Genomic DNA, 72,089 nt, shown 5'->3' with positions numbered 1-72,089 from the left:
AAAATTACCCCTGTACCCCAAAACCCAAAACAACCCCTGAACTCTAAAAATACCCCTGTACCCCAAAACACAAACCTACCCCTGAACCCTAAAAATACCCCTGTACCCCAAAACGCAAACCTACCCCTGAACCCTAAAAATACACCTGTACCCCAAAACGCAAAACAACCCCTGAACCCTAAAAATACCCCTGTACCCCTTAACCCTTAAATACCCCTGCACCCCATAACCCAAACCCACCCTTAAAATACCCCTGAACCCAAAAAAAACCCATATACTTACCTTACAACTTACCTTAAAACATATACTTTTACCAATCATGCTTTTACAATGATTTTCGTCATAAAAGCATGCGAGATAAAAGCATATAATATATAAAGGCATGCGGTATGAAAAAATGCGGAGTAAAGGTACCTGCGTACCAATGGTATGAGGAGTGAACGTATGCGGAGTAAAAAATACGGAGTGATGGTATTTTACCTAACTAAAACTCTGTGAACTCCGCTCCGCAACTCTGTTCCATCTCATCCAAATTAATAAAACAGAAACCTCACATACCCTTGATAAAACAACAAGCAACTCTATCTTTACATTACAAAATACTTATAGTCATCTCACAAAAGTTAAAATGAAAATACAGCAAGCAGTGAGAGAGGTGATGATTTTTGGTTCCTTCCTAACCTAGGGAGAGAACCAAGCACATGCCTTGAACACATAGAGCACATCATGCTGAACGATTTGGTGACGGTCCCATCTTCCTAGGACCACCCCAAGCACAGTTATGGGCAAAAATACAATCCCAACCAAAGGCCCTGCAAAGCATTATGGGACGGGATTTTAGAGTGAAGTGAATATTATAGTATCCAATATCAAAACATTCCTCAAGCGGCAGCGGCTCTACCGGCTCAGCTGAGTGCTAATACTATTATATGCACTGCACTGCTTGGGGTGGTCCTAGGAGGATGGGACCACCACCGAATCGTTCAGCATGATATGTTCTTTGTGTTCAAGGCATCTGCTTGGCGCTCCCCCTAGGTTGGGGTGACCCCAAAATCATCACCTCTCTCATTGCCTAATATTTTTCAAGGTTCACTTTTGTGAATTGGTTATATGCTTTTTAGCATGCAAAGGTTAAGTTGTTTTATCAAAGGGTTGTGGGTGCAATAGCTTACTCCACTACATGGCTGAGTTGCAATTTTTGCATGAATTCCATTTTTTCAATGTAATGAGTAGTTATCAAATCTCTGCAATCTCAGCTAGGTGAGTGGAGTTTATTGTCCATGGTAAGTATGGAGACCTTATATGTTATTCACACTCCTCACAGATGGACTTCATGTATGTAGCCATGAAGTTGGTGAGCCTGTAAGATACAAACTCTTTGGGGAGTCCCACTCTAGTCCTAGCCACGGCAGATCTGTCTGCATAGGTTTCTAGTGGCATGGTCCACTAAAACCAGGATAAATCTGCTGCCGAAGGCAGTTTGGGGTACAATGGCCCAACAATGTCAATTTCCACTCTTTCAAAGGGGGTGACAATGACTGGCAAGGGAACCAGCGAAGCCTACAGATTTTTTCCAGACTTGTAAATGGCCTGGCAGGCGGGACATAATCTACACAGTGCATCTGTGATAGTCCTCATCCAGGGCCAATCGAAGTGAGTGACAAGCCTGACAAAGGTCTTATTCTGCTTAATATTTTCCCTTTTATTCCGGAGTCTGCGCGGAAAACAGTCATTGCTGCCTAATCCCTTCCAGGTTGCCTTACTGCAGTGCTCTATTTCTTACCATTAAGCAGAGCTCATTAGTTAAATTGCAAACCGTACAAAATGCCACTGCTCACCTCATCCTGGACATCCCTAAATTTAAATCTGTTTCTGAGGAGCTTAAAATATTCCACTGGCTATTCTTTAAGCAATGTATTGCTTTTAAAACTCTTTGTATTGTTCGCCGCTTTACATGGACAAGGACGTTACCTGTTTTGGCCAGACCGCTGTGTTCTGCTTTGAGGAATCAGCTGATCATTCTGAGGTTTTGCAAAACTAGATGGCGAGGCAGGTCATTCATTCTTCACTCAGTTCATCTTTGGAATTCACTTCCTCGATTCCTATCGGACATAGACAACCATTTGTTATTTAGAAAAACTTTAAAACCTGTATTTCCCCTCACTAATTTCTGATATCCCTTTTTCTTTAACTTTGTTTTGGTCTCCAGGACAGCTCGATTTGGGTCTCAATTGCCTTGACGCCTTAGGGTATTTGTATGCTATATAAATTTCATTTCAGATGTCCTTCCAATTAAACATCAATCAATCAATGAGAAGATTTGTACAGCGCTTCTTGTTTTCCAGTGAGGGTATCCAGTATGCTGGCAGCTTCAAGTTGACTGGTCAATCAGCCAGGTCTTCAGGTACATTTGGAACTCTGAGAGAGATAGAAAGGTCAGTAGAAGAAAGGTTAGCTCATTACATGTCTTAGCTACTAGGTAGGAGAAGGTGCAACCTCTGCATCTGCTACGTCAGATTCGGGGGGTGAGGGTTAGAGAAATGGATGTGGAGCAGAGGTGTCTGGTGGGATGTTGAAAGTTCAGGTGGTCATTTAAGTAGACTGGTGCGCAGTTCTGTAGGGCCTTGTATGCATGGGACAGGAGCATGAACTGGCATCCTTTCTGTACAGGGAGCCAGTGGAGTTCCCTTAGGTATGGGGTGATGTGGGTTCTGTATGGAATGGAATCATCAGACAAGGTGAGCTGTGATCCCGAAGTAGGAGCATTGCCATAGTCTAGTCGGCTTAAGATGAGGGCTGGTTGATGATGAGTCTTGAGCTTCAGAGTAGACATTTGAATATCTTGCGAAGCATGTGGAGGGTGAATAAGCAGGAGAAGGAGACAGAGTTGACCTGTGTCATCATGGTAGCTTGCTGGCCAGAATGAAGCCTAGGTTCCAAGTATGGTCAGTGGGGATAGGAGTAGGTCTAAGTTCTGAGGTCCACAAGAATATGTCTTGTGGGGAGCTTTTGCTTCTGAAAATCAATTTCTTTGTCTTTTCTGAGGTGTGCTTCATGAAGTTGTCCTTCATCCACTTGGTGATGTTTGTCATGCAGTTGTGGAAGTTGGTCTTGGCAATGGTGGTGTCTTCAGAGAGGTAAATAATGAGTTGTGTGTTGTTGGTTTAAGGGATGATGTTTAGTCAGTGGGTTTTGGTGATGCTGGCCAGGTGTGTCATAGAAGTGTTGAAGAGTGTGGTGCTGAGCAAGGATCTTTGGGTTACTACAAAGATGATTTCCTTGGGTTTGAAAGAGAAGGGGAGAGCAGACTTTTTGTATTCTCCTGGTGAGTGAAAAGGCGATCCATCTGAGAGTGGCTCCTTGAATGCTTATGTTGGGCATCCTTATGATGAGTGTATGGTGGTAGACCATATTTAAGGCTACAGAGAGGTGTAAGAGGATCAGAGCTGCAGTCTCTCCTCAGTTGAATAAGGCTTGCATGTCATCAGTAGCTGCGATGAAGGCTGTCTCAGTACTGTGTTTTCTGTGGAATCCAGATTGGTATGAGTCAAGTAGATGGTTGCATTCTAGATGTGAGGAGATTTGTTGGTTGATGGCTTTTTCTAATACATTGGCCGGGAGAAGAGATCGGCCGATAGTTGATGACCTCACTGATAGTTTCTTCAGTAGGGTGTGACTTTTGTGTCCTTTCATTGCTTTGGGAAGTTGGCCATGGCAATTGAGATGTCAAACAAAGTAATGAGTACATGGTTGATTCTGGCCTCACCCCGGTTGAAGATGTGGTGAGGACATGGGTTGGTTGGGGCACCTGAGGTGACCAAGTTTATGATGGGGCCTGTGGGGTGATCTGGCTCCATTCGGTTAGTCAGATGTCTGTGGTGGTAGCAGGGTTGTTGAATTCCTTGAAAAAGTCAGTGGCCTAGGGCTGGGGTTTGAAGTTTCTGTAGATGTTGGTGACCTTGTTGTGGAAGAAGTTTGAAAGGGTTGTAGTAGAGATCCTGTGAAGAGGTAATGTTGGTTGTTGCAGCTGAGGGGTTGGAGAATTCTTTTATGATGTTGAAGAGTTTTTTGCTGTTATTGGAGCTTGATTCAATGCATGAGGCTAAGGCCCTTTTCTTCAAGTCTCTCAACTGTCTATGGCAGAGGTTGAGGGCTGACTTGAAGCCGTTTTGTTGGTTGTGTTCAAGTGAAGATTGAGTAAATGCGGAGTGACATGGTGCAGAAAAGGTATGAGTCTGATCAGTCTTGCAGCCGGATTTTGCACCATCTGGAGGTGTTTCATCAAATATTTAGGAAGGCCAAGATATAGACCATTTGTGTAGTTATGTTATGTTATGTTATGTTAAAAATGATTTGTAAAGCGCACTGCAACCGATTGGTTAGATGTCACTGTGGCATGGACTACAGATTTGTGGCAGTCTTCTGACAGGTAATATAACAACTTCCGGAGGTTTCTCTGTTTGCAAAAGTAAGCAGCAGAGACCGGCTGAATTTGAGCCGAAAAGGAAAGATGAGCTTCCCAGTTCACAGCTAGATTTTTGATATTAGTGGCTGGAGTAGGAGGTGGGCCCCTTTATGTTGCCCACCATAAATCTGGTGCTGGCACTGGGCCACTATTTGACACTAAACAACAACAAAAACAATCAGTTGAACTGGTGTTATCAATTGTTTAAAGTTGTTAGTAAAAATAAGTGCCTAAAATATCAAAGCACCAACCATGACATCTAGTCGTGTGAGAAGGGGCAAAGGTGAAAGTTATGCCCAATCACAATGTAGCGATGTTTTGCTCCATGAAGAGGATTTGGCCTATCTCTGCTTACATTTGAACTTGGGTAAAATTTTGAAGCAAAATGTCTTAGAAGGTAATATAGCTCGCCAAGAAAGTCAGCGGTGTCTGAGGAGGAGGGTCATCATCAGGGAATCCCTAGATAAAGTGAAGAGTTATATGTTTGGAATTAGTCTCTTTTATGGAAGTCCAATATCTCTAGCCAGATGAAACTGCAGGCTGTCCCCAATGAGGGCTCCGAGAAGCTGGACACCACTTCTCTGAGGAGCAGCTGAAGAGGATTTGCTGCTGTGGAGAGGAACATAGAGGTAGCTGCTGCGGAGGCAGACGAGCCGCAGTGCACATTGTGTGGATAAGCAAAAAGGTAGGTTCCAGTCTACTCTTGTTTCTCAGTGCTCTTTTTGGCACCAAATGTTCTAAATTCTGTTTTGGATTTGAGATATAAAGGTACCTTTAGCACAACTTCAATGGTCCAGGACTCAAGGGGTAACACATAGAGGGTCAGGACTCACTCATACTGGGTCCAGTTGCGGGGTCAAGATTGTTGGAGCCTTTTCTGTCCCTAAGGCTCTGCTTAGGAGGCCAGCCAACTAGCCCTTGGAGCTAATCTGGAGGTCTTGGGTTCAAGCAGGAAAGTAGGTCTCAAGCATCAGGGTACAAGTAAGGCTTCAAGCAGTAGAGCAGTCCTCTTGGTACAGATGACTGTCCTCTGAAGTAAAAGCAGACAACAGGCAGCAGGGATGTCCGTTGAGAGTCCTTTTGCAGGTCCAGAAGTAAACTGAATAGTGTGTCTGAGGGTCCTAGTCATATACCTGGTACCAGCTTTGAAGAGGAAGAAACTTCTGATATTTTACCCACACAGAAGTGTCTGCAATTGCCTGCCCATCTATCCTGGTCCCAGTCAGTCTGCAATCACAATAGGCTTGTGTGAAGTTCTCTGTGTATGAGCTGAAGAAGGATCTTTGAAATGCAAGTGAGTTTGTGCATAGCGCGGCCCCCTCTTCTTGTATGGCTGGTCCATCCTGCTAATACCTAATCCCTCAATTTTATGACTCTCTGGGAGGAATACACAAAGGTTAACTGCCAACTACACCTAGTTATATGACCCCAGAAACAGGCAGCAGGCACCAAATGGCAAGGACAAGAAAAGGCCAGTTTTCTCTCAGTGGCATTTTCAGAATTGTAATTCAAAATCTGACTTTACCGATAAAGAGTATTTTTAAAATTGCAATCCTTAGACACCAAACATGATACTTCCACCCAATCCCAAATAAAAGTTGTCACTAATTAAATGTAATAAGTAACCTAATTTTATCCTATTAGAGAGGTAGGCCTGACAGTAGTGAAAAGCAAATTTGGGAGTTTTTTAACTAGCAGGACATTTTAAATGTACCTGTCAAACTTTTTAAATACAATGAAGGCCGTTGTTTAGGGCCTACTTTGAGGCTGACATACATGTAATAAAAAGGAAGTTTTAGCCCTGTAAAAGGGTTTATATTGCAATGTGCATGTTCAAAAGAGCTACTTCAGTGGGAACATGGTAGAAATTCCAGTTTAGTAGGCCTGAACTCAGTATGATAAAATACATCTTTTAGGGAAGTTGGTTTTAACATTCTTTGTTTGAAAATACCACTTTTAGAAAGTAGGTATTTTCTGACCTAACCATCCAGCCTGCCTTTGCTAGCGTGTGTACTGTCTGTCTGGCTTGTGAGTGACAGGAGCTGGGGAGACATACTTAGTCAGCGGGCTGAATAGGCACATCTACACCTAGATGGCTGGGAGGAGTAGCACCTAGGTATGAATAGTGCTGAGCTCACCTTCCACAATGCTGGCTCCACCTACTGTGGTGTGTCTGAGGAACCTGGCCCACACTGACAAAGAAAGAAGGTGCACCCTGGCCGAATGCACCCCGAACTGGTTCGAACTAGGTCCAGGGCCCTCTGCCTTCAGTGGACAAAGGATTTGATGGTATAAATATTGGGGCCCAGACCCCAGAGCTTTAGATTACTTCTGAATCAAGGAACCTGCCAAGAAGAAGAGCTGGAAGAGCTGCCAGGAGGAGTACTGCCCCTTTGCTGTGTTGTTGCTTTGTTGGGTTGGCCTGCAGTTGCTGCTTCTGCCTTGGGCAGTGAAAGGACTGGACTGAAATTTTTCTACTTCTGCTGAGTATCTCCAAGGGCTTCAGGTAGAGCTTGCCCCCTGTTCACGAAGTCTCAGGAATATCAAAGACTTCAAACCCGATGATGCTGCTGCTGACACCGTGAAGTCACCACAGAGAGCACCGGCGCAACGCCATATCGGAACCCTGGTCTCACCAACGACGCCTGCTGACGCTGCCACTGAGCTGCTGCTTGCACCACGACCTGTGGGCACTGCACTCCGCACCGCCTCGCTTCACAAAGATGCCTTGGTATCCCCAACGCCGCCGCTCCACACCAGACTCGATGCCGCTGCTTGCACCACGGTTCGGGGGCACCGCTCGTAAAGATATACGTAGCACCACCCTCATTCCGCACCGCAGCCTTGGCCTACCGATGCCGGTACCATCGACTCCAGTTGTCAGCCGACGCCAGGGCTTCAGCGACAGCGATGCTGCTGCTACACTGTGACCTGCCAGCACAGTGACGAGCACTGCCTTCATCTCACACTGCAACCCTGGTCTCACCGACGACGTCATCTGACCCCACCACCGAGCCGCTGCTCGCACCGTAACCTGAGGGCACCGCAAGCCGCACCACTGCACCTTGCACCGCAGTGCCCAAGTCTGCCAGCGCTCCTGATTCCTTCAGAGAGGAGATTGACCTGCAACGGGCGTGACAACGAGAGGTCATCGACGACCTGCATCTCTGAGAGGTACTGTTGGCGGATCTTTCCGACAACCGCAGCTGACCCGCGATGCCAGGGTGAGCCAGAACTGTTTGTACTTGCTTGTTCACAACACAGTGTTAGCCCGGACGGAGCTATCAACATCTAGGAACTGTGTTTTCAAGACATCTTGCAACGCACCTATTTTAAAAGTACCGTACTGTGGAATTTATCATAATTGGTCTTGTTTGAGTATATAAAAATATTGGATATTTTTCTAAACTCGTGTGGTGTCCGTTTGTAGTGCTTACACTGTATTTCTGTTTGTTGTGTGCAAATGCTTTACACACTGCCTCTAAGATAATCCTGACTGGACTGCTCGTGCCAAGACTACCAAGGGGGTGAGCAGGGGTTATTTTAGGAGTGTAACTCCTTTATCCTGACTAGAGTGGTGGTTCGGCCTGGCTTCGGTGCAAACCTTAGCCAACCCGAAATCCCATTTCTAACACTTTAGCATTAGTTAGCATTGGTAAAGTGAACAGAGTCATAAAAGTCAACAAAAAGGGTCTAGAATACAGAAGGGATATAGGCAAAAAATGTGGGGTGACCCTGCACAGAGTGCCAGGTCCAACAACTGTCATCACTTGCATCTTCGCATTTTGTCATTTCAAAAATACTTTTTTCACCCTTACACTGCTTACCTACCTTTGAGACTTGAGGTGGCAGTTTTTTAGACATTGGTGATGTTATGCCATTTGCAGTGAGAACTTCCCTTTCAATGTGCCGATTCTCATTGTTAAATTAGGAGTGCCAACATGGCTGCACTTGTTACTTTAATTAGTTCATTCTTTTGCACTGCCATCTCTGCAGTCTGTGTGGTCAGTCTTGTTTTGAACTTCACAGTATTCTGGATTTGGTCCTGTTTCTGGTGGTTTCAAGACAATCGGAGTTGAGGATGTTTTTCTGGCCCTTTGGTGCATATATAGCAGAAAGTCCTAACTTGAACCTTACTATGATTATATGGCCCTCTATCCCATTGTTAATGTTGCAGTTTGCCTTGCATGTCACTTCTTCTGTTGGTTGTAGCACCCTGTAACTTGTATTTATGTTCATTTTCGTTCTCTACCTGCCTACTGCCATGTTGTCATCTTGAGTAATGTTGGTTCAGTATTTGCCCTGCAACAATTATCCCTGCAAACATTACCTATTTGGTCCTCATTTGTTGTCTTGAAAAAGTCAAAAATGGTTGAGAGAGCGAGCTGTTGTTGAGCCTGTGCATGTGTGGTCAGGTCACACTTGTAGTTCCTGACTTGACTTAAATTGTTTTGCCAGGCCTTGCTTGGCCCAACTCCCTGCCACAATGAACACTGCTGGCTTGGATTTTCCTAATCTCAGTGGCTGAGTCGGGGCATGATTCAACTATTAATGTGGTAGAAATGGTGAAACGTTGAAACAAGATATCTGGGGCCCGATGTTGGTCGCCAATTACCGGTCGGTAACGGCCAATTTCGGCCGTTACCGACCGGTATTTGGGATTTGAAATGTAAGTAGGCTTAATTTACAGAATCAGTATATATATTGTTTCGGTGAACTTACCGATTCTGTAAAATACCGAATCGGTAAATTTACCGAATCGGTAAATACAGATGTAGGTGGCACTGAAAACAGTGCCACAGGCCATTACCGATTCGTTATTTAACATGTAATACTATTACATGGTCAATAACGAATTCCAGTGTACATGCACATATGTGCATGTACACCTGTGCCATGTGGCACACAGACATGCCCTAAGGACATGTATGTATGTCACATGGCACACAAGGCAACAGGGTGTCAAAGTGACACCCTGTCACCCTTGCAAAATCGGTAATTTTACTGAATCGGTATTTACCGATTCAGTAATTGACATTGATTCCTATGGGCCTGTAGGCCATAGGAATCAATGGCAATCACTGAATCGGTAAATACCGATTCGGTAATTACCGAATTTTAAAGATTCGGTAAAAATTACCGATTTTTTACCTACATCTGATTTACCGAATCTAGAATACCGAATTGGTAAAATTCGGTATTCTAGAGTCGGTAAATCAGATATACCTACATCTGTGCCTAAGTTACTAAAATATAGGAAATTAGATTGTTAAGGCAACAGGAGTTGGCTAGCTCGCTGGGAGGAAAATTGTACCGTAGTGTCTGGTCCAGCCTCCTCTACCATCAGTTGGCCCCTCCCCCACTGCCCCAAGCTTCACTGTGGGGTCCATCTGCCAAACTCATATTCCCCCAGCCATGGGTAAGTAAACTGTCTGAAGCCAAGCAGAGTGGCGCAGTCAGTCCAGTTGATCCAATCAGACCTGTCAGAAGGTTGGAGTCTTGATTGGGGGCCACATTCTAGGCGTAGTTCAAAAAGGGGAGACAGAGGAAATCTGCAGGCACAAACCACAGCAGCAACTGGGAAGGTTTACTCCATGCAACCACTCCCGTCATACCTATCCATTTCCACATGCACCCAGCATCCCGCCACATGGGTGTGGGGGTGTGCGACTGGACAAACAGGCTCCATCATCAATGGTCTACTCTCATGCAAATCGCTCTCCTTCTCTTAGTTCTACTCTGCTCTACATGTGTGGCCCCACACTGCTCAGCAGTTTGGCTCCACCCTGCTCCTTCCTGCTCCTGGCTCTTTCCTGCAGCTGCAACACCTCTTAGTGTCGCAGCCAACCTTGCAAATGCTCAGATGTGACTGTTCGTGTATTTTATTTTAAAATATATCAACATTATCATTGTAGATCACAATACACCAGTTAGTACTGTCCGTATGCATCCCACTAAGTAATAACAGATGTCATGAAGATGATGTTAATTTTTAATAAACTTGGCAAATCAATGTCTGTTAAATCATATGTTTCTAATAGAAACAACAGAAAGCTTAATTTTTCAAAAAGGCATTCTTTTATCCTTTCACCAGGTATATTGCCCAGCCTTTAACAGAGCCCCATGAGGAAGATGTTCAGGATAGATGTGAGGCACAATCTGGTGTCCGAATTAATTTAACAACATTAAGGAACATTACAGGTCTTATAAGAGTCCGTCAAAGAACAGTGCCTGAGGTAAGATGAACAGCAATACAGCAATAAGTCCACCTCAATGATGTACATCAGCTCCCTACCTCCAAAGTTCTGCAAGGCACAGATTAGTACTTCTGAGACCACAGTCAACTGTACAGTAGGATGTCCCAAGGGCAACACTCTGAAGAGTGGAATTTATGTTTATTGAGCAATCAATATTTGAGGTACAAAATAAACGACTGGATGCAATATAGGAGATTGGAACAAACATGGTTGAAGTATTGATAATTTGACTGTTGCCATTAAATCATTACATGGAGCAATTCGGTATAGACTCTAACAAAATACAAAATTAAATATATCAGCTTGTTGTTCTACACATGGAACCTTATGGGAAGAATGAAAAAAATGGCACTGCTCAAGGGGTCCTCAGCAGAAGAACATCATATATTCAGCCACAAATGAAGCATGGTAGCAGTGATGTAGCAAAGGGGTTTGTGTCATGCTGGATCATTACTGGAATTGCGTAAAACTATTCAGGGACGTACCAGTGGTCAGGCAACCCCTGATCAAGAAATTGAGATGGCTTCAAGCCGCAGTAGTTTTTATATATCTCAGGTCACACAATGTAGGCATACTAGGAATCAGCCTGCTGAAACAGAAGGTGATATGTATGTATGTATGTATGTATGTATGAAAATGAAGATTACGCCTTTCCTTTGTTACAACTTAAACAAAAAAAATGAACAATATTGAACACATGTCTTTTTTTGATGTTGGTTATGTTTTTTTTTCTTGTAAATAAACATGGAAAACATTATTGCTCAGCAAGATTGTTTTCATTCATTATTTTATATTTGCAAATATATACTCAAGTAGTAACCACAATTCTTGTCAGGGTGAAGTCACTAGCAACCCCAAATGAATTTCTGCTCAACCCTCTGGTAGCTTGGCAGAGCAGTCAGACTTAGCTTAAAGGTAATGTGTAAAGTCTTTATGCAGCACTTCAAACAGTAATCAAGTGAAAACACAACATGAGAAATATCCCATGCCTATTTATATACAATATATAAAACAAGAAAAATATGTAGAACCAAAGATATGCAGTTTTAGAGTTTCTGATTAAAATCTTGCCTAGAATTGCAAAGCACTACTTGCAGCTATCTGGGTGTGTGAGATCAAGAGAAAGTTCAGGCCCACCACGATGGAGTGCAGGTCAGATACAGGAACCAGGTAGGTCCTGATGAAAGAGTTACTTACTCATGCCAATGTGTTCTGTTTACAGGCGAAGGGGCTTGGATGAGCAGGGTAGCATTGCAGGCATTACCTATCGCAGTTGCATGAAGGGTTGGCCAGTGTCAAGGGCAGCCATTGCTGGAGTTACGCATTGACTGTCATCATGGTGGTTGATGCTGCAGCGCAAATAGGTAGTCCACCAGAATATCGCATTAGCAGTTGCCGTGGGTGGCGTAATCTTTGTGCAAACAGGCCCATTCACATTTGAGAAGATCCTTAAAACCTCAGTGGAGCTCAATTGAGCCACACCAAGGGTCCAGTGCTTGTGGGGCACCACTTGAGGGTCAGAAACTCACTCCAGCAGAGGCCAGCAGGGCTCAGGCAGGTCTAGGTTCAGGTCTGGAGAGCTGGGGGGATGGGCAGTTGGAGGGAGCCTCTGAAATTTGTTCTGTCCCTTTAGCTCAGAACGGGAGGCCTGTTGACTGACCCTTGGAGGCACTTCAGCCTGGGATGAAGGGTGCAGGTCTAATCTTTTTTGAACAATCAGGGCAGCAGGATGCAGAGCAGGAGAGTAGCAGGGCAGCAGGGTGGAAGTCCTTCTGACAGCAAAGCAGCACAGCAGTCCGTATTCTGTAGTGTCCATAAGTCCAGGAGTGTACTCAAGAGTGGGTGTCTGAGGTACAATGGGTCTACCTGGTTTCCTCTTTGAAGTGGGGGGATTCTTGAGGTTTCATTTTGAATTGAACATGTTTCCTGCCTCTCCTGCCCTGGCTCCAGACTAAATACAGAGCGTGTGGAATCCTCTGTGTGGAGTCAGACACAGTCTAACTCTGCCCTCCCATCCTGTCAGTGATGGGCCATGCAGGCACACTTCAGCACCCAAATTTGTGTGCCTGTCTAGGAGGATACACAAAGTCTTACTGCCAATTACATACAGTAATGTAACTCAGAGACAGGCTGCCGGCACTAAATGGGTAAGGTAGGAAAATGGTAACTTTCTGAAAGTGGAATTTTCAAAATTGTAACCAAAAATATGACTTTATCAAAAATCTGTTCTTTTTTACAATTCCAAGGACCCAAAACTTCAACTCTTTACCTCTTCCTATTTGGAAGTTACAGCTTATTAAATGTAATAAGGTAACTTCAATGCTATCCTATTGGAAAAGCAGTAGTGAAAACACAAGGAAGAGTTTTCCACTCTCAGGAACTGTAAACCTTAAGAATCCATGTCCTAATTTAAATACATTTTACCCTGCTATGGGCCTACACTAGGGGTGACCTATATGTATAAAAAAGGAAGTTCTGGGCTTCACAAAAGGTCTATTTTACTAGGTTGAAATGAAGATTTAAAATGGCTTACACAGGTTGCATGGGCAGGCCAGAGACATGTTCAAAGAGCTTCTTAAAAGGGTGACATAACATGCGCTGAAGCTCTAGTAGTAGCATTTAATTTACAGTTCCTGGGTAGATGTAGTACCACTTTACTAGGGACTTATAAGTAAATTAAATATGCCAATTGGGGATAAGGTAATCTGACCATGTTTTAGGGAGTGAGCACATGCACTTTAACACTGCTTAGCAGATGTAAATTGTACAGACTTATAATGCCAGCAATAACTGGATCTTCAAAAATGGAGGGGGAATGCCACCATCAGGCAGTCAGGCCTAACATCTGTGCCCCCAGCTGAAGGTGAAGAGAACTCCATAACCTCTCGAGAGTTCTCATCACGTGATAGACCATCAGTGCCAGTGCTGGTGTGGTCTGACCCAGGACAGTGTTCCACCGTAAAGTCCATTCACTGTAAGGAGATGGCCCACCTCAAAAGTTTGGGGTGTTCACCCTTGTTTACTTGAGCCATTGTGGAGCCAGTAGTCTGTCTGATCCTGGAAGTGAGTTTCAAACAGGTATGGACTCAGCTTCTTCAGTGGTCAAACCACAGCAAAGGCCTCCCTTCTAATCTCACCCCACCTCTTTTCTATGGGAAATAAGCTCTGCTAATTAAGGCTATCAGTAGATCTAGGCCCTCCTCATTCACTGTGCTAAAACAGCCCCTCTGCCATGCTCTTGAGAATTTGTCTGCACAATAAACTCATTTGAGATGTCAGGAGTCTTGAGTGCTAGTGCCATGCACTGGACTTGCTCAAGGGGGTCAAACGCTTGGATCACCTTTTGGGCTGGTTCTTAGAAATCAGCTCTGTTAAGGATGCAACAATGGTGCCATATCCTCAACAATCCTTCTATGGTATCTTAAGAGCCCTAAGAAGGACCTCATATCAGTCTGTTTTTATGGGTTTGCCAGGACAAGGTAGATTCAGTCCGTTCCTTGAATAACTGCATCTTCCCCCGGTCCACAATGTGGGCCAGATATACCAAGGAGCCCTGCCCTATCTGACAAGTATGGCCTTGACAGTCAGACTCAAGCACCTCCTCGAGGTAGTACGGATGTTCCTCCCAGCTGGAGCTGGAGACAGCTATGTTCTCCATGTAGACAGCACAGAAAGGCTCCTTCACAGCTAGGAACTTGTTAACCAACCTATGGTAGATGGGAGGGGCATTCTTTAAGCCAATGGGCATCACCATGAACTGGAAGTGGTCACCTGGGTTTGAAAATGTGGACCTCATTTTTGCCCCCTCAGTCAGAGAAATCTGCCAGTACTCTATTGTGATATCAAAGGTACTGAGAAACTTGGCAGCAACCAACCTGTCTATGAGCTGATCAGCTTGGTGGATGGGGAGTGTGTCAGTTTTAGTGTCGGAATTAAGTACTCGATAGTCCACACATAACCTGAGAGCTGGAGTAGTGCCCAGTGAGGCAGCTTTGGGTACCAGCACCACAGGCCTGTACCAGGGACTGTTGGAGGGCCCAATCAACTCTAACTCCAGCATCCGAGAGACCTCCTCCTGAGAAGTTGACACCTTTTACTAACTAGCCTTGCTCCTGGGCAGACAGGAGGCCAGGGAGAGATTCAATCTCCTCTTCCACTCCTTCATCTATCTTCAGGAGCATGTCAAATTCAGACCTCTCAAAGTGGGGTTTGAGGTAGTTTATGTGGAGATCCCGTAAGGGGTTCCTGGACCCAGCAGGCAGATGGCTCCCTCTTCTGTGCCTTTACCTCATATAGGCCATTTCAGCAGTCCTGGAGAGCTATGGGAATACCTTCTAGCCAGGTTGAAACTCTAGCAAAGTAGCCTTCTGGTCATCCCAGTGTTTCATGTCTTCTTGACTGGCCTTAAGATTGTCTTTTACCTTTTCCTTGCAGCTTGCTCCCACTCCTCTCTCTTCTGACAGATGCGGCAAAATCTACCAAGAGCTCAATATTTCTATGCTTCATAGATTATAGCGCCCCGTTCGACCATGTAGACCGGAGCAAACTTTGGCAGAAGCTGAAAAAAAGGGGGATTCCCTGGCCACTCCTACAGCAACTGATAATGCTACACACCAACACCTGGGTCAAGATCAAACTGGGCTCTGGAACGCACCTCTCAAGGCAAATCAATACCACCAAAGGCTTGAGGCAAGTCTGCATCCTAGCCCCCATGCCGTTCAACTTCTTTCTCGCAGATCTCCCCGGAGAACTGGAGTAAACCAAATTGCATGCTCCGCTGCTGGGCGACATCTCACCCTCAAACCTCTTATATGCTGATGACCTGGTCCTTATCAGTCGGTCCCCTATCGGACTCCAACATCTTCTGGACACCACCAATACATTTTCCGAAAACAATGCACTAAATATTAACTTAAATAAAACAAAGTCATGTTAATGAACTACAACAAAACAAAAAAACTCGCATGGTTTCTGAACGGACAGAGGTTAGACCAGGTAGCCACATATAAATACTTAGGCGTACTTTTAGCTTGTAGAGGCTTGTTTAAACATCAACTAGAGGCCATCTGTCGGAAGGGCACGACATTCTATCTATCAACAAAGTCCTTGAAGAAAGCTTTCCCTGACCGGTCCCTGAACCCCCTTCTGCAGGTGATTAGAGCACGCTTACAGCCCATGCTCCCATAAGGCAGGGAATCCATGCAAGGAAAAGACGCCATGACACTAGACAACCAAACACAATTGCACCTGACACCATCAATCACAAAATATCTTTTTATAACAGTAGTCCCTTTTATTGACTCTGTATGTATTCAAGGATTTCACTTTTCTTTTCTATTCATTTATCACATTTCCAATCGTCCTCTTTACTTTACACATAGTTCATTTACAATATTTACAATATTTATACTGTACATTCCTATACGTAAACTTTCATATTGTAGTGCTATATATTTACAAAACACAACTGATTACTATACACAGTGTCCTACTGGTTTTGAAGTGTCAAGGTATAACTTTTTCTTGATCTTAACCACACTAACTGGTGTTGGTCCTAGCTCATATGATCAAAGCAGTATATCTTTCACTTTGTCTTTTCATGTTTGTGGCACAAAATATAACTCTTTTGTAAACCATACAATAGTCACAATATCTGACTTTTATCAACACATTTGTTTAACTTTATAACCAATAGATATCGTCGACGCGTTTCGACCTTGTCGTGGTGGGACCTGCACGTTTGTTTTATCAAGGTCTTCCTCCGGGCTGTGATTACACTGTTTGTAGGACAATCTTCCAATCTATGGGATTAACAATAAATGTGCTTGTTTTAGTAATGGGCATTTGTGATTCAAGGAGTACCTAACAACATCTCTCTATGTTTGCCTTTAGGTTGTACATACCCGCCTGGATGTGACCGCTGGGTACTTTGTCTGTTCTCACCTGTGTGGCAAGAAGCATTTGTTTAGTCTATAGTATAATTGGTTTTTTGGGGTTTTTGGGTAAGGGTCAAATTTGTATACAACTTGAGTTCTTTAAGTTCATTACTACCTACCCTCGGTATCTTTTAACTATTTGCCACGAGGGAATCATGGAGTAGACTCTCAGTGGAGTGTGGCGTCGTTTTCTTTCTGGAGTTCTGTAAAGGAAACCATGCATGTGGTTTAGTAAAACTGTTTTCTAAGGTCTGTAAAAAACACAGAAACCCCTCGTTTTATTTAAGGGAATGCTGTTTTAATCTAAACGTAGTACGAGCATTATGCTTGGTCTGCTTTTAGAGGATCATTGCACACGTTGATGATCTGTTTCTCATGGTAAAGTCTGACCCGCGTATATATTTTATAAAATGTACTGTTTTATGTTTGCGGGGATACGAGCATTTAGTTCTAGCTTCATTACGTGGATCTTAGCTTCAATCAATGCTTCGCGCATTTTTCAATGCTCCCATTCGACCTCACTGATGTTGCATGCAGTCTTATGTTTAAAGTGTGTCTGCGTACCTTTTTAATTGCGCTTTCTCCGCTTGATCCTGGCACGATTGTTTTACTCCTCCAGCGTCTGTATCCAACGTCCGTGTTTGGGCGTCTTGAGAACACGATTTGCGTGTGGCGTTTCTTTTTGATTTCAGTTCCGTGTCACGTGATTTTCAGGATTTCTGGGATTTGTAGTTTAGGATTATGCTCGTACTACGTTTAGATTAAAACAGCATACCCTTAAATAAAACAAGGGTTTTATGTGTTTTTTACAGACCTTAGAAAACAGTTTCACTAAACCACACACATGGTTTCCTTTACAGAACTCTAGAAAAAAAACGACGCCACACTCCACTGAGAGTCTACTCCAAATAGTTAAAAGATACCGAGGGTAGGTAGTAATGAACTTAAAGAACTCAAGTTGTATACAAATTTGACCCTTACACAAAAACCCCCAAAAAACAATTATACTATAGACTAAACAAATGCTTCTTGCCACACAGGTGAGAACAGACAAAGTACCCAGCGGTCACATCCAGGTGGGTATATACAACCTAAAGGCAAACATAGAGAGATATTGTTAGGTACTCCTTGAATCACAAATGCCCATTACTAAAACAAGCACATTTATTGTTAATCCCATAGATTGGAAGATTGTCCTACAAACAGTGTAATCACAGCCCTGAGGAAGACCTTGATAAAACAAACGTGCAGGTCCCATGACGACAAGGTCGAAACGCGTCGGCGATATCTATTGGTTATAAAGTTAAACAAATGTGTTGATAAAAGTCAGATATTGTGACTATTTTATGGTATACAAAAGAGTTATATTTTATGCCACAAACATGAAAAGACAAAGTGAAAGATATACTGCTTTGATCATATGAGCTAGGACCAACACCAGTTAGTGTGGTTAAGATCAAGAAAAAGTTATACCTTGACACTTCAAAACAAGTAGGACACTGTGTATAGTAATCAGTTCTGTTTTGTAAATATATAGCACTACAATATGAAAGTTTACGTATAGGAATGTACAGTATAAATATTGTAAATGAACTATGTGTAAAGTAAAGAGGACGATTGGAAATGTGATAAATGAATAGAAAAGAAAAGTGAAATCCTTGAATACATACAGAGTCAATAAAAGGGACTACTGTTATAAAAAGATTTTTTGTGATTGATGGTGTCTGGGGCAATTGTGTTTGGTGATAAATATATTTTTGATTCAAGTCCCTGTTCCCCTAAAGGAATCATCCCCATCTATATAAACCACATGACACTAGACAACGTCATCAGTTGAGCATACAAGGCAATTTTCCATCTACCCACTTGCTCAAATCCACCTCGAATTTGGCCTAAAGAAACAAACGGTGGAGGGAAGAGACACATATATAACAAGCTGGTGAAAAATCAGAGACGCCGACCAAGGATCTCTAAATGCCCAACTCTAGACAGTAAGTAAGTAATAGTAAGTAAGTAATCTTTATTTTAGCATAGTTACTTAAAACCATTGCAGTGTAAAAAATGATTTAAGAACAGAAAGGATAAAACTACAGTTTTAAAAGACTCAAGATTTAAAAATTTAAAAAGTTCACATTTCCTTATGACCGATGTGCATGTAGTTGGACTTAATGTTTGTAAGTTGCTCAGTGTCCACATGAGCTCATAAGGTCAGTGAAACAGTCAGCGAAGTTATATCAAGTCGGTTGGATTGGGGCAGTTATGGATTAAGTTTTTTGGCATCTTTTTCCCAACTGCCTTCAGGAATTTTACAAAGCTGCAGTTCAAGCCAGGGTCGTTAGGATGAAAACATGCAAGGACCGCCGCCCTTCTAGTGCGGATCCCTTGCCGATTGAAGTGACGTTTTAGCCAGCGTTTCCGTTCGACTCGTAGTTTTTCACAAGAGCATATCAAATGCAGCATGTCCTCCTGTGCCAAGCCGCATAGCCGACAGAGGGGGTCAGCTTTGATTTTGAGCCAGCGTGGGAGGTTTTGAGTACAAGGTAGCAGGCCCAACCTGTGCCTTAGAAAGCACATCTTGACACTTTTGGAATAACCCTCGGCCAGATAGCGCTGTTGTGCTTTAGTTGTGTACGAATTCAGAGTCAACCAGCCGTGTGTTCTCTTCGAGAGGGTTTCCTTATCTTGCAACCATGATTGTAATTTGATTGATTTTTTTACCAGTTTTTTTAAATTTGTATGACTTGTTGGAGTATTCCAAAGCTGTTCTAGACCTGTATTCGTCAGGCTGCCCGTGAGGTACTTAGCTGCTGGTGAGGAAGGATGCTGTTCTAACTCCTTCCACAGATGTTCATTCAGGGTTCCTTGTTTTGATTTCCTCACTTTGTCCCAGGCTATCACGTAGGCTCCCTGCCTTGCCAGGAGTTGTTGGTTGATGCCAAATTCAAGCCTGATTTGAGCGGGTGAGGTCTGCTTGGGTAGACTGAAAATAGTTCTGTAAGCTGCTGTTATAGTATTATCCAGGATCTTGGCATCCCTTCCTCTAAGTGCCTCACTCCCGTAAGTAATTGTTGGAAGAAGTTTAGCATGAATTACTTGCGTCAGGGGTAGCAGGGATGGGCCGGAGAGTTTGTGATTTAGTGCCTTCAACGAAATTGCTAACGAAAGACCTTTCCCTCGTATGCTTGATCTCTGAGCCGAGAACTGCCCACCGTTATCGATCTTCACTCCTAGTTATTTGTATGTTGGAGTTTCTTCGATTCTTGTCGTGTTCCAATGCCATGATATTGGTTTCCTTTTTTTCCTGCTAATGGTCATTGTTTGGGTTTTCCCCAGATTTATTGTGAGATCGTTCTTGCTTGAGTACCTTTGTGTTGCGTCTAAAAGATGTTGAAGTCCTACCTTAGTGTGGCTTATTAAGACGATATCGTCTGCGTATAGTAGACAGGGTAGTTGGAGCCCTCCTAGTTTAGGGGCGTGGGAATTGCAGCCATTTAGTATTGGGACAAGGTCACCTAGGAATAGGTTAAAAAGCGTGGCGGCCAGGACACAGCCTTGCTTTAGGCCCTTGTTGGTCTGTATGGGCCTTGACAAGGCGGATCCATCCCCTATTTTTATCTGTACCCAGGTCTCTGTGTGCAGGTTGATGAGCAGATCCAGCAGGGGTCTCGAGATCCCCCAGTCGTTCAATTTAGACCACAAAAGCTTCCGATTCACGTTATCGAAAGCGGCCTTGTAGTCGATGAAGCAGAAATGGATGGGCATTTTGTTAGATTCTGCTTTGTCTATGAGCATACCCATGCTCAGGATGTTCGTCATCGTGCCTACTGACTTAGCGAAGCCTGTCTGGTTGGCAGGGATTAAGGATCTCTCTGTGGCCCAGGCTGTCAGCTCTTCAAGAAGGATACCTGCAAAGTATTTTGCCTCGTTGTCAATTAAAGCCACCAGTCGGTAGTTGTTTGGGGCAGCCTTATCTCCTGCCTTATAGATTGGGGAGATGATAGAGCCCCTCCAGGACCTTGGAATGATGTTGAATTGTCGTATTTCCAGAAAGAGGGGTTCCAGGGCTGCTGCCCAGCTTGGCACATCTTGTTTGTAGAGAATAGGAGGTATGCCATTTGGCCCTGGCGCTCCTTCCTTTCTTCCTTTTTTGATTTGGCGCTGGATGGTGCTTTGTAAATTTGACAAGTTCACAATATCATTTGAAGTAAAGCATTCTGTGGGCCTTGTGTCAATAATTGATGTGAAATTTTTATAGATGTCAGGCTCGTAATTTTGGTTGTTCCCTTCAGTCTGACTAAAATGGGTGCCAAGGAAGCTAACCCAGATTTCCTCCGAGATGTTTGAGGAAACCCCGTGATGCGCAGGTCTTATGAATGCATTTATTGATTTCCAGAATCTTGCTCCATCGTTCCGTTTGATATCGGAATGAAGTCTCGCCCATAAATTATCCTCAGCTGATTTGTTTGCTTCCCATTTTAATTTTTTTGGTGTTGATTTTAGTTCTCGTAAATGATTTTGCTTTACGTTATCCATGGGTTTCCGTTGGAGTTCTCTCATTGTGCGGTAGATTAGAGCCTTTATGTCTTTAATTTTCCCTTGGTCTTCTCTAGAGAATTTGCAGAAACTTGCGTCCTCCAGTTGTGACTGAAACTTGGGTCTTGTAGCATACATAGACATGGTACTTGTAAAATGTTCCCATTTTGTTATTTCACTGTCCCCAGAGCGACTCTCGAAGTGCTGTTTTGCCCTTTCCACAAGCGTTCCATCCATTGCTGATGAATATTTGATTTTTTTTAAATTAATGGTTTGGATTGACTCTTTAGGCGCTTTTGATCGCTCAAAGTTCGGCTTTATGATCTTGATGATAATTTCTTGGGGACAGTGATCGCTTTCCCCGTTACAGCCAATCCGGTATGATGTTAAGAACTGAAAAAGGGGTAAAGATATAAAAGTATAGTCTAGAATACTGCTCGTTTTTGTTGAGTGAAAGGTTGCGACTGGGGGATTATCTCCAGAGGTCCTACCGTTGAGGGCCCTAATGTTGAAGTTTTCCAGATCTTCTAGTGTCCTGATTCCTAGCTTGGTTTTTTTGGATAACTGAGAGGTTGCTTGAGTTGGGATGTCCCAAGTTGCGTTTTGTATTAGTTGTTCATCTTCCTGCGTCTCGCCCATGAGGTTAAGGTTAAAGTCCCCGGTAAGAACAACATTTGGTATGGATCTTTCCCTTATATGTGTCTCCATGAGGCTACAGAGGTCTTTAATTGCTTTCCCTTTCCTTCTTGGGTTGATGTAGGCGTTTATTAGAAGGAAATCGGTTTCAGTATTGCCTTGTTTGAGTGGCATGCGGATTTTTACAGCCAGTGCGGCTGTAGAGGATGGTCCCACTTCTGTTGCTGTCAATACACTTGTGACCAGTATATAGGTTACTAGGCCGCCTTTGGAATGCCCATATTTAGCCGTCCTACTTGCAGCTACGTGAAAACGTAAGTAGCCATGGAGGTTGGGGGGGTCTGCGAGCCATGTCTCTTGAAGTGCCACTATGTCAAATATCCTGATGTAATTCATAAAATCTGAGTCAGTTATTTTGGAAGCCAGGCCATTGATGTTCCATGAGCATATTTTTAATGAGCCGTATACGTCTTCCTTTGGCTTGTGGCCAATTTGTCATTCGTTGTTATTTAGAGTTCTGGCAATCCATCCTGAGTCGAACATTTGTGTGTGTTCATCTACAGTGGCTCCAGTGCTATTGATGTGTAGATCCATTTTGTTGCTACCTGGTCCTACCGCTCCTCTGAGGACCGAGTTTTTTAGAGTATTCGTGATAGCTGGAGCTGCCGCTTTTTCCGCCGGGACAAGTATGTCAGGGTACCTTGGTTTGACATAAGGCTCTATTGTGATCCCCCAGCTTCCAAAGATGTCAGCCTCGGCGATTATTTTTTGTGAAATTGCCAGGGTTCTCCAGGTTGCTTTTGTTTTTTCTTTACCTGTAGCCTTTTCGACTACAAATTCAATGGATTCCAGGTCAGAGCTTTTTAATTCTGTCAAGGATGGAATGTGCGATAGTAGCCTAAAGATATTACCTCTATTGAGAGTGTCGTGTCTTCCTTGCGATGTATAGTCCGGGTTAAAACAGACAATGCCAGTTGAGTTTTTCCGTTCTCCCTCTGTTGCACTCTTTGTTGTTGGTTGGCTAGGTCCCATGAATTCTACTCGTCGTGTTGAAGTTGTTTCCAGTTGGCTGGCGGTGGGTGCAGTGACTCTTAGCCGTCGGCCGAGTAAAAGTTCATTTGGTACGAGCGGTTCAGCATATGATCGCTCGTCAGACCGTCCCTTAACCTCTACTAGTCGTGCTGCAGTGGTTTTGACATCATTTGAATTACTTGTAGTTATTCTTAGTTCTTGGCCAGAGAAGTGATCGTTCCTTAATACTGACCCGTCTAGATGGGGAATTTCACAAGGTCTAGAGATCTTGCACGTAGGGCCCGATGTCCCCATAATGGCCGAGTCTGCTTCTCTTCTTGTAGTCAGTACACCTTCCATAGTCATAGCTGGAGAGCATTCTAGCAGCTGATTGCCTGTCTCAACAATAGCCGATCCTCGATTGATCCCAAACTGTGTTCCCTTAGTGGGTCCATCATTTTTTATTTGCTGGCCTGCCGGGCTAGGCTGCATACTGCTTGTTTGTGCTTGTATCGCACAGGAGGCAGGGATTATATTACTAGTTTCATTGTATTGGGGACATAAGTTTTGTGTTCCTCTTCCGGGTTCTTTTTGATTGCAGATGCTATGTAGTTCTGGATTTGTTTTTGTTTTGCTATTACCCCCCAGCCCTTTGGTGGTTGTTGCCTTGATCGGGAGCTCAGGTGTGCCGATGACTTCGTCAGATTCTGGTGGGTACGTGGCTTCCTCAGGGTGTGCTGCGCTTTGTTCCCTGTTTGGAATGTTCCCAAAAAGTTGTTGGAATCCGTTGCGTTGCAGATCTATTTTATGTTTCCTGCCTTTGCGTTTTTTTGCTTGTCTCTGTTTGGCACTCATTTTTAAATTTGTTGTTTCTTCTTCCGTGTTATCAGGGAATTGAGGTTCTGAGCTTCCTGTATCGCTGGCCGCTGGACTTGATGGTTTTGTGGGTGTGGGGGCCCTTGGAATAGGGTTGCTTTGTCCCTTGCACCCCAGCGCTTCTTTGGTCGTTGGATTGGTTTTCCCCGCCACGACAGGGCTGGTGCAGGAGTTTCTTTGCCTGCACTTGGGTATTCTTCTAAGTTCTGTACACAAATCGCTCATTATTGTTGGAAGACTCGACAACTTGTCGATTATTGGGCCGCATCCGCAGCCTTCCTTATAAGACCCAGATGCCTGGTCCGACAATGGCGGTTTATTCTGAAGAAGCGTATTAAGCGTGCCCAGCTTCCCGTCAATGGCCACCACAAATACAGCCAATGTATTAAGTAGCGATAGTTGGATGTCCATTTTGTCAGATTGATAGTTGAGGGCATCTACCAGGAGTTGTGTTGTTTTGAGCAGGCTTTTCCACGCGTCTCCCTGGTTTGTATGATTCGAGGTATTGACCAGATTTTCCTCAGACGAGGGGCTTTTTTGGGCCAGCGCTGGAGTCCCCATGTCCATTACTGGGTGATCCGGTGAGGCATCGTTTATGATGATCGGTAAAGACATATTCGTGTTTGTTTCAATGCTGCTTTTGTCTTGGGTGTATGCTGCAACGAGGTCTTCCCACTCTTCCTTACCCAGGTATGAGGATATTTCTATCACATCTAGGGGCGAGTTTGGTGACCTGTGTGTGTCTGCTGCATCCTTTCCTGGCCCCATCGTGCTGTTGTGGTCAGCTGTACATTCGGTATATGTTAAGGTTAGATCCCTAAGAGTTAGGACATTCTCTTCCCAACACTCCTTTGTGTCTTTTCCACTTGCCCCGTTGTGGAATGTTAGGTCTTTGTTTGGTGCTTGGATTTTTGACGTACAGTTCGTAATGCGATGGGGAGGTTTGCCGGCATCGCTACCCTTGCCAGATGCCGTCCTCTCACGTAGTTTATTGCTGGCAGTTTTGCCGGGGTCTGTAAGGCATTTGGGTGACATATGTGCAGGCCGGCTTATGTTATTGTCGACTACTCTGTGCACTTGAATAAGATTTGGTTCTAAAACGATTTTCTTACCGGATTTTAGCCCTTGAGTTGTAGCAGCCATTGTGAAAATACCTTTCTCTCCCTGAGGGGTTGATGTCACTTGTAGTGTTTCTCTGGCTGTAGAGATAGGGTTTCTCTGGCTTTTGTCATTGGTTGCTGAACCTGTATTGTGCACAGACACTAACTGGCAAGTCTGGGAAGGTTCAATAGGTTCCTGAAGGCCTGGAGATTCATTGGTGGTGGAGGGTGATGTGTCCCCCGTGTTTTTTAGGAAATGAAATTTTTTGAAAATTTTTGGTTGGAGCATTGCAAGGTTGGATTTTGTTTTTTTACTGCTCTTCTCTCTATTTGCCGGTTGTTCGCTGCTTGCACAGGTAAGATCAAGTTTGTCGGTTGCTATGTCAATTAATGAGCCTTCCCTCTGAGTTAATTGCCTGGATTTTCTTGTTTGATCATCCCTTGCCCCCTCGCCTGCCCTCGGAGATCTTTTTTGTTTGTTTGACCGATTATTTGTCCCTCCTTTACTAGTGGGACATCCACGAACTCGCCCTGATCTCATCTCGCCTTGCCTTGCCTTGCCCTGTGACCTGCACTAACCCCACGCTAGCTCCTCAGCGTGCTCCCAAGCCCGTCTACCCCTCACAGGAAGGGCGGCTGCCGTCAGGGAGGGTGCGGAGCGATAGCGAGGAGTAATATATTGTCCAAATCTTCGGTAGGTACAGGTAGGTACAGGTTCTGGCTAGGGCAGGGTCCGGGACCGCGCCGCAAACTCCACTTTAGGTAGTTCTATAGCTCTAGGCTGGCCTCCTATACTTCAGTGCTCTAGCCCTGGTCAGATCTGGCTCAGCCCCTTTCCTGCTGAGGTCTCAGGCCCCTATGGGAGGGCCTGAGACCGTAACGATGACTTGACCACCCCCTAGGCACCCTTGCTAGTTTCACTCACCATTGCGATGCTTGCTTTGCTGCTTACTGCCGCTTACTGCTTACTGCTTCACAGCTCACGTCTCTTTTGTGAGCCCGAGCTGCTCGTCCCAAGTGCAGCCGCCGCTTTTGTCTACCCTTTGCCTTTGCAGCTTTTTATGCTTTTGAGCGTGATGGTGTAGCTGCGGGTTGATGGAGGAGTGATGATAAAATGATGATGGAATGACAAAACTGTTCGTCCCGAAATGCTACTACTGCCTGATCAGATGCTGGCTCTCCAATGATTGCTCCACCCCCTGCAGGCAAGCAGGCAAGCCACTCGAGTGTCTCTGAAGGTCTGCAGAGTGTCTCTGTCTCTTTTGAACGAGGCCCTTGCCTCGCAGTGTTCCCCGCCGCCACCGGGCGGCTCCCGCTTGTCTCCCGGTGCAGCTGCGAGCGCCGAGAGCTCTGGCTCTGATTGCTGGCGGCCTCCCGCGGCCTCCCGCGCCCGTGCTCCCCCCGCGGGGGCAGGTTTCAGCAGAAAGCCGGTGTAGCCGGTGCGCTTTCCTCTCGCTCCTCGATGCACTGTGCTCCGCTCCGCGCTCGGATCAGCTGCTCACTCGCAGAATGCTGCTGCTGCTTGCAGGCTTTAGATGCTGACAGTGCTGCTGTTAGTATTGTTGCCGGTGCGTGACTCGCCCGGCACTGGCTCTCCTTGGTCCCAGCCTCTCTTCTCTGCTCCAAGCCGAGCTCCTGTATGTCTGGCACTTTAAACGCTTTAAACGCTTCACAATGTGCTTTCAATGTGCTTTTGGGTACTTCAGGTACCACGGGCGCCTGCCCCGGCGCCGCCTCGCGTCTCCTCTTAGCAAGTTTGTGTTCAGCCCGTCGAGGCTTCAGGGCACTATGGGCACTATGGGCGTTATGGGCACTATGGGCACTGTGTAGCGCTACGGCGCTAAGGTACGGCACTTCAACCACCGATGTTTCACTCGCTTCCGTTTCAGGCACTCCTGCTCCCGCTTCTGCTTCTGCCTCTGCCTCAGCTTCTGCTTCTCTGGTGCAGAGCAGAACCGAGCGGGGCGGCGCGGTGCGAAGTGCCTCAATGCCTCGGGTCAGATCAGACCAGAATGCTCTTGAACGCTCTCGGCCCGGCCCGTGCCCGGCCGTGCCCAGCACCCACTTCTGCTTCTCCAGTGCGGTGCGGTGCGGTGCGGTGCGGCGCGACGTGTCTCGGAGCCTTTTGGGATGCTTCGGAATGCTTTTGATACCACAGCACGCCGGTTACAGCTCCGGCTCCCTCTACGACACCCGCTCTCGGTCGACAACAGCTCAACAGCTCAACAGCGCCTCCTCAACTCTGGACAGAACTCTCTACCCTAGAGAACTCACCCATAAGGAAGTACCTAAAAGAATCACTGGAGACCTTGGGGCTAAGAAATCTCTGGGAGTCACCCTCAGACATCAAAAGCTTCAAAAAAGTGGTAACGAAAGTAACCAAAATGATATCCTCTATAGAGGACAAAGAAACCCTGGCCAAGAGTCAAGTCAAGTCAAGTCATAAAATTTGTATAGCGCACTACATACCCAGAGGGTTTCAAGGCGCTTAGGAAGGGGAGGAGGATTATTTGTTAAATATCCACGTTTTAAGCTGTTTTCTGAACGCTAGGTGGTTCTGGGTGAGACGAAGGTAAGCGGGGAGTGAGTTCCATGTTTTAGCAGCCAGGTAAGAAAAGGATCTGCCTCCCATGGTGGTCTTGTTAATGCGAGGTACAGTGGCGAGGGCTTGGTTGGAAGAGCGTAGTTGGCGGGAGGGGGTGTAGAAGGACAGTCGAGAGTTGAGGCAATCTGGTCCGATGTCGTAAAGTGATTTGTGTGCGTGGGTGAGCAGTCGGAAAGTGATCCTCTTATTGACGGGTAGCCAGTGGAGGTCTTTAAGGTGACCAGAGATGTGTTCGTTGCGAGGGATGTCTAAAATGAGCCTGGCTGAGGTGTTTTGGATTCGTTGGAGTTTCTTCTGGAGTTTAGCGGTGGTACCTGCGTAGAGGGTGTTTCCGTAGTCCAGTCGGCTCGTGACCAGAGCGTGGGTGACTGTTTTCCTTGTTTCGGAGGGGATCCAGCGAAATGTTTTTCTGAGCATGCGAAGAATGTTGAAGCAGGAAGAGGATACAGCGTTGACTTGTTTGTTTATTGAGAGTGAAGAATCCAGGATGACGCCAAGGTTCCGTGCGTGGTCTGTCGGGATGGGTGCTTTTCCGAGGGCTTCCGGCCACCAGGAGTCGTCCCAAGCAGAGGGGGATGTGCCTAGGATGAGGACTTCTGTTTTGTCTGAGTTCAGTTTCAGACGGCTTTGTTTCATCCATTCGGCGACTTCTTTCATTCCTTCGTGCAGGTTAGTTTTGGCGGTGCTGGGGTCATTGGTGAGAGAGAGGATCAGTTGAGTGTCGTCCGCGTAAGAGATGATGTTGAGGTTGTGTTGGCGTGCGATGGCCGCGAGGGGGCTCATGTATACGTTGAAGAGGGTGGGACTGAGTGAGGATCCTTGAGGTACGCCGCAGATGACTTCAGAGGCCTCGGACTTGAATGGAGGAAGGCGGACTCTCTGGGTTCTTCCGGTGAGGAACGAGGTGATCCATTCAAGTGCTTTTCCTTGGATTCCGATGTTATTGAGGCGTTGTAGGAGGGTGTTGTGGCAGACTGTGTCGAAGGCTGCAGAGAGGTCGAGGAGGATGAGGGCGACTGTGTCTCCATTGTCCAGTAGAGTTCGAATGTCATCTGTTGCTGCGATGAGGGCGGTCTCAGTGCTGTGTTTTGCACGGAAGCCAGATTGTGAGGGGTCGAGGGATTTGTTGGCTTCGAGGAAGGCGGCGAGCTGGTTGTTGACGGCTTTCTCGATGACTTTGGCCGGGAATGGAAGAAGCGAGATTGGGCGGTAGTTTTTGAGTTCGTTGGGGTCCGCTGTTGGTTTTTTCAGAAGGGCGGTGAGTTCAGCGTGTTTCCAGTCTTCTGGGAAGGTAGCGGAGTTGAAGGAACAGTTGATGACGTCTCGGAGGTGCGGTGCTATGACGGAGTCTGCTTTGTTGAAGATGTGGTGAGGGCATGGGTCTGTGGGGGATCCTGAGTGGATGGAGTTCATCAGGCGGATGGTGTCCTCAGTGGAGATTGGGTTCCAGTCGTTAAGGGTGTTCATGGGGGGAAGATGGACAGCAGATGGTAGGGTGGGTTGGTTTCCGGGTTGGTTGTCAAAGCTGTTGTGGATGTCTGCGATCTTGTTGTGGAAAAAAGAAGCTAGGGAGTCGCATAGGGTTTGAGAGCGGGTGATGTCGTTGGAGTTGGCCGAGGGATTGGAAAATTCCTTGACGATGTTGAAAAGTTCCTTGCTGTTGTGAGCGTTATTGTCGAGTCGATCCTTGAATGCTGATTTCTTGGCTTTTCGGATTAGTTGGTGGTGAGTGCGGGTGGCGTTTTTGAAGGCGTCCTTGGTGCTGGTGGTTGGGTCTTTTTTCCAGGCCTTTTCAAGGGAGCGACAGAGTTTCTTGGACTTTTTGAGATCATCGTTGAACCATGAGGCCTTCTTGCTGCCAGGTTTGCTTTGGCGTTTTTTCAGTGGTGCCAAGGTGTCGGCGGTGTTGGATAACCATAGGGTGAGGTTAGCGGCGGCTTCGTTAGCGTTGGAGGAGGGGGCTGGGGTGTGTTGAAGGAGCGATGTGGAGATTTGGTCCGTGGTGATTTTGTTCCAGTTCCTTTTCAGGGTAGGTTGGAGGTGGATGCTGGGTTTTGGTTTGTTGTAGGTGAAGTGAACGCAGCTGTGGTCAGTCCAGAGGAGGTCCGTATGGGCAGTGCTGAAAGACTACAACGCTCTGAAGCCGCAATAATATCTAAAAATGGGCCACATACAGAGGACAAAAAACAAGTTTTTAAACCTGAGCCTCGGCATCATACCAATACTACCCCACTTGGCACCTTGGAAAAGGGAATGCTCAGAAAATCGTTGCCAACTGTGCAGATCAGGAAAAGAGGATCTAATACAAATCATTTGTATTTGTAAAAACCTCATGGACATAAGGCGCTGCCTACTTCGGGTTTTATGGAACCAAAAGGGCATAACAAGTAGTAGGCAGGCTGTGATGCTGTATTTTAATCCTGAAGAGACTCTGTTAAATTGCAGACTAACAAAATTCTTTGATACAGTGGCTAGAAGACTCACGAAACAGCCAGATGGCTTACTTAAAGCATCTGCCAAGCCACTGCTATGCTAGCCCACTGGGAGTACTTTGTCCCCTCCATTTTTGCAGTCTTTACCAAAATGAAATTGAGACTTTGTGACCACCCTCTTTTCTTATATTTTAATTGTAAATAAGGCTTTTCTTACAAAAGTAAGTTTTCCCCTTGTGAGTTTTTATTAACTGTACAATAAACAAACCTAAACCTCTCTTAGAAGGCTGAGAGGTTTCCTAATAGGGTGTCCCTTAGAGGAGCTTGAATAGGTTGACCCCAACCCAATCTGTGGGACCTGCCTGCCGGCAAACAGTAGGCATGGCAGGAGGACATCACTCTTATGCCTCATGGGCTCAGGTAGGCTCATTATCATGCCTTTAAGGGTCTTGATGAATCTCACCACAGGCCTAAAAGTTTGGGTGTAATAGAATGAAGAGAATGTATAAGTCATTCCACACTCATCCCACATCAAGTTAGTGCCTCTGTCAGACACTGCCTCTGTCGGACGCTGACTCTTTGGGTAACCCCACATGCCTAAAAATCCCCATCAGGGCCCTGGCTACTGCAGGTGCCATCACTGACATCTGGGATCTGGTTAGTGGGTGGCGTGGTCCACAAGAACAGGATGGACTTGTTGCCTAAAGCTGTTAGGTGGTCCGAGTGAGGTTCTGTGACAATTGTAAGTGGTGTTTTCGACTCGCCCGGATATGGTCGAGTCTGGTATCTATGAAGCGCAAATGACGAGTTTAGTGGGTGTACACGTTTTCGCTGTGCTAACCTAAACCGTCTGTTTCGTGGGTTTCTTCATCTGAACCCACGGGTTCCATTTTAGATACGGCATCCATTTTGTTTCTTGCCCTCAAGTAGCCAACGAACGGACACTGTCCGCTTCGCGACCCTGGGATTCCCAAACTCTTGCGGAAGACACGTGTTCCTTTGAGGGTGTCTTTGTGACGAGGGGGATGATACTGTAAGGCAGATGGCCCCGCTTGAGGCTCATCTTGCCGTGCCGGTCTATTGTCTCAGTTGTGCATTCATTAGGCACGTCTCCTTTGATCCCTGCAATCGTGTTTTCTGATACCACCCCCTTTACACTCTTTTCGATCTGTTCGCTATCCTTGTCTTCCTCTGCACCTGTTTCTGACTCTTCCTTGATTCGTTTACAGCTGAACGGAATGCACTAATGGTGGGAAGATGTACTTTTACAGTTGGGACCCGACAAATGCTACTGTAATTATGTTCCGGGCTCTGAATACATGAAAGCGACCCCCTATGAAATTTACTGTGGGAACTTGGTTGTAACCTTTTGTTTGCCATGTTATCTTATGACGAAAAACTGTATAAAAGGAGCGATCCACAGATACAATTTGAAGCAGTCTCCGTGAACATACATGCTATGTACTTCTCGTGACTTCTGTGTTCCCTGCAGTAAATAAACCTCGAATCTTTGACGCCGAACGAAGTGTCCCGTGTCTCTGTCATTTGTACGCCGGAACAGGTAACCCACGAAGGTTTCAGGTGTTATCCCTGGCACCGCTGGGTCTTAAGAAAACCCAGTCCTTCAGTTGGCGCCCAACATGGGGCTGCATCAGTGGTACCGGTCCAAAGCCTGAGGTTCGTGAGGAACTTCGTGACAAATCTCCGAGGGAAGGTGCACCCCTCTTCATCGATCCTGTTGTCGAAACAAGTGACCCGAAGACTTTTCCCGCGAAGATCCCCGCCTCCTGACGGCTGCGACGGACTGCTGCCCTGACTGTAGACCTGTTTTGGCGCCTGGCGTAGACCTTGGTACAGCGAGATGATTGACGGGCCTTCCTGGTGACGCCATTGTTCTTTGAGTTAAGTATTTGTGGGTCGCTCCCAAAATCCTTAGTTGTTGTGGGTGCTTAGTTGTTGCATGGTTCCATTGCATTTGTGGTTCTTTGTATTTTGCTCTTAGTTGTTCTATTTGACGTCTGCAGTCGCCAAAAACCGAGGGTTTTTGCACTTTTGCAGGGACATTGTAATCCAATATCCCTTGACGTTTGTGAAACTCGGTTAGTGTGCATGATGCCTGGCCGTAGTACTTTGTTCAGTTGCTTTAGAGGTTGTGGTGCGGATTCCCGATTGGAGGACTCGTGTCCGATACCTCCAGTTGGAACTCCAATTTATGAATTATATAGTCGTCATGGTGTGGGTCCTATCACATTCAATGATTGTTGGGTTTGTTACACTAAAAATGATGGTGTCCTTAGTTGGCCACCTCATGGTAGTTTTGAGACCCCGATTTTAGATAATCTTGAAGCTAAATTGTTTCAAAAGAAAGCAAGGCCATGTTTGATTCCTTTTGGTAATGCCGTAAAGAAGCCAAGCAGAAAGAAATCAAGCAGCTTAAACGTAATAAGAGGGAAGGTATCGTTACAACGATGAGAAATGCAGAGCAGTTTCAGCGAGACAAAGAAGAGAAGGAAAAGGAAATTTTTGATAGATTACAACGTATGACAGTGGATAAATGTTATCCCGTTTTACCGACGGGTACGGAAAAGAAGGGAGAGGAAGCAGTAGAGGACCCTTTGCTGTCCTATCTACTGAAGTCGCCACCTCCCTATGCACAGGATACCACAGCTTCTGTGGTTCCCCCTGTTCCCCAACCTGCTGTTCCGGCAGCAGTTAATCAGCCTGTCACTGTTCCTGTCCTTGCGAATCCTCTTGTCCCTATTCCTCTACCTGCTACTGTCCCTACTGCTCCACTGTCTATACCTTCTCAAGCTGTTGTTCCCGCTACTTCTGCTCTTGTGGCTACTCCTACTGCTCCTGCTGCTCCTATCTTTAGCCCTCATGTTGTTGCTCCTGTACTTTACTCCTCTTCTCCGTCTGTTCGGCGACGCATTCCTAACACTGTTGCTAATCTTTATTCTCCTTTTGGACCGCTTTTTGGGTCTGATGATTCTGATGTTCCCCAACGACGAAGTCAGCTTCCTGGTGGTAGGGAACGTGATACATTAATCAAAATGGCACGTAATTGGATTAGATACCCCCTTAAAAATCCCCCGCGCATAGTTGTTGAGACGTTCTCTCAATTCAATGAACCAACACAGAGATTTGTGTTTGACGAAATGTGCAAATTCTTACGTGAAGCAATATCTAATGATGAGGTCAACGAAGTACCGGTCGACGTACCTGAACTTCAGCTTCAGTTTGCGAGTGGTATACTTGTGGGTAGCAATGTTCGACGTACTCTTGAGCATCTTCTATCTTTTCGTCCCACTGTGATACCCCGAGCATTGTTTAAAGATGAAACTGAGGAGTGGATGGCGATGCCTGGTCAGTACCCCATGCGTGAAGTTCCACCAGTGTATATGCCAGGTAACCCTGGTGCTAACCCTCCGATCCTGCCACATTTCTAGAGGGTATGGATACACCTTCCATGGAAACGCTCGGAAGTTTTGCAGGTTAAGCAGACTTTGCCCGACCCTCGCAAAAATCCGACAGGGTACTATAAAGAATTGTCGCAGCTAATGGATGCTACGATAATGAATCTTGCCGACATCGATATGTTGTTCAGCAATGTCGTACCGCAACCGGTATGGGCGAAAATACGTCACGAAGATCATGCAGCTGAATTAGGTGGAGACTGGGCTGCACTTACAGCGGCTGATGAACGACAAGTTGGTGGGGCTAAGCCTGAGCACTTAATTACGGCTTTGCCTCCGAGAATTATTACCCTTATGAAGACACTTATGCCAGCTATGAAAGTCAACTGGGACAAATTGTCTGCTTGTAAGCAAAAGAAAGACGAGAGTGTCTCCGATTTCTTTACGAGATTTGAGGAGGCATTCATCGATCATAGTGGTCAGGATATGGGCACTGAGGGAGGCCAGAGATTGTTTGTGGATAAATTTGTATCGAATTTGTTGCCTGACCTTAGCAATAAATTAAGAAATTCGGAGAGTGCGTGGGCTGTTTCTACTTCTGCCCAGATATTGGCTACAGCTCAATATTATGAAAATAGAGAGAAGGAGGAAAAAGATCGTGTAGATAAAAAGACGAAAGAGCTCAAAACAAAAGTTCTGTTGCAACAAGCATATCCTCCGCGCTTTAATCAAAATGATTCTCAGCAACGGAATAGATCGCAATCACAGCCCGCTAGGTCACAGTCCCGAAATGACTCTCCTTCCCAGAGATCTACGCTTGGGTACAATCAGTGTGCCTATTGTAGAGGTGAGGGCCATTTGAAATTTGATTGTCCGGTTTTGCGCGATAGAAATAGTGGCAATTCATCTAGAGGTGGCCGTAGTGGTCCTCAACAGGCTTCACAAGGTAGAGGTCGTGGTGTTACTCAGAATCAAAATGAACGTTCTAATAATTCCTCTGATTCCAATAATTGTTTTGATCACCGTGGTTCATCATCGGGTAGATCTGCACAGTACAATGTGGACGATTATTACGTTGATCAGGGTACTGACGATGGTAATTACTAGGACAGCCATAGACAAGGAGAGGGAGTAGTATCAGTTCCGGTTGATCAGAGAGGGTCTTACGTCGCAGTTGCCACCTCGGGCGTAGTTGAGCCTTTTCTGTTGGACACTGGTGCAGCGAAAAGTTCCATCATGCATTCGAAACTCCCTGGCGCACCTTTGTCTGGCTTAACAAATGTTTCCGTTGGATTCTCTGGCGCCCCTGTTAGCAATCCGGTTTCTCGCCCTTTGCCCCTCACAATTGGGCCTCGTGAGCTGAAAGCTCCTTTGATTTTGACTACTGGTTGTGGTGAAAATCTTTTGGGCCTGGATTTGCTGAAACGTTTGTATGCGACTTTGTATTGTTCTCCTGCGGGTGTGAAGCTTACATTGGGTGAGAGAGTAATCTCTCCTATGTACTTGTCCATTGATAAGCTCCCACCGGAATTGAGTTCTCTTCCTGCATCTTTGTGGGCAACAGGTCCCAATGACGTGGGCCTGCTTGACATCTCCCCTTATGTTGTCCAATTGAAGTCGAATGTACGATTGCCACGTATTCCCCAGTATCGTATCTCCCTTGATGGAGAACGAGCGTTGTTAGAGATCATTTATGACTTGATCGAGAAAGATGTTATCGAGGGGACCCGGGGAAACGTGTGCAATAGTCCTGTGCTACCCATTCTGAAACGCACTGATCCATCTAAGCCTCCTGTTTATCGTTTTGTTATTGATTTACGGGAGGTGAATAAAATTGTGGTTCCTCAGTTCCCTGTGGTGCCTGACATTACGGCTTTACTGACTCTGATTCCAGCATCTGCGTCCTGGTTCTCAGTGATCGATCTGAAGAATGCTTTCTTTAGCATTCCGATTGCTGAGGAGAGCAGGGACCTTTTCAGTTTCTCTTTAGGTGGCCGCAGCTTTAGGTTTAAACTCGCTCCTCTGGGCTATTGTGAGAGTCCATCGATATACAGTCAAGCCCTGAAGAGTCAACTTGATGCGTTTGTGTTACCGGCTGGTGCGGCCTTGATCCAATATGTCGATGACTTATTAGTGGCTGCCGACACACGAGATATTTGCAAAACTGCTACGGTGTCTTTGTTGCAACATCTTTGTGACTTACATCACAAGGTGTCACCTTCTAAACTGCAATATTGTTGCCAAGAAGTAACATATCTAGGTCACTTATTGTCAAAGGAGGGAAGAAGGTTGACCCCAGAGAGAATTGCAGCGATCGCTCGGATGACTGTGCCAACAACTCAGAGAGATGTGCGTGCCTTTTTAGGTATCACGTCATACTGCAGGCAATGGATTCCAAATGTTTCATTGCTAGCGAAACCATTGGTAGCTCTCACGTGCAAGGACGTTCCAACTCCTTTGCCATGGACGGAACAGTGTCAGAAAAGTTTTTCTGAATTACGTGATGCGTTGTGTTCGGCCCCTGTGTTAGGTACTCCTGACTACAGTAAGCCGTTTACACTATACGTTCACGAGAGGGAAGGTTGTGCGTTGAGTGTTTTGACGCAACAATTTGGCAGTAAGCAACGTCCACGTGCATATTTTTCCTCAACCTTGGACCCGGTAGCTAGAGCATTGCCGAGTTGTTTAAGAGTGACAGCGGCAGCTGCGGTGTCCATCCGATAATCTGCAGGATTGGTCATGGATAATATGCTTACGGTGATGGTTCCGCATGCAGTTGACACTCTCGTACGAAAACCCAACACTTGACGAGTGCAAGGTTGTCTGGTTATGAGTTGACGCTTTTGGCAAGTCACATTCAAATAAAGCGCTGCAATGTCCTAAACCTGGTGACTTTGTTGCCAACCAATATGGAATCAGATGAGGTACCACCACACGATTGTTATTTGCGAACTGAGGAAGAAACGAAGGGTCGTGTTGACCTAAAAAACACTCCATTGGAAGAACCCGATGGTACTTTGTATGTGGATGGTTCGTGTTTTAAGTTGCCGAATGGTGATGTGACGACTGCGTATGCTGTGGTAACGTTGAGTACGGTTGTGGAAACTGCGAGACTGAATCAGAATTCTGCACAGGCGGCAGAAATAATCGCTTTAACGAGAGCGTGTGTTTTGTCGAAAGGAAAGCGGGTGAATGTGTTTACTGACAGCCAGTATGCCTTTGGTGTTGCCCATAGTTTTGGACGATTGTGGCGAGAGAGAGGTTTTATGACATCGCATGGTACGAAGATCCAGCACGGACAGCTTGTGAATGATCTTTTAGATGCACTTACATTACCCAAGCAGGTGGCGATTATTAAATGTAGTGCACACCGTAAGGTGACGGATGATGTTGGTCGTGGCAATGCGTTTGCTGATGAGATTGCTAAGGAGACTGCGAGAATCCTTACAACTAGAATGTATGTGACGAGTTCGGTAAGGTGGCCTGCGGAAACTGGTATGTGTGAGGATACTATTGAAAGTGTGAAAGCGATTCAGAATGAGGCCACCGAGACTGAAAAGACCAAGTGGAAGGAGAGTACAGGAAAGTTGGATGCGAATGGTTGCTGGATTGATTTGTCAGAGAATGAAAGATGGATGTTGCCGGATGCATATGTACTAGCTGTTGTGACCATGGCACACGGTTTATGGCATATTAGCGCGAAAGGTATCTGTAAGTTGTTGTCCCCCGTATGGAAGAATGATGGTATCGCTAAGTGTGCTGAGAGATTGGTCAAGAATTGTATGATATGTATGATGTACAATCCTGGTAAGGGCACTCCGACACCCCCTGGCCATTTCGCTCCTCCTACATGTCCCTTTGAAGTAATTCAGTTGGACTTCATCCATATGGAGCGATGCAATAACCTAAAATATGTTTTAGTTGTGGTTTGCGCATTCTCCCAATGGATTGAAGCTTACCCTCTCAAAGACAATACTGCCCTGTCCACAGCGAAAGTCCTACTGAAGGAATACTTTCCTCAGTATGGAATGCCACGGATTGTATGGTCCGATAACGGAAGTGAGTTTGTGGGGAGTGTGATGAAGAGTGTGTGTAAGGGCCTTGGAATTACACAAAAATTCCATAGCGCCAACCATCCCCAGTCATCAGGTTTGGTTGAGGGGTACAATGGTACTCTAAAATTAAAACTCGCAAAGATTCAGGCTACGACTGGTCTCTCGTGGCCCGACGCTTTGCCCCTGGCTCTTCTGTCAACTAGGGCGACTGTACACTCTCGAGTAGGGCTCAGCCCATATGAGATTGTGTTCGGCCGTCCTGCAAATATTTGGGGGGTTCCTACACCCAATGCATTCACGAATCTTGAGTATCCAATGCTGATTGATTACCTTCATGATCTGACTGCTAAACTGAGGTTAATTCATCAACAGGTCTTTGAAGCACTGCCGGCACAGGCAGAGGGTCCAGGCCACCAGCTCCAACCCGGAGCCTGGGTGGTTACTAGGAATTTTGGCCGAAAGCGAAACCTTGAGCCGAGGTTCATTGGACCCTTCCAAGTGCTCCTCGCCACGAGAACTGCTGTCTGTTTGGAGGGCTGCAAGCACTGGGTGCACGCCACCCACACCAAAAAGGTACCGATACCTTTACCAGCGGACTCGTGGGTGAGGACAGGCATCGCCTCATCTGAAACTGAAGCTTTGCCGAACTTTGTGCCGTTCAGTGATGCTCAGCCTGTGGGAAATACTTCAGTGCAGCCAGACAACACTGTTGAACCTTTGTCATTGGAGAATTCAAGATCTGAATTATCATCTGACCGACAGGACTCTGTTTCATCATCCGACCAATTGTTTGAAGAGCAGACCCGTCCTGGAAGAAGCAGATATTTTCTTCATTCTAATACTAGAGACTAATAAAATTATTTTTGCTTTTCCTTTTTGAAATCCACGTTACCCCATTATCACTCTGAACATTTTTTGAACAACTGTGGTTTCTGTTTGAATTTTGAGGTCTTTTCCACATATGTGTGTTTGTTTCCACAGCTAGGAGATTTTGTATATATTGTTTAATTAAAAAGAACCTCACATCCGGGTGGACCGTAGGGCCGTGCGGGTACTTCCTTCTGTTTAGTAGGTCCTGACATTAGGTCGGAGACCGCCGATTCCTAGGAACTCCTGGGGATTGACTATTGCTACACAGAACGAAGTGTGTCAAGAACGTTGCGGACAGTTTTAGAGGATGGCAGTCTCAAAGTTGTTGGAAGTGGAGAAGACTCAAGTGCAAAGATCCGAATTGCATAGGATTGTACGTACTAAATGCTTTATGTTTCAGGTGTTCCTACTGTTCCTAACTGTTTCCTCATTATTGGTGGGTGGAGTGTATTATGCGATACAATCATTATTGCCTTTTGCTTCACCTACCCCTTCTTCTGAACCAAAACCTACTTCCACTGTTTCTCCTCATTCTTTTCACATCTTACCCCAACACGAGCAGGTCAGACGTGCGGAATTTATGAACAATTTCTTCGTTCAGCTCCTTCATCAGCATCAGTTGGTGATGAACACTACCAACTGTTGGGTGTGTGGGTTAATGCCACATACCACCGATAGGGGAATTCCGTACTTGGTCCTTCCTTACAGTTTCCAGGGTTCAGCTCGAGCATTTCAAACAATGTTTCGTAGCGCACTAGAGTCCTACCCCCATCGAGAGCCACGCACTGCAGATCATGGTCCTGGCCCGTACCACAAGCCTTTGGCAAGATGATTGCCGTTTTAGATAGGGATATCTTCGACGCATCGCTTATCCCAGAGGAAGAGGTGCGAGCATACAGAGATCTGAGTGAGGCTGAGTATAGCATGTCAGTGGGTGATCGGCAGCTTAAAAGCTCGTCTCCGATCTGGATCGTACCCCATCTCGGTAACTTCTGTCTAAAAGCGCTTGGCCGAAGCCTGCGAGCTCAGCTCAGGAGGAGTGCCTGTACCGAAACGTATGTTTGCAGACGGCCTCTTCCCCTGTTCTTTTGACTGCCAAGGGTACTTACTTTGTCTGCTAAGACCGCGCATATACATGGTTGCCTCGTGACTTCTCAGGCACATGTTATATTGCGAATTTGCTGCCACTGACCTTTACTGTTGGGTCGGATTATCACAAGACCAGAGTTGTGAGAGGCGTGATTAGCAAAGAGGACACTGCCGGTCAAGATGCAGGAGACTTCTTTAAGGGTTTCTTGCCGTTTTGGGGACCTATGATCAATAGTAGGAACCTGAGACAGTTGACTCGAGTGGTGGAATCGACCGCGAATATCACTGCGAGCGCCCTTGGCAATATTACAGCAGAGCTTCAGGCTGACAGGCTTATGACGTTACAAAATCGTATGGTTTTAGACGTTGTCCTTGCAGATAGAGATGGTGTATGTAAGGTGATCCATTCGAGTTGCTGCATTTTCATTCCTGATAACGCTCCAACTGTCTATCAAGCCATCTCGAAGTTGCATAAGATCTCCGAGTCCATACACGTGGACGTAGGGGATTGGACGCTACTAGGGTGGTTTTGGGGCCTGATGTCGACGTGGGGTTGGAAGATTCTGATGATCATTGGGGTTGTTGTAGCATTCCTGTTCACGTGTTGTCTTTGCGTACAGTGTGGTCCTGCCTTATGTGGCCTCTGTGCTACGACGTGTATAAGACGGCCACCTGTTACCAAGGAAGCATTGATGGATAGGATAATGTTGCAGCAACATCTGGATGGTCTGATGAATATCGAGATCGATTCTGATTACGACTAGTGCTTGCCTACATGAGGGCAAAAGGAGCGTCTGAGGTTCCGTGACAATTGTAAGTGGTGTTTTCGACTCGCCCGGATATGGTCGAGTCTGGTATCTATGAACCGCAAATGACGAGTTTAGTGGGTGTACACGTTTTCGTTGTGCTAACCTAAACCGTTTGTCTGTTTCGTGGGTTTCGTCATCTGAACCCACGGGTTCCATTTTAGATATGGCATCCATTTTGTTTCTTGCCCTCAAGTAGCCAACGAACGGACACTGTCTGCTTCGCGACCCTGGGATTCCCAAACTCTTGCGGAAGACATGTGTTCCTTTGAGGGTGTCTTTATGACGAGGGGGATGATACTGTAAGGCAGATGGCCCCGCTTGAGGCTCATCTTGCCGTGCCGGTCTATTGTCTCAGTTGTGCATTCATTAGGCACGTCTCCTTTGATCCCTGCAATCGTGTTTTCTGATACCACCCCCTTTACACTCTTTTCGATCTGTTCGCTATCCTTGTCTTCCTCTGCACCTGTTTCTGACTCTTCCTCGATTCGTTTACAGCTGAACAGAATGCACTAATGGTGGGAAGATGTACTTTTACAGTTGGGAACCGACAAATGCTACTGTAATTATGTTCCGGGCTCTGAATACATGAAAGCGACCCCCTATGAAATTTACTGTGGGAACTTGGTTGTAACCTTTTGTTTGCCATGTTATCTTATGACGAAAAACTGTATAAAAGGAGCGATCCACAAATACAATTTGAAGCAGTCTCCGTGAACATACATGCTATGTACTTCTCGTGACTTCTGTGTTCCCTGCAGTAAATAAACCTCGAATCTTTGACGCCGAAGGAAGTGTCCCGTGTCTCTGTCATTTGTACGCCGGAACAGGTAACCCACGAAGGTTTCAGGTGTTATCCCTGGCACCGCTGGGTCTTAAGAAAACCCAGTCCTTCACGAGGCATCGACAATGTCAATGCCTACCCTCTCAAAGGGAGTGACAATGACAGGTAAGGTAAGGGGAGCCTTGAGCTTGTACCCTGACTTCCCTCTTGCCTGCCAGGTGAGACAAGCGGTATCACCTGCTGCCTTTGCCTCAACATGCCTCCTCAAGCCCTCTAGAGTATGGCACTCTTTTTGCATTTTGAGAAATTCCTCCGTGGAGGCCCCACACTTAACCTGCCATCCAGAAAGCTCAGGCAGGTCACCCAGGGTGGCAATGTCCTCCCCCATTTTCCAGGTTCCAGGATCCTTTAACTCTCTTCCTGGGCATCCATGGACCAAGTGGTCTTACAGACCCATTCAAGAATTCCCAACATCTACCATTGTGACCTGAGCACTACCTCTTTCCGGATAGTGTGCACGAGGACATTGCCCAACAGACAATCTACAGGCATGGCAGGGTTCACAGCCACTTTTTGAGATGACTCTACTCAAAGGGAACCAGAGCCACCAGTAGATGACTCTTACGGTTGTCGGGGACTATGACTTTGTGGAATGTGTAAGAGAGGACCTGTTCTGAGGACACCAGCTGACACTTTTCAGTAGTTATTTTGTCTCCTTTGTCCTTCAGAGCCTCCACAAGTTGCCTATTGATGGTGACCCACTGCCCATACTCAAAAGTATTTGCAGGCATATGGGCTTTTGGCACAATTTCCTTATCCCCCAGGGACACTAGGGTAACCTCTGTTTTCTCCCCAAAGTTAACTGGCACTCCTCCTCCTTTGAAGTGCTACACTAGCCAACAAGTTGTTTGTCCACCGATGGGGGGCTGTGCTTTCTTGGGACTTTTGGTGTCTCCCTTGGAGAGCCCAAACTTCTGCCACTCAGTACACTGGGGTACTAATCTCCCTGTCTGTTTAACTAAGAATCCTTTCTTCTTTGACTCAGATTGGGACTGGTTACTGCTGTTCCCTTTAGAATTATTTTGGGGGGCTTTTGAGAACTCATTATTTGTCAATTTTTCTCCCCCCCCCTCTTTCCTCTGGTAGGACCCCTGATCACCCTTTTGGGAGTCCCCCATATGCTTTTTTGGACAATGGTGCTGGGCATGAGGTCCACCTCCTCAGCAGGTTTCCGGGGGTCAGTCAGCTTGCTTTCCACTAGGTGCTGCTGCAGCTCTGCCGAACATTTATTGAGCATGTGATCACTGAGAATCAAGTTGTACAGCCCATTGCAAACATTAACCTTGGAGTACTTCAATAAAATCAACCCAAGACTGATTTGGGAGCTTTTGGCTGCCCCTGAAACTATGGCTGTACTTTTCAGTGGTCAGCCCAAATTTTGAGATGAGTATGGATTTCTTGAGGGCATATCAGGTGTGGTCCTCTACTTCTAGTGTGAATAGTGTGATCCCCCCCCTGGAGGCATATGGTTCCACAAGCCACCCACCAAGTGCTCCTCTGGGCTCTTGTGCACCCTCACGGTCAGCTCAAAAACAGAAAATCAATTATAAATATCATCTCCCAGCACATTATTGGGCATTAGATATTTAGGTAAGTGGACCTTCTTGTCTTCTTCAGACACTGAATGCACGCTGCCACCTGTCAAGAGCTATCTATATTTCCCAAGAATTCACACAAGCAGAATTGAAGCTGAGTCCCAATGCCCCTCCTGGGTGTCTCCTCAACCCCCACTGAGTTTTAGAGGGGGTAATGAATTCCCAAATGGGGAAAGGGGAAGTGGATCAAATAAAAAAGAAACAACAGAAGAGTGAGCCTCGTCCTTTCTCCTGGGTAGGCAAAAAAGTATGTCCACAAGACATGTATTTGCACATTTCTGGGAAGGGATAATATATGTTGGGTGGTAATGATTGCAATCTGTCTGTGAAGTGCTATGTGTGTTGTGTTGATGTGTGTGTTTGCATATGTTAGTGGTGTGTGTGTAGGCAAAACTATATCACTGTTTTTCTGTTTTAAATGTAACTTTTTGTTGCATGTATTTGTATACGAAATGCATCCTTTTGCCATAATCACCCTTTTCTGACTGATACTGGTGGTTGCTGACTCTGTAAGTGCCCTGGGCTCTGCTAACCAGGCCGATGGCCTGTGCTAACGAATTTCGTTGCCCACGCTGCATCGCCAAATGTGATGCAGCGTGGGCAACGAAATTTGTTTTATTTATTTATTTCGGTACTTACCTGTAATGGTCCATATTCTGCATTTTACAACCCCCGACCTTGACCTTCCCCCGCCTGACATCACCCCCCAGGTATAACGCCCTGCACGGGCCGTGCCTGGTGGTGTCTGTTGTTATTTTAAAGACAGCTCTGCCTTGCAGAATGGTTTTAAAATAAAACTTTGTCCAAATTCGACTTTGGAATTATAAACACTTCTAAAGTATCTGACAGCCTGAGCCAAGCTCCCCCCTGAGTATGTTAGAAGAGGCTTGGCACGAAACAATACAGCCCTTTGGTGGGGGAAATTTTTCTTCATGCCAGGGACAGGAAGTGGGATGGGGAAATGCTGTGGCCTTAAATGTAAAATGTAAAGTGATACTTGTATAGCGCACTACTCACCCGCAAGAGTCTCAAGGCGCTTGTACGAATACCGCTGTGGAACCCATCCTGGCTTTCCCTGTGAGGTATCCACTCCTGGGCACCCCCAAGGTGGAGGCCAGGCATCCTTAGCGTTGTGGGGGCCGTTGTGGAGACTAAGCAAGCTATTGCCCAGAGTTGCAGAGTGGGACTCCATGATTGGAATAGGCACCGAGGCGAGAATTATCAGGTCCGTGGAATTTTGAGCCCAAGACCCGCCGAGGCGGGGAGTTGAACCCTGGTCCCGGGCTAGACCTCTGCATCAGGGTCTGCCGCTCTAACCATTAAAAGCACAGATGTCATAGGGCAGCCTCCTCAATTATATTAGGAGAGGGGTTGGAAGTGTGAATGTAGGGAAAAGGTAGCCACACCTAGGGGTTTGGTTAGTCAGACCCATACTCCAAGGAGAATTTTTCCAATTTGATATTTGAAGAACTGTGCATTCTGGGCCAAACTTATGCCACACTTCCCAGGGAGTGGTCATAGCAGAGGGTGGCAACTTGAACACCATTGGTTGGGTGTCCCCCATCTTGTCAGACTAGAAAAGAAAAGAAATATAGGAGATCAGCAGGAGCCCCTCAGATCCCTACCAGACATATCTGGAGAAGTAGGATTGTTCTGCTGGACTCTTGGACTGCACCACCAAAGGATTGCACTCAGAAGGACGGCACCTACTGCACTCTTAAGGCGCCACACAAGAAAGGGCTATGCCTGTCTTAAAGGATAAGGAGGGGACTCCCTGAGTGAGCAGCCACAGGAAGAAAAGTGCTGACAAAAGCCACCTGCAACAGTCCAAAGAGAGGAGTATTCCAGCTAACAAGCTACACCTGGATTTTCTTGCACTGCACAGGTGCACTGTGGTAGATTGAGTCCTAGCCCCCAAGTGCAAATCCAGAGCTTCTGAACCATTGGACAGAGCTAGAAGATACTGATCTCTCCAAAGGAACTATAGCTCCTGGACCCATCTGCAAGGGGTTCCTAGCCTCCAAGAGGCACATACAAGGCGGTGATCCCTTAGAGTGCTTGAGGAGCTTTTAAATTCAAGCGTTTGGGGTGTTTATGAATGCGACCGAACCCTTCACTCCAGAAGTGACCACCCACACGAAGGATCAGCAAGAGCAAGTGCAAGTTTGTCTCTTCACACAGCAAGTATCGCCACTCATGACCGTGAGGCTCCAGCCCATCCATCTACGAAGCCTAGTGGCTCTTCGTGACCCTTGACCACCACAAGCAATGCCCTCCTTGGTCCCAGCACCATTCCACCCGCAAATGGGACTCTTGCCACAATTCTTGAGAAGGTAAAACTTCAGCAGAACTTACCTTGGGCTGTGTCCGACCGGTGCTCCATCACAGTTGGCTTGAACTTTCAGATTTGACCTGGTCTAGCGCAACCAGAGAGCCGCGGTTGGCGCTTTATGCTTTTAAGCATTATACCATGGTTTATTTTTAAAACATTCATGTCTCCAGTTCATTGCATTGGATTTTTGTCATTTTGGCGTCATTTTAAAGAAAACAATAATCTCTAGTTTTATAAAATGGTGTTGCATTTTTATTTTGTTGTGTCTTGTACTTATTTACTGTTTTGCTGATAATAAATACTTTACACATCTGATCCCTAAGTTAAGCCTGACTGTCTTCTACAAAGCTACCAAAAGTTGAGCAAAGCTTAATTTATTAAGAATCGACAATCCTTATGAGTGATTGTGGTATTATTATTGGCTGTAGGTGCTACCTGCACCTACTAATAGCTCACCTTTCTACAATGTGTGTGTCAGGAAAAATTGTGTATGAGGATATGGCTTTGTATAAATGGGTGAGTCTTTTGCATGCCTATAAAGGCTTGGTGGATGGGTGTTTGTAGAACTAAATGTCAAAGGCTGTGTAAGCATGTGGAACATTTCATGTGTTTGAGATGTTTATATATGCATTGCTAGATAGTGATAATGTGTTGTGTGGCAGTGTTTGCCTCTGAAGTGCAATGCTTATTGTGCTGCTGAGTGTGTTCATCTGCATGTATGTTGTGTGTATAGGTGTGTGTATGTAGACAAAGGTCTGTCAGGGATGTCTGTCCTTATCAGAGCTTAAAGATCAGGCTCTTTTGGTCGCACCACTTCTCCTTGCTCCTGGTACACTTTTCTTTCATCTGAGAGAAAATTTCTCAAGAAGTGAGCAGGAACCCCAGCTCTGTGAGATTGGCTCAGATTCACTGCCTGATAGCACTTCTTTGTGCCTAACGTGTAACGTGTTTCCACATCAAGCAGACGAAAACAACAGGGAGCAAAGTAGGTAAAGTGGCCCTCTGAACTTCTCAGAGTTTGGGTCCTGTTCTGTTAGTTTAATTTGAAAAGCGCCTGGATCACCCGGAAGGGGTATTTCGGTGCAGCACCTATCACAGACAAGTAATCAAAATCAAGAGGCCACAAACAGCTCTGTCTTCAGGAGTTTTCTAAATTTACGATAACCTGTAGATTGACATATATGGAATGGTAGATCATTACAGTACAGAGGGGCTAGGTAGGAAAAGGACCTGCCTCCTGAGTGAGACATTCAAATGTGTGGGACTATGAGCAGGGCTCTATCACTGGATCTTAAAGATCTTCCTGGTCGGCAATGAAAACACTTCATGGATAAATAACTCAAGCCTTTGCCGTTCAAGGATTTGAGTGTCAAACTTCAAATGTTGAAGGTAATTCTTTTAAAGATAGGCAGCCAATGGAGAGAGAGAAAAAAGGGGAAAAGAAGCCGTCCTGGCTGGAAGATTATTAATGAGACATGATGCTGTATTTTGGACAAGTAGGAGTTTAGTTAATAATGTCTCATTAGTGGAAGCCAAGAAGGCATTGCAATAATCCAGATGGCTAATGACTAACGCTTCGACCAAAGTTTTCCACACAGTGTATGGAAAGAGGGGAAAAACCCTCTGATGCAGCATGTGAACATAGGTGCCTACGGTTGTCCTAACCTGTTCTTTCATAGTGAGCGATTGATCTAGATGAGCGCCCAAGTTTTTAACAACCAATTTAAGAATTGGCACAGAGCATAGTTCAGGGGGCCACCAATTAGGGGTCCAAAGCTCTTGGGCGTTGACCTTGCCAAACAGCAGAATCTTGGTATTACTGGTGTTCAGCTGGAGACAGTTTTCCTTCATCCAAGCCACAATGGCTTTTATCCGTGCAGAAAAACTTGCTTTTGCATTGTTTAGTTCTTTATCGAAAATGAATAGTAGTTACATGTTTTCGGTGTAAGATTGTGGTTCGAATCCAAAAGCATAGACAATTTTAGCAAGGGAAGGCACATAGGTGTTAAAAAGTGTGAGGCTGAGGGAAGAGCCCCTTATCTAGCTTTATGGTTCGCGATTTGCAAGAACCCTGATTAATAGTCTGGGTTCTATTTGTTAAAAAATCATTAAACCATTTTAGTACTGTGCCATGGATTCCTATCTTCTCTAGTCTTTGCAGCATCCTAGGATGAGACACAGTGTTGAATGCTGCAAACAAGTTCAACAGTGCAAGCACTGATGGCATAGTCTCGTCAAGAGATCATCCTATTTGATCAGTAACCGCAATTAGAATTGTCTCAGTAGTTGCATTGGTCCAATGCCAGCTTGAGATGGGTCCAACAACTTGTTAGTGCCTAGATACTCCATACATTCAATCAATCAATCAAACAGCATTTGTAAAGCACAACAGTCACCCCTAGGAGTATCTGTGCTCTGTGTCTCCATATTGAGTATTAATTTGACCTTCCAACAGCTTGCTCAGTAAGGGAAGCAGTGAAATATGTTGATAATTGGAAAGGTCATTAAATGACATATTGCCCTTTTTTAATTGGTATTACCTGTGCTGCTTTCCAAGCTAAGTGAATTGTCCCTTTGCTAATAGATAAGGTAAATAGAGAGCAGATGGCTGGGGCTAGCCTGATGGGACAAGGCTGCAGGGATACTATGAGGACTTGTCTAAAGGAGACCCTGATTAAGCAGCTGTCAGCGCTTTCTGGTCAGGCAAAGTAATTTAGATTTGCGTAGGGCAAAAGCACTGTTGGAAGGCGGCAGACTAAGCTTAGGCTGACTACTTTCCTGATCAGTTAACTTGGGGAAATTCTGGTAGATTACATTTATTTTCTCTTCAAAGTGATTCACAAGTACATTACATAGCGTTTGTGATAGCGGACTATCTTGGGAACAAGCACAGGGGTTTGTAAAAGTATTAAGAACTTTGAATAACTCTTTGGAAGAGTTACCCGCCTGAATGAATTGATGAGTGATATGTGCTGCACAGGTTTTTTGGATGTTGCTGTGATACCTCGTTAAGGCTGAATTATAAATCTCTTTATCAACAAGGTTATTAGACTGGTGCCACTGTCTCTCACATTTTTTACACAACACGTTCTCATTTTGCAGTTCTGGTGTGAACAAGAGGGCATAAGTACCATGGTTAGAATTGGACTGGGTGGGGGGGGGGGTATCTTGTAAGACACTGTGTTTAAAGCTGTGTGATAGTTTGTTAATAAGTTATCCACATCTGCATCAGTAAATATAGCTGTATGCTCAAACTCTTTTACAAAAAATGCAGGGACAACTTTGCACCAGTGTCCCAGCCAGTGGTTTTAATGGCCTTCTTTGTGTGTACAGTAACATTAGTTTGCGATCTGAAAACAAATGATAAGAGTGGTCGCTCCAAAGTAAAGGTTGAGGGGCATCACATGCCGGAGAAGGAGAATTCATAAAAATGAGATCTAGATTATGGCCAGCCAGGTGAGTGGGTCCTGTACTTTCTGAAATAGGCCTAGCATGTTTAGGTCAGAGATAAGTTGTGCTAACCCCATATTAGTAGAATCTTCTCCATGAAAGTTGAAATCGCCTAATAGAAGACGTTGTGTGTATGGTAGTTTATGCAAGGCAATGAATTTGGTGAGAAGTTGACTAAAATCTCTTTTGGGTCTAGATGGGCGATACACAAGGGCGCCTCTTCAGCAGTCCTTTGGGATGACTTCATCCTTCAAAACATATATCTCTGTCCAATCCGCTCGTGAAGTATCTAGGAGTGAGACTTTAACTTTGTCTTTAAAAATAATGTCTGAGCTGCCACCTGTCCCTCCATTCCTTTCTAGGCTCAACATGTGGTAATTGTCTGGGAGTGCTAGGACAATGGCTGGTAAAGTGGTAGAGTTCAACCAGGTTTATGTTAGGAAACCAATCTCAGGTGAGAGTGAGGATAGCAGGTCCCAGATTTCGACCACATGTTTTGTAAGAGACCTGACATTGCATAGAAGACCAGTAGAACAAGTGGGGGTCCGAGACGGTGGCAGCAAAGAGGAAGAGCTGTGTTAATCTATAAAGGTACTGTCGGGAACAAGTTTGTTGTTAACGGCCGACGCTGCTCACCAGGCCTTAATTTCCTCATGAGATCATTGAAACTTAGGGCCATATGTATGAAGCTAACTAGCTTTCGCAAAGGCCGAAATTCTGCGATTTTCGGCCTTTGCGATTGCTAATTACCTAAATGGTATGTATCAAACATTTTTGCATCAAAATAAGGAATCGCAAAATTTGCTATTCCTTAAATGCAATGCATCAAAGAAAAAATATGGAAAAAATGCCCGTAAGGAATCGCAAATTACCACCAACTTCTAGTTGGTGGTAAGTTGCGAATTCTTTTAATAATGCTTTTTTCCAAAAAAACAAAGGTGCCATATGACGCCCATAAGGGCATGTATGTGCGCCATATGCCCCCAAATGTCTTTTTCAGGGGTGCAGCAGGGTGTTCTTGAGACACCCCTGCACCCTTGAAAAAATTCCTAATTTGCGATTAGCAAATTGCTAATCGTAAATTGCCCCTTCATTCCTATGGGCCTCCTGGCTAATCGCAAATTAGGAATGGTAAGGAAACGCTATAAAAAAGCGATTTTGTTCATACATACCATTTTGCATTTCCTAAATAGCGATTCCTTAAAATTTGCTATTTAGGAAATGCAAATTGGTTTGATGATACATATGGCCCTTACATTTTATACCGGCCGCAGAATCATGTATTTGAAGTGGATAAAAGGGACACTACACAAGGTACCAATAGGACAGCTAGCAGTACTTCTGCTATCCAGTTTATGCAATTCTTCCGCAGAGTAAGTGATTCGAGCAGGGTACCTGTCTTCGATTGTAAAAGAAGTAGGGGTCCGGGCTCCTCGCACGACCGGGCGTGGACGGGCACAGGCTGGCTTGCTTTTGGCGCGTCCTTGGCGGGCCCACTGTACATTGACACCTGCATCCTCTTAAATAGAGCACCGGAAACAAAGCAACTAGACTGGTGGCCTTCCTGTTGTGCTAAAAGGAAGTGAGGTAGTCATAGACTCTTTCCACACAAACGGTACCGGCCATGGTGGACCAAAGAGCAGGTAGCAGGTAACGGCGCACAATTAAAACAATAAAATCAGCGCAATGAAAGTGATTGCTGATCAGTTTCTAGTGACACTGACGTAATGCCTGTGAACTACTGCTTCATCAGAGGCCCATTCTGTGCACCTCCTTCCACGCCTGACAGGCACTTGCCTACTAATGGGGAGCACTGTTTGCGTGATCCGACCTGTCCGTGACCCCTTAAAAAGAAGCAGAACCCAATGCTGTTTCTGGTGGAGGTGTGTTTCAAAAGACATGCCGGCTACACTCTCATCTCAAACCTCCCGGACACTTACCTGTAAAAGGTGGGTGCTCAGATGTGCGCGACTGGCTGTATCACCACAGGTAAGTACGAGACACCCTTTTAGGACTTGTCAAGGGGAAGCCGAGGGGTTAATAGGACTCAATAATGTTCTTTCTGTGTGGTGCGGTCTTTATGTGATTAACAAGTACACCGCCACACAATCCCTGCTCTAAATGGTAAACAAACATATTGCAATTCATTAAAGTGTCAGGGCAGTAAAATTCAATTAGAAGCAGTTAGGCAACAGTGCATACAATTAGGCAAAGTGACAGCAAAAATATCGGCATACTGAAGCTTACTAATCGTGCGTGCTCGCTGGTTGGCACTGCAAGCTCCGTCCAGGCATTCTGTGCGGTCTGGGCAACTTGACCGGATTACAGAGAAAAGCAAAGCCCTAATACGCCCCCCACTAAAAGTTACTTCTGCTAGGGGCGTAAAAAAACAGCATCACGGTTTCAGGAAGCACAAAAAAGCCCAAGCAATCGTGCCCTGTTTGGGATTCGCAAACAAAAAAGGTACAATCTACGAAAAAATGGTGGCACTATTTAAATAATAGCATAGGAATCAGTACATACAGTTGGATAAAATGGCAGCAAAAAAATGTAGCTGAGAATAGCTTAAGTAATGAGGAATAGGGCACAAATTGTCGGCATTACAACTGATATATTCAGATGGCGTTGACTCAGTACTGTTTATATGCTGTGGCCATTGCCATGTGAAATGTTATCGCTACCTTAATTTACAACATGTAGGCCTTATTTGCAATAAGTGCACAATCTTGGTGTAGCTGGAAATACCTGTTCGTTATTTACCTGATGCACAATTTGCACCCAATTTCGAGTTTCTTATCGGATTGTAGAGTAATGCACGCATTGTGAATGCTCATCTCATCTCGAACATGCCCTATTTGACCACACAATTTTCGCCAGGATTTAGTGAGTGGAAACTTACTCAGATATACGATTTGAGCCCAGACTGTGATCCTATTTTGGGCACAGACTCTGTCAGATAGTAATCAGAGCCCATACAGTTTCATGTATGCAGCAGACAGTGCTACTTGCTTGAATTCAAAGAGGTCGGGGTGGATTTACCGCCGTAAATTGTACATTTCTAGCTCCACCATGTAAACAGGCCGCTACGTCTGTGTAGATATTCTGTGCATCCTGGTCACGTTCATTTACGTCCTCCAGGCACTGCCAGATACAGTACCAGCGGCCTGGGGATGTGATGAGATTATTTACGTTGGGTGGCAAGAAATTCGGGATCAATACTTTACCAATTACGGCCAGAAGATTCAGTGGCTCCCTGTTCCATCTGCCCACATAATAGATGTCTGGTTGCAGTTATATATTTCATTTATGTATTCCATCTCCTGTTGATTATTTCATGTTCCCCTGTCATCCATCACACACAGGACATATACTGAACATGCTGGTGCCCTATATTCGCTTTGTGTTTTGATATCCTTCTCACAGCACACTCTCCAGAAGAGCCACACATATTTCATGAAAAGACTTTGAAAACAGATATACGTAATTTTTCTTCATCCCTGAAATATATAGGGGTTCAGAAGAAAGCACTTTCATTTATAAATAGGATGTTATCCTTTAAGGAATTGTTGTTATAGTGGTATTTGATTTAAATGGAGCATGTAAAGAATTGTCCAAATGTGTAAGGCTAGGCCTGGGTCCGAGACATTGGTCGAAATTAAGAAACCAAGAACATTTTGGAGCATTGTAAAACGATGTTACCATTTTTTAAAAATTGTGGGCCTCATTTACAAGGCAATTGCGCCGCCAGTGCATCACTTTTGTTGACGCACCAGCGGCGCAGTGTGCCTGGTCATATTTACAAGGCCACATAAATTCACCCTGCGTGACTTTTCAGGGCCTTGTAGATATAGCCCATTTCAAGTATTACTATGTTTGAAAGGCACGTTCCATGGATGTTGCTCTGGGTGTTCCAATGCAACATCCCTGGAATTTGACACATTCCAAGATTTACAAAGTTTTGTACAGCCCGGGAATGCGTCAGATTCTATGCCTTCCCAGGGGGTGTAGGAGTGATGCAACTAGGAGAAATACTTGTATTTCTCCTCGTTTTTTCCTCTTTTTATGCGTGTCGCCTTCTGCAGCACACATAGAAAGCGGAAAATGCCCAGTGATTGTTTTTGTGCAGGAAGGTGTCCCTTCCTGCACAAAAAAGCAATCATCCCCACAACCCAGGCACCCTTGAAACATGACACAGAGGTGCCTGCCCTGGGGCATGGCAGCCAATTGTGCACCTGTGCAGAGGAAAGCACCCAAATATGTTGTATTGTTGTTAATACGACGCATCTCTGTGCTTTTAAGATGACGCAGCTCGGTGCCACAAAACAGCTTGTGGCACTGAGCTGCGTAATTTTTTGTAAATGAGGTCCAAAAAGTTTTGTAAAGCTGGGAATGTGTCAGAATCCTTCACCTCCCCAGGCTAGGCTTGGGAGTGGTGCAGCAAGGAGAAATACTTTAATTTCTGTTAGTATTTTTCTCTTTCTGTGGGTGCTGCATTCTGGAGCACGCATAGAAAGAGGAAAATGCCATTAATGATAGATTTTTTGCAGGAAGGTGTCCCTTCCTGCACAGAAACAATCATCCCCGGAATGCAGGCACCCTTGCAAAATGATGCAAGGGTGAATGTGCTGGCGTATGACGGGCAATTGTGTGCCAGCACAGGGGAAAGCACACGGATGCATTGGATTGTTGTTAATATGACGCATCCCTGTGCTTTAGCAATGAGACAGCTCGGCACAGCAAAATGGCTTGCGGGGATGCGCAGTTTAATTTTTTTTGTAAATAAGGCACTTTATTTTTAAGTCTGTGTTGATATAATAATGGGATTGCAATTCTTCACAAAGAAGGTAAAACTTTAAAATATACATGAAATTACAGTTACAACACTACCTGTTCCGTTCATATATTGCTGGGAAAATGGATTAGCTTAAGTACACTGAGAAAAGAGAGTCCTATAGCAGAAACCATTTTTTCAGGACTGGGCACCCCAACTGGATGTGAAGAGATGCATGGACTGAAAGTTTCAATCTTGGTGCCAAAGCCACAGGAGCCTTACAGCTCAGAGGCAGCATCAGCAGGTTGTCATCCTGTGGCTTCTAGGATCAGTGGGTTGAAGCAACTTGTGATACCTAATTATTTATGAGTTCCCACATAGGAATTAGAAATACTTTAACCCCACTCAAATTGTTAGTAAGCTTGGAGGGAGATTCTGTAGCAAACCCACAGAATAAAATTGCATTGGAAAAAAGCACAGTTGCACGTAGATGGTAGATATATTTCAATTGTATCCATAGAATATATTTGTGTTACATACAGTAATTGATGCAGCCATCCATTTTGTTGCAAATATGGGCCTTGCCTTAGTGGTTATACAGTTAGGGGCATATTTATTATCATCTTGTTTTTGCTGCGTGATAGGAAAAGGGTAGGAATGCACCCTACTTTACATTGTCCGGTGCATTCCTGCCTTTTCCTAGCTCTGGTGCACAATGTGCTGCTTAGCACTAATGCAGGCACTGTTGCACCACAGTGCAAGGGTGCCTGTCTTGTTACCAGGATTGGTTCTATGGTGGAAGGCCCACCATCCTGCACAAAACAACCCCCTGAGGCATTTTCCTCTTTCTATCTGTGCTGCAGGAAAAAAGGTGAAATAAACATATTTCTCCTCATGTCTCCTCCACTGAGGAGGCACAGCACTTTGGCACATTCCCAGGTCCACTATTTTACGGTAAATCAGGGAATTTGTCAAAATCAATGGGGTTTGCATGTCGACACCTATGCACCACACATGGGACGATTCCCTGGGGTAGAGTAATTCCATGCAGTGATTTGCACATGTGATGCCCTGGTGTAAGGGTACGTTGGCAATTACGGGTAATTGCCTAATGTTACGCCCTGATGGTATTAGGCTTTGGGGGAATATTTCCATAGGTGGTACTGGACACATCGCTATTTTGATTCTCTTCTGTGTGCATGGCTGCAAAGGTTGTTTTACTATGCCCTGGTGTAGTGATAATATATATTTTATTGTGCCATTTTGCCTCTATGGGGGGGTGGGCATTATAGGCTTGTGGAATGTGCACTCTGAATATCCTTGTGTGCAGAGATACTGATAGGTTGCACTGCTCATGATTTATGCCTAATGTGATGATGCTTAAGGTGATTCTGCCCAGTGTTTAGGCCTAATGAGATGATGCATGTGTTTATGCTTAGTGTTTTTGCCTAATGAGATGATGCATAATGTGTTTATGCCTAATGCTTATGCCTAATGTGATTAATACAAAGTGTCTGTTCCAGTAGTTACTGGTATTTTTATTATTACTTACCTGTTCTAATGATGATGACAGCGGCCCGATTTGCCCTGTGCTGTATATAATCCCCTGTGAAGTATAACCTAGTGCCAGGTGGCACAGTGTACATTTGTGATTATGTTCTAATGTGTTTATGGATAATACAAAGGCTATCTTTTATATAACCTTGTGTGGAGTTTCTTTTATGGTGTGCCTAGGGTGTTGCTGTTGTAAGTCTGTTACACAAACGCTTTACACATTGCCTCTAGGATAAGCCTGACGGCTCGTGCTAAGCTACCAAGGGGATGAGCAGGGGTTATCTTCGGTGTGTAGCTCCCTTGCCCTGACTAGGGTGGTGGCTTATGCCTGGCTTAGGCGCTTGCCATTGCAATCAGACATCCCATTTCTAACATTTATCCCTCTCTGAAAGAAACCTACGGAGAACCCATCGTACCTGAGCCACTTTCCTCCGGTAACAACGTTCCCTACTAGCCAAAGTACTAGAAAAATGTGCGCAGAATCAATTCAGTCAACACATTACTGAATTTGAACTACTAAATGACTGCCATTCAGAGTTCAGACCAAATCACAGCATGGAAACAGCAATTCTTACCATAGTAGATGATGCTCTGCTGGCCTTCAACCGTAATGAAACCTGTCTCCTGATCCTTCTGGACCTATCATCTGCATTTGACACGGTAAACCATCCCAAATATTAGAACGACTGAATAATAGGATGGGCGTATCGGGAACTGTACTGAAATGGTTCTACCCCTTCCTAGAGAACAGATCGCAAATGTTCCTGGTGGACAACAGCTATGCCCACCATCTCCGATTCAAATTGGGGTTCCGCAAGGATCAACTCTATCCCCTTCACTATTTAACATACACATCTAACCATCAACTGAAGTACTGCATAAGACTAACATTTGCTTTCACATGTATGCTGATGACACCCAGCTGTATACGAAGAGATCATCTCCAGAAAAGATCAACCCTATGAACCAAGCACTCATGAAAACCGTTAAATGGCTAGCTGACAATCATCTTAAACTCAACTCACAAAAAAACAAATTCCTTCTGATCTCCCCTCCTAAAAGTCCATCCAACATTACAGAATGGACCAAGATGTTCACAGCACAAAACAGTACCCCTGACTATAGTTGACTCAACCAAATCCCTTGGTATCACACTGGACAAAGAACTAAACATTCGAGCACACATCAACACAATGGCAAAAAAACTGCTCGTTTTCATCTGAATTACCTCCAAAAAACGGAAGCCACTCATCGATCCCGGTGATCTGAAAATGGCAGTCCAGGCACTGGTCATATCAAGAATTGAATATGGATGCGCAACTCTATCAGGAATCCTGAAGATCTCAAGAGCTCCTGTAAAACCTTGTCTCAATGCAGCAACTAGACTTATAATGTGAACAAAAAAATACGACCACTTCACTCCACATCTGAAAGCACTCAACTGGCTACCATACGAGGCAAGAATAGAGCAAAAAATCGCATGTATAACACACAAGGCAATACACTACAAAACTCCATATTTCCTAGCCCATAAAATTACACTGTCGGGAGGCACTAGACCCTCAAGGGGATCAGAGGATTTTCTACTGAAACCAGCATTCTTCCGTAAGAAAAAACCTTACGATAGTGCATTCTCCGGAGCCGCACCAAGAATTTGGAATTTGCTCCCACCAAATATCAAAAGATTTAGCTATGCTCCATGATTAAAAAAGGAGACTAAGTCCTTTCTGATGGGTACATTTGTCCCATAACGAACAACAGGGACGACTAAGTCTTTATGGAAATGTGCTGTCAACGCGGCGATCCTCACTAAGATGTTCAAGTAAGCTATTGTGAGCAGGATTCCTACCCTGCGATTCACAGAACAAAGAAACTGATCACCTCTCAAATCAAGCTACTGTCATTGATTGAGCTGGAATTGCTAGCCTCAACTAGGGTGGACACAGTTAATCCCCTCGTCCACCAACATTGATTCTGTCTATGGACAGATACCTCGACCAGTACACAGATATATATGATTAACCTAACAATACTATAACCAGCTTGGATATAGAAGAACTCTTAAATTTAAGTAAGGCACAACAATCTTGAATGTAATCAAATGATTTCTATTATTCCTCATTATATTTGTTTTATGAATGGCTAAATAAGTGCCAATGTTAGTGGAATACATAGACATGTTCTTGATGTTAAACAATTGGATATCTGCTGATATCGAAGGTGGTTGAAATGTAAAGCGTTCTGACACCCACACTCTGGGTCTGGTTTGCGCTATAGAAAACAATGAATGAATAAATAAATAAATAATATTTGCAGTTTGTTGCATTACTCTGAATTTATCAAGCCACTCACGGCCACCCAAGTTGGCCCTTACAAGGCTGTACAATACGTATCTCAAAGGTCGTGTTGCTTTTGCACCCTGTTGCATGGTGCAAGTTTGACACAACTTTTGATAAACATGGCCCTTAGCCTGCTGGTACCTCCATATTAGAATTTCCATGGGAAGTTATGTAGATCAGATTAAGTTGTTTAACAAGATACAATAGAACATGAATTAATGGCAATGTCAAATATTATACAGGAAATGCACACCAGGGAGTGGTGATATATCTTCCTATTGGCACCTATTGATATAATGTATGCAGATGATTTGAACTGGAATAGAAAATGCTGATTTACTATACTTTTCATCCCAAGGCTCGTGCAAAGTGGTGCTTTTTTACCCAAAGAGGTACAAAGGTTAATTTGAACCCTCCCCCCCATGCAGAAAAATAAAACAGTTTTTGTGTATTGATAGGTGTTGTTCCATTTTTCATAGTTGAACTGGCAATGTCTTTTATGGGATTTTTACTGGGTTGAAACACTCTAGCTAAAAATGTCTAAGTGTAGGCAATAACTCCTCCGGGAATTACATGATATGTGTAATATCAATGAAACTGCATGTCACAACTGGGGATATGCAGTATTCTCCCCATCAATAGCTTGCGACTGGTTCCATTTAGCGCAAGTATTTCACACAAAGTCATGTCATTGTGGTTTAGTGAAACTGGTATTCACGAAATTCTAGGGTAGATTGCAACCTTCGTGCTCCGTTACATCCCCATTGTACATACTATCAAGTACTATCATGGACTGTAACGTTGCGACGGAAAGCTCTTTTGGTGCTGCACTTGCATCATAGTTTGATGCAAAGTGGCTTTTCTGCCACTGCCCTATGCAACACTTTGGGTTGCATTGCTTCAATTTGGTTTGCATGAGCTCTGGAGCAGAAGTATGGTAAATGTGGGCCCTACTTTTTTGCCTTTGGTGTTCTGCCTTCGGTTTCTTCTTTTCAGCTGCACCTTGATGACAGCAGAGGATTTGAAGAACTGGAACAGAAAATGCAAAAACCTTGAGAATCTCAGTCTTAACTGGCTTCGGACACAATATGTGGTTCAGCATGAAACTGTAGTCTGTATCCTTGACATGAAGCTACAGCAGTTGTCATGCTCAAATCAACCTTCACAAGCATATTGTTTCCACACATTTTAGCAAATGCTAGGACGACTTGTGAGCCGAAACAATGATAGACAATACCCAGGTAGGGAAAAATCCCTTCAAAAGTCTCTCATACTTGTTTAAGTTAGGTTTTATTATATTATATCATGTTATAATATGTCATGTTATGTCACAGTATATTACATGGCTGTTAAGTATATCATGCTATGGTATTGTTGGAAATGATCATCTTTTCTGTGGCATTTCTCCAGATTGTGTTTGCTTTGACTATCTCTGCAGCTTCTTGCACTCTGTGCACTTTATCCCTGCTAGCCAGTGATAAATAACGTGTGCTTCTCCTTTTTAACATGATGAAATTGATGCACACCTAATTAGAACCTATAACAGACCTATACGTGCCTAATATATGATATAAAGGGTACACAGCAATTGGAAGTTAAGTGTCAATCAATCAATCAATCAAAGACATTTGTAGAGCGCACTACTTACCCGGAGGGTCTCAAGGCGCTTGGGGGGGTTGGGGGGTGCTGCTACTGCTCGAACAGCCAGGTCTTGAGCTTCTTCCTGAAGGAGAGGTGGTCTTGGGTCAGGCGCAGGTCGGGAGGGAGGGACTTCCAGGTCTTGGCGGCCAGGTAGGAGAAGGACCTTCCTCCTGTTGTCGTTCTTCGGATGCGGGGGACGGCGGCGAGGGCGTGACTGGCTGATCGGAGATGGCGTTTGGGAGCGTAGAAGTTGATGCGGTTGTTGAGGTAGCTCGGGCCTTGATCGTGTAGGGCTTTGTGTGCGTGGGTGAGGAGACGGGAGGTGATTCTTTTGTTGACGGGGAGCTAATGCAGGTCTCTCAGATGTCCGGAGATGTGGCTGTGTCGTGGGATGTCGAGGATGAGTCTGGCTGAGGTGTTCTGGATCCGCTGGAGTCTCTTCTGGAGCTTGGCGGTGGTTCCGGCGTAAAGGGCGTTGCCGTAGTCCAGTCGGCTGGTGATGAGGGCCTGGGTGACAGTCTTCCTGGTCTCGGTGGGGATCCACCGGAAGATTTTCCGTAGCATGCGCAGGATGTTGAAGCACGACGAGGAGACGGCGTTGACTTGTCTGGTCATGGAGAGGGAGGAGTCCAGGATGACGCCCAGGTTGCGTGCGTGGTCTGTCGGTTTGGGTGCGGTGCCCAGGGCGGGGGGCCACCAGGAGTCGTCCCAGGCGGAGGGCGAGGAGCCCAGGATGAGGACTTCCGTCTTGTCTCTGAGTTCAGTTTCAGGCGGCTGGTCGTCATCCACTCGGCTACGTCTTTCATCCCTTTGTGAAGGTCAGCTCTGGCGGCGGCGGGGTCGTTGGTCAGGGAGAGGATCAGCTGGGTGTTGTCAGCGTAGGAGATGATGTTGAGGTTGTGCTGGCGTGCGATGGCCGCGAGGGGGCTCATGTAGACGTTGAAGAGGGTGGGTCTCAGCGAGGATCCTTGAGGGACGCCGCAGATGACTTCGGTGGCCTCTGACTTGTACGGTGGTAGTTGGACTCTCTGTGTTCTTCCGTCGAGGAAGGAGATGATCCACTCCAGTGCCCTCTCCTGGATTCCGACGTTGCTGAGGCGCTGCACTAGGGTGCGGTGGCAGACAGTGTCGAAAGCCGCGGAGAGGTCTAGGAGGATGAGGGCCGCTGTTTCTCTGTTGTCCATCAGGGCTCGGATGTCATCGGTGGCAGCGATGAGGGCGGTCTCGGTGCTGTGGTTGGCTCGGAAGCCAGACTGTGAGGGGTCGAGGGATCCATTCGTCTCGAGGAAGGCGGCCAGCTGCTTGTTGACGGTCTTCTCGATGACTTTGGCTGGAAACGGGAGGAGCGAGATGGGGCGGTAATTCTTGAGTTCGGTGGGGTCCGCTGTAGGTTTCTTGAGTAGGGCGCTGAGTTCGGCATGCTTCCTGCTCTCCGGGAAGGTGGCGGTGTCGAAGGAGGTGTTGATGATGTCCCGCAGGTGGGGTGCGATGACAGCGTCGGCCTTGTTGAAGACGTGGTGAGGGCAGGGGTCGGTTGGAGATCCGGAGTGGATGGAGTTCATCATGCGGACGGTGTCTTCGGTGCTGATCGGAGTCCAGGCGCAGAGGGTGGTGGTGGGGGACGGTGGTTCGGTCGTGGCGTGCGTCGGTTGAATGCTGAAGCTGTTGTGTATGTCCGCGATCTTGTTGTGGAAGTAGGAGGCGAGGGAGTTGCAGAGGTCTTGCGATGGGGTGATGTCGTTGTTACCGGCGTTGGGGTTGGAGAGCTCTTTCACAATGTTGAAGAGTTCCTTGCAGTTGTGTGCGTTGTTGTCCAGCCGGTCCTTGAATGCAGTTTTCTTGGTGGCGCGGATCAGTTGGTGGTGCTTCCGGGTGTCAAGCTTGAGGGTGGTCATGTTGTCCGGTGTTGGTTCCCTTCTCCAGGCTTTCTCGAGGGCTCGGCAGTTCTTCTTGGAGCTCTTGAGTTCGTCGGTGAACCATGGGGCCTTCTTGCTGCCGGGTCTGCTGGGCGGGGTCCTCAGTGGGGCGAGTTCGTCCGCGCAGTTGCTGATCCACTTCGTGAGGTTGTCGGTGGCCTGGCTGGGGTTCGCTGAGCTGGCGGGAGGGTGCTGGCTCAGGGAAGCGGCGAGCTGGTCGGCTGTGATCTAGTTCCAGCTTCTTCGAGCAACCTGTTGCTGGTGGTGGTGGATCGTCGTTCTTTTGAAGGTGAAGTGGACGCAGCTGTGGTCCGTCCAGTGGAGTCCGGTGGCGTGGCTGAAGGCGATGTCTTTGCTGGATGAGAAGACGGCGTCACCAGTGGGCAGCAGCACCCAGTATGCTAGCCACTGTAGTGACAAAGCAAATCCAACCCCAGGCCTAGGTAGTGTGGCAGTGCAGTTTAAAACTGCCAATTCAAGCTGACAGAATTAACCCTTTCCACAGGCCTAAACGTTCCTATTAAATATGAATAGGTCACCCCTAAGGTGGTTCATAGGGCACATAGAGGAGGGTGCATGGTATTGAATAGGACATGTAAAAGTTTAATGTTATACATTACCTTACAGCAAAAAAGCTTAAAAGCTATTTTCACTGTAGCACAGCTGGCTGCCTCCAATGGAAAATGCTGGATTACAATATTACACTTTATAATGCTTAATTCAGGTTAGTAGCACCTAAAACACAATTCAAGGATCCTTTTTAATAGTTATTCAAAACCCGATTTCAATGGTAAAATCAGATTTGTTTGATGTATTGAGTAAAAGGCACTTTTAAGAAAGTTGTCACTTTCCTGCCTAACATCTCTAGGCCTTTTTGTTAGTATTCCAATTGTCAACCTGCAGTAGATGGCTCCCCTGTGGTGAGGTGTGAACTGTCCCCCCAACAAGGACAATTGGCCTTCGGTGTGGGAAGGTGTTATGTCCTAATGAAGGCATCCCATGTGACTGGCAGATGTAGCTCACATATAGACTGCCCCTCTCTTTTTTTGCATATTACTGTAGTTGGAGCTTAACAATTATTGACGCCATTTTATACTGCAAAACATAAACATTGAGTTCTACTTATTAGATTTTTATCATTTGGGTGTCATTTTATTTATTAAAATATTCCACATTTCTTAAAGTGGGTTGGAATATTTCTTGTGTTGCATCTTGGCTTCATTACTGTTAAGCTTATCTGTTCTGCGCCCTAGCTACCAGGTTGCTGAGCTCAGGTGAAATTAGTGATGTGCAAGATTCATCCTGACAAGGATTGAGATTACTATTTGACGTGGGTTCTCCTCCCTCTCAACTAATAACACAATCTCTTACAGGTATGCCATGTTGTAGTGAACGACACTGCTATTCAATGTTACTGTATGTTGGTATGTTGTGTTGTGCTCGATTGTGTTGTGGTATGTTATAGTATGCTTTGACTAGCTATGCTACGGTATGCAAATTGTTATATATTGCTCTCATGTTATGCTGTATGTGATGTTAGCAAGCGGCGTTTGCAGCAGTCCTGCTTAGAAAGAGGAAGTATATCAAATTGGATTATTATTTGAGTTTAGGTATGGGCGGAAAATCCGTTTCGCTCGCGGATTTTGCGGATTTTCGGGAAATTCGCAATCCGCGAGATTCGCGAATCTCCCGCAAAATCCGCAAATCCGCGAGCAGCGGATTTTGCTCGCACTGCTCGCACTGTTCGCGTGAGTTCGCGGCTTCCCAGTACAACTTCGCGCCCCGCGAATAAGTGCTAAATTGCAGAAATACGATCTTAGCAAAACTGAAACTACTTGCCAGGTTCAAAAGTTCAGGCTCATCATTAGTAGCCATTTCCTGTAGTGCTTCCTGAGGGGCCCCTCCAGAGTTCAGTTGCCAGTTGCAACTATTATGTGACCCTGCTCTGAACCTCAGAATAGTTACACATATGCCACAAAGGTCCTGAATTACAGCTAAGGGAGACAAGCAGGAGCCAGGCTGGAAGTTAAAATCCATTAATCAGCCCCTAATTCATTATTGTCAGTTGGGGCAGGGCAGGTGTTGTAACTAATTTTGCAACAATGAAAGCACTTAGCAAGTGCAAAAGATCACTAATCAGGGCGCACTAAGGAAGCAGGTGCCAGCTAAAAAAATATTCTGTGACACATTAATCAGCCCCAAATTAATTCAGGTCACTTGAGGCAGGGAAGGTGTGCTTTGCTTTGCCGAAAATAATGTACACTGGACAACCAGAGGGTGTGGTGATGAAACAGAGGGTGGCATGGGTGGGCCAGAGGGTGGCATGAGTAGTCAGAGAGTGGCAGTGGTGACAGAGAGTGGCAGTGATGAAGAAGAGTGTCCCAAACAGGCTGGACACGTAGAAACAACAAGTTCGCAAAACTTGCGACCCGACAGGTAAGTTCGCAAATTGCGAAATTGTAAAAACCCTCGCGAACTGGCAGAAACACGGGCGAACACAAAAAAAAAAATCCGCAAATTCGCGGGAATTCGCGGATTTTGCGGATTGCGAGTTCGCAAATCCGCAAAATTCGCGAACGCGAGATCCGCAAAATTCGCCCATGCTTATTTGAGTTAAACTCTTGTCAGGGTGAACCACTAAAGTTGGTAAATTAACCTGAGCTCAACCCCCTGGTATGGCACAGAGCAGGTGCCTTAATTTCGGGCAATGTGTAAAATATTTATAGAGTACCAAAACAGTAATAAAGCCAAAACATCAATCAATTAAAATCCCAAACTGAGTTGGGAACATACAGTAAAATGTAATAATCAAGGTAACATAAAAATGAAAAAAAATCCATTAAGGAGAATTGGAGATATGATTGTTTTTTAAAAAAATAAGACTAAATATTGCCTGAAATTGATCAGCACCAATGGTAAAAAAAATCTAGAGTCATGCTAGACTGGGACCTAGGGGTGATTTTAGATTGACCGGGATACTGCGCAGGACGATCACTCCAGCCTGGTCCCTCCTGGTGAATGATTTTACCTTATGACTAAGGCTTTTAAGTCTAACATTTTCAGGGTTTCTGGAGCAGCTCCTCTGGGTCACTTCCAAGGCTTTCAGGACCTCAGAGACAGCTTTCAGGGGCCAGGACCCAGCTATTTAGAGGCCTGGACTACACCTTACTGGTGGCAGAGGCAACCAGCAAGATACAGTCCTGGTCTAGCCGCTCTTGCTCTGTTGTGCACTCCAGGAAAAGTGCCTTTTGCAGCTTGTTGTGTCCCTACAGCCACATTGGAGGTCAACCAACTGAACCTTGCAATTCACTTCTTTGGCCTGGGTACAAAAGTGAGCAGGTCCAGTCCTTCATAACTCCTCGCAGGTCGCAGACAGCAGGCCCATATATTTTCTGTTCTTCCGCAGGTCCAGAAAGTGTTCAGTCAAGGTGCCTTTGGGTGCCACATTATATCTGCCACAAGCAAGTGGGTGGGAGTGACTCCTGGGCACACCCTAACCAATGTGGTAAAAGTTCCCCAGGGCAACCCTTCCCAATTTTTTCAGTAGTTGTTGTTTGCCTTACTGCAAATAGGCCCAAACCGCCATGTGTATGGGCATTTGCAAGATGAAAAAAGTCTTCAACTACACTTGGACTCTCAAGGTTGGAGTAGAGGAGTGCACTATGGTGTCCTCCCACATATAAAAGTAAAATCCAGTTTGAAGCAAGCACAGTTTCCACAACAAGTCTAGAAATAGAAGTCTGGTAGGACAAAAGTAGGGTCCTTCAGCTACAACACAGGCAAAACACAAGAATTGCCTGACCACCTGTTCTCCCCCTTTCAAGTGTGGCCCAACAGATCTCTCCGGCAGGATTTGACACTGTGATGTGAACAGAATGCCCACTGCCCTACCCTGCATATTCAACTGAGCTCAGCAGAGTCATCTCTGCTCATTTCGCTGAACCTACTGCGTCCTGCTGGGAAGAATTTTATATATCTTTTTATGCCTCTTCATGGGCCGAGCACACACTGGTAGTTTCTGGAGAGTTAATGCAAATTAGCCTCCAGGTACATTGGGCAGTTACACGTTAACTTTCTGAAAATGACTTTCCTTAATATTTATTCAAAATCCAAATTCACCATTGAGCTAGATTTTTAATAACTATTGAAATTAGTTGCTTACTTCATTTTCTAGTTGTTCCCATTCCCCGAATACCGCATTAGTATTTTAATGTGTACTCTGATTTTTTTTAAATAGGGCAGCTAGGCGTGCCACAATGAAAACAGTGTTTTGTGCCCTGTCACTGTACACACACATTGTAATATTATTGTTATACCTGTCCAGCTTCTAAATACCATGCACTCTGCCTTGTGGGCTCTAATGCCTACAAAGGTGGTGACAATACTATTAAAAAGGGAGGTCTTTACCTGTCAAAAATGGTTATTTTGACAGATTACACTGCAAGTTTCTCACTTCACTCTAAAAAGAAAAGGAGGACCCCACGCAGACTGATAGGGGACTGGGGGGAGTTTTCAAAGTAAAGTACCTGGGCGTCCCCACGGAAGGGCAGTCTAGGACTGTTTATCACACCTAGTAGTTGGAATCTAGGGTGAGGGTACCGTTTATCAGGAAACAACTTTATGAAGCATGCCAATGATCTGGCGGGAGAGGTAAAGTTACAATGATATGGGCCTGATTACTATCTGTGTATGTTCAAAAACAGGCTGTGTACAATCGTAATCCTAATCAATTGTATGCCTAAAGATGCCAACTATTGAAGAAAAGGGGAGCTGTTCTCTCACCGTACAATCAACATCATATAATGAACATTGGAAATGACAGTTTACTAGTAATGACCACAGCGAACTGGAAGGCCTAGTTTTCATACAAACTTATATAAGTCATTATTTTAAATGAATGTTAAAAAAGTTAACCACACCAGGAGTTGCTCTGTTACACATTTATTATACATACAAGTTTTAAAAAAATTCCAAGTTTTTTTAAAAAAAATTCATTAACACAAAGTATACAGTTCATCAAAAACAATGTTAACACATTTGCATAAAACAATAAAAACAAAGAATCACAGGTCGACGCGGCGTTTCGGTTTCTTCTATTTCTACCTTCTTCAGGACAGATTCTAAATGAATTTAAAAAGAGATTTTTTTAAAAAAACAGAGTTACTCTCCATCGCTTTGGTGCAGACCATCATGTGTACATAGTTAAGAATAGTCACAAAAGTTAGTTAACTCAAACTTAATTTTTAGGCATCTCTAGTAAAAGCAGGCATTATTCTAGAGTCAAGATTTTTCTATTACGTGGCATTGTTGGACTTTCCCCATACTTGGGTTTGGGCCCCTCATGCTTGTTATTCTATAAGGCATTAGTAAGAGAAATCTAACGGGCATACTTTTTCTATTCATACACTTTGTACAAAACTAGTGGTGTTTACCTCTCCCATGGACTCTTCAGTCCAATGCTTATGTGCCCCACAAGGAGCATTGCTATTAATACATTCTAGGTAGTTGTAGATCTATTGCATACCTTAAAACAAGTGGAGTGACTTCCCCCACTGGACAGTACTTTTTATTCAAAACCTTCTTGCCATCTTATTTCTGGGCTTGTTCCCGGTTTCTTTTAGGTGTAATACCTCTGGATAGAATAAATTTAATAAATTTAATGTCAGAGTGGCACATGATGATTTTATATCTCTGGATTTCACAATGGATATCAAAGTAATTAGTTAATAAATATTACTATGTACCTTATATTTAGTCTTTACACGCTTGGTCGTCGACTACCAGGAGGAGCCACCTAATTCACCTTAATGGGTTTCTTCAATGACCCTGGGGAATATTTAGGTTATTTAATCCAACGAATCCTTATGAAAGAAATGTTTGTGCATAAACAGGGCTCTAATTAAATTATAGTGCCTAAATGTCCACTCACCATTCAAGGTTGAAAGTTGCTACTAGTTGCAGTTTTCTCTTGTATTCTGGTTCTCAATCACCTCAATATGGATGTCAGAACTTGTGCTGCAAAAAGTGATGGCAAAGATATTTTACTCTATTTTTCACTTTGTAAGGAGTTTTTGTTAATTGCTGCAGCCTTTGGTTTTAATGGCACCAGTGCTGTTAGATTAATAACTTAAAACTCGCTTTTTTAATTAATACTACTATACCCTTTTCAAGCTTTTTCTAAACCATTTCTTATTTAAGTGATGCCCTCTCTCTTTATCTAAGGCGTCTTACCTCTTGCATCAAAAAAGGCCTCCTTGCTCCTAAATCCTGGTAGTCAGTCCACAGCGTCCCTTATCCGGTCTTGTCCGATCCGACAGGGGAAAAGAATGGAAAGCTAGTCATCCCCGCGCAGTTAATATAGTCCCTGCGCGTTGATTGGAACGTTCTTATTCCAATCTTGGTTGGCTGTTGAACCTCCTATCAAAGAGAGGTTACCGTGGTAACCGAACGCTTTCGGCCGAATGCGGAACCAGCATTCGATTTGCCTTCTCACGTTTTGATCGCTCCTTAGGTTGGATAGACAGGTTACCTGGCAACCGAACGCGTTTCTAGTTCACTTTGGGCGTGCTGGCTGCCTGGCAACGCGTCTCTCGTTTCGCTTATGAGTGAAGTTTCATTGCTTCCCGTTTGTACTTTCCGACGGGCTCACGGCGTGGGGGCCAAGCAGGATAAAGCCTTCCGTGTCATTCAACATTACTAAACAAGCTTCCTGTTTATGGACGATAATTAATGTTTACCGTTTCTATTTTACGAGGGGCTCTCGGCGTGGGGGACTGGAAGGGTATGTCTCCCGCCTGTTACAACATTACATTACCGGCTGCCTGGTCGCCGACTTCTTATGTGATACAAAACCATTCCATGACATTGTGAAAGCACATTTATTTGTAGATATTACTTTACAGGCTACCTGCTACTTATGTGATACAGAACTATTTAGTGCGGTTACACGACTTTGTGAAAGCACATTTATTTGTAGATATTACTTTACAGGCTACCTCCTACTCATGTGATACAAAACTATTTAGTAGGGTTACATTACATTGCGAATGCATGTTTATTTGTGGATATTATTGAAATTATTCATAAATCTTCTTTTTATGGTGTTGTTAATCACTACCATTACAGTATGGTCCTAGAATATCGTAATGGAGTAGTGTGGTTACTCCACCCCATTTACTACTGTGCTCCTATTGGATAGTATTGTTGCATCCTCCCTTACTAGTATTTACTATTGCCTTATTTGACCTTAAGGTATTACTATTCCCTTAATTAACCTAGAGTTCTTCCATTGAGCGATCCATGCAGTGTTAGTCTCCCTAGGCACTATAATTTAATTAGAGCCCTGTTTATGCACAAACATTTCTTTCATAAGGATTCGTTGGATTAAATAACCTAAATATTCCCCAGGGTCATTGAAGAAACCCATTAAGGTGAATTAGGTGGCTCCTCCTGGTAGTCGACGACCAAGCGTGTAAAGACTAAATATAAGGTACATAGTAATATTTATTAACTAATTACTTTGATATCCATTGTGAAATCCAGAGATATAAAATCATCATGTGCCACTCTGACATTAAATTTATTAAATTTATTCTATCCAGAGGTATTACACCTAACAGAAACCGGGAACAAGCCCAGAAATAAGATGGCAAGAAGGTTTTGAATAAAAAGTACTGTCCAGTGGGGGAAGTCACTCCACTTGTTTTAAGGTATGCAATAGATCTACAACTACCTAGAATGTATTAATAGCAATGCTCCTTGTGGGGCACATAAGCATTGGACTGAAGAGTCCATGGGAGAGGTAAACACCACTAGTTTTGTACAAAGTGTATGAATAGAAAAAGTATGCCCGTTAGATTTCTCTTACTAATGCCTTATAGAATAACAAGCATGAGGGGCCCAAACCCAAGTATGGGGAAAGTCCAACAATGCCACGTAATAGAAAAATCTTGACTCTAGAATAATGCCTGCTTTTACTAGAGATGCCTAAAAATTAAGTTTGAGTTAACTAACTTTTGTGACTATTCTTAACTATGTACACATGATGGTCTGCACCAAAGCGATGGAGAGTAACTCTGTTTTTTTAAAAAAATCTCTTTTTAAATTCATTTAGAATCTGTCCTGAAGAAGGTAGAAATAGAAGAAACCGAAACGCCGCGTCGACCTGTGATTCTTTGTGTTTATTGTTTTATGCAAATGTGTTAACATTGTTTTTGATGAACTGTATACTTTGTGTTAATGAATTTTTTAAAAAAAAACTTGGAATTTTTTTAAAACTTGTATGTATAATAAATGTGTAACAGAGCAACTCCTGGTGTGGTTAACTTTTTTAACATTCATTTAAAATAATGACTTATATAAGTTTGTATGAAAACTAGGCCTTCCAGTTCACTGTGGTCATTACTAGTAAACTGTCATTTCCAATGTTCATTATATGATGTTGATTGTACGGTGAGAGAACAGCTCCCCTTTTCTTCAATAGTTGGCATCTTTAGGCATACAATTGATTAGGATTACGATTGTACACAGCCTGTTTTTGAACATACACAGATAGTAATCAGGCCCATATCATTGTAACTTTACCTCTCCCGCCAGATCATTGGCATGCTTCATAAAGTTGTTTCCTGATAAACGGTACCCTCACCCTAGATTCCAACTACTAGGTGTGATAAACAGTCCTAGACTGCCCTTCCGTGGGGACGCCCAGGTACTTTAGTTTCTCACTTCAGCCATCATGCTACACAGGGTAGGCGTGTAGCCTTGTCTGCACTGGTGCTGTAGTGGATGGAAAAATAGGTGCTGTAGTCCACATGTGGGAGTTAACTTCAAGGCTCTTGGCGCTCTTTCTCCACCATATACTAGGGACTAAAAGGCAACTTAAATGCTCCGATTAGAAATAAGTAAATTTAACCTTGTTTAAAGGGCAGCATAGACACTTTGCCTCTTGTTAGCAGGAGTAAAGTGCACACAGTTCTAAAACAAGCAAAAATAGAGTCCAGCAAAAGGCATAAAAATGTGGAGTGACCACACAGAATATCTGGAATATCTACAAGAGCATTGTACTTAAGTATGGGCGAATTTTGCGAATCTCGCGTTCGCGAATTTTGCGGATTTGCGAACTCGCAATCTGCCAAATCCGCAAATTCCCGCAAATTTGCGGATTTTTTAATTTTTTTATGTTCGCACGGGTTTCTGCAAGTTCGCGAGGGTTTTGTACAATTTCGCAAATTGCGAAATTGTACAAAACGCGTGCGAACTTGCAGAAACCCGTGCGAACACAATGTGCCCAGTATGTGCCTCTTGTGTGAATAAAAGGTCAGAGAAAGATCAGTTCAGCAGATGAAGAGAAAGAAGCTCCTGGTCACAGGAACAGCACGGGTATTGCGCTCGTGAAAGTCAAGGATGCAAAGCCTATCCAGCATCACAGCTGATTTTCCACGGTAGATTTGGGAAGAAGGCACACCTGTCCAGCCTCGACGACGCTCACGATTGTTTTTGGGCTAATGAATGAGTCACTGAATTTGAGCATCAACTAGTTCGAGCGACCATGTGTGTGTTACTATGCAATCGCCCCGAAGGGTGCAGGGGTCCCTTGAGTGAGCTGTCCATCATAGTGGGTGAATGGCGGGAAGACGGTGCAAACCGCGAGTGTGTGGGCGGGGCCAAACGGGCAGGGCTACCATGCAAGTTCACACATGATTCTAGTGTGTATAAAAGGTCAGAGAAAGATCAGTTCAGCAGATGAAGAGAAAGAAACCCCTGATCACAAGAACAGCACGGGTATTGTGCTCGTGAAAGTCAAGAATGCAAAAGCCTCTATCCAGCATCTCAGCTGATTTTCCACTGTAGAGTTGGGAAGAAGGCACACGTGCCTCGACGACGCTCACGATTGTTTTTGGGCTAATGAATGAGTCACTGAATTTGAGCATCAACTAGTTCGAGCGACTATGTGTGTGTTACTATGCAATCGCCCCGACGGGCGCAGGGGTCCCTTGAGTGAGCTGTCCATCATAGTGGGTGAATGGCGGGAAGACGGTGCAAACCGCGAGTGTGTGAGCGGGGCCAAACGGGCAGGGTTACCATGCGAGTTCACACATGCTTCTAGTGTGCATAAAAGGTCAGAGAAAGATCAGTTCAGCAGATGAAGAGAAAGAAACCCATGATCACAAGAACAGCACGGGTATTGTGCTCGTGAAAGTCAAGGATGCAAAAGCCTCTATCCAGCATCACAGCTGATTTTCCACGGTAGATTTGTGAAGAAGGCACACCTGCCTCGACGACGCTCATGATTGTTTTTGGGCTGATGAATGAGTCACAGGAAGGGCATGGTAAATATTTTAGGATGGCGCCGGCAAGCTGCCAGCGCCATCCTAAAATACTTACTAAATTAGCTTCAACAGGAAGCTCTAATAGATAAAATCGAGCACCTGCTTTATTTTATCTATTAGAGCTTCCTGTTGAAGCTAACTTAGTAACTATTTTAGGATGGCGCTGGCAGCTTGCCGGCGCCATCGTAAAATAGTTACAACAGGCCAGGCTTCAACTTTTGCCCCCGGAAAAATCCGCCGCTCGCGGATTTGCGAATTCTCAGTAAATTCGCGGGAGTTCGCGGATCGCAAATTTACCGAAAATTCGCAAAATCCGCGAGCGGAACGGATTATCCGCTCATACTTAATTGTACTCAATGGCACAAAGCTCTGAGGTAAGGGGTGAAAGTCAGTCTTCTTGACATGTGGAGGATAAGAAAGACTAGACGAAGCAACATCAGCGCTCATCAACCTCTTGAAGGAAGCCAACTAAGATCAGAATATATAGTCCTTCTATTGCCAAATAGTTTGGAAATCTCTCTAGCTCCCTTTGGAGGCTTAAACATTTACATGAACATTTGAACATCTAGCCACACTTGAGACTCACAAAATACCTGAAACATAAGTCAAGGAAAAGCGATTTGTACAGCATGACAAACACTGATGCATTAAGGTGCCGGAATCCAATTAGAACCCAGTACAAACCAAACCTTCAAAAGAAGGGCTGTCTGCTTCTTCTTAAACATTTCCATATTTTTCACCATCCTTAACCCTAATGAAAGTTTATTCCTCTAGTTACTCCCCAGATCCTGTAACATTCTGATCCTAACATCTGTCTTCAAAATTTCTACCTTCACCAGTCATTCCTTACTTGAGATTTATCATCAATTTCCATTGATCTGAATAACAATGATAGATGCTGCTCTAATTCACGACCAGAACTTGAAATTTCATGGCTCTTAACTGAAGGTTCTATATGCTTGCACTAATGTGATCATGCCTTGATAAATTCATCGCTATAAATGTAGCTGAGCTCTGGATTTGTTTGTAGGCATCAAAAACATTTTTGAGGTGCACAACCATAACTTAGATGCACACCTACACCAATCTGTCCTAGGCTAGCTCTACTGGCTTCAGAAAAAAAGTTATACATTTGTTCTGCTGATAAATACATAAAAACTGCAAGTTGTTGTATGGTTCTTATTTTCTCAAAGAAAGTGTGCTTTAGTTGGACAACATAAATGTTGTTGGGG

This window comes from Lissotriton vulgaris, chromosome 8 (assembly GCF_964263255.1).
Source record: "Lissotriton vulgaris chromosome 8, aLisVul1.2, whole genome shotgun sequence".
NCBI lineage: Eukaryota > Metazoa > Chordata > Amphibia > Caudata > Salamandridae > Lissotriton > Lissotriton vulgaris.
The sequence above is the reverse complement of the archived record's forward strand: the minus strand, read 5'-3'. Positions refer to the sequence as shown.